The sequence below is a fragment of the Phocoena sinus genome, chromosome 9, assembly GCF_008692025.1.
Source record: "Phocoena sinus isolate mPhoSin1 chromosome 9, mPhoSin1.pri, whole genome shotgun sequence".
Classification (NCBI taxonomy): Eukaryota; Metazoa; Chordata; class Mammalia; order Artiodactyla; family Phocoenidae; genus Phocoena; species Phocoena sinus.
The window spans coordinates 6884338-6943978 of NC_045771.1; the positions used below are offsets into that span (position 1 = coordinate 6884338).

General features: G+C 48.8%; 2 protein-coding genes and 1 non-coding gene across 5 annotated transcripts; all 3 read right to left on the reverse strand.

Moving 5' to 3' along the window:
* Positions 1-8777: 8777 nt before the first annotated feature.
* On the reverse strand, positions 8778-8849 carry TRNAC-GCA. Its single transcript has one exon. It is a non-coding gene; the product is annotated as a tRNA-Cys (tRNA).
* Positions 8850-21969: 13120 nt separating this feature from the next.
* ZNF783 (zinc finger family member 783) lies at positions 21970-37164 on the reverse strand. The gene is made up of 7 exons (XM_032643275.1): positions 37042-37164; positions 33968-34369; positions 33763-33889; positions 33471-33599; positions 28069-28197; positions 26880-26990; positions 21970-25141 (listed from the first exon to the last, which is right to left on the reverse strand). Exons 1-7 carry the CDS (start codon positions 37063-37065, stop codon positions 24303-24305), a joined length of 1761 nt encoding a protein of 586 aa, XP_032499166.1. The 5' UTR covers positions 37066-37164; the 3' UTR covers positions 21970-24302.
* Positions 37165-40763: 3599 nt separating this feature from the next.
* Positions 40764-58921, reverse strand: ZNF212 (zinc finger protein 212). 3 transcript variants are annotated; one of them, XR_004351449.1, is made up of 6 exons: positions 58779-58921; positions 47317-47706; positions 47058-47184; positions 45742-45831; positions 41399-44937; positions 40764-41313 (listed from the first exon to the last, which is right to left on the reverse strand). XR_004351449.1 is itself a non-coding variant. In XM_032643276.1 (5 exons), exons 1-5 carry the CDS (start codon positions 58800-58802, stop codon positions 44069-44071), a joined length of 1500 nt encoding a protein of 499 aa, XP_032499167.1. In that variant the 5' UTR covers positions 58803-58921; the 3' UTR covers positions 40764-44068. The 3 variants fall into 3 exon arrangements, 1 of the variants encoding a protein (XP_032499167.1); XR_004351450.1 differs by lacking the exon at positions 45742-45831 and having other exon boundaries at positions 58779-58909; XM_032643276.1 differs by having other exon boundaries at positions 40764-44937.
* Positions 58922-59641: the final 720 nt, after the last annotated feature.

Genomic DNA, 59641 nt, shown 5'->3' on the forward strand with positions numbered 1-59641 from the left:
GTTTCTGGCCTCTTACAGCCCAGCTCCGGGAGCAGGCAGCCTGCCCCGCGACAGCCTGCTCTCACTACCATCACTCACTCACTCGCCCACCTCCAAACACCTACTGAACAGTTTCTATGTGCCAGACACATCCTTCCTTCTCCTTCCATTTTCTCTGGCTCCGCCTACCTCTGCCACCCCAGTTCCGTCTGCCCTGCAGTGGGCCATCATTGGCTTTCCCCACCTCACAGGACCGTGGTCCCCGCCCCCCCTCCTGCACTAAGGCGCTGGGGAGCAGAGAGGGCCCTGCACAGGGTGAGGAGCGGGGACGAGGGCCTGGCCAGGACACCACCCCGAGACACAGATGACCACCCCCCTCCCCTCCCCACGCCCTTCCTTCACTCAACCCCCTTCATCCACTCAACCTGCAAACATTGTGGAGAAATAAGTTGAACCAGCTCCGAATTTCATCTCAAGGAGAAAACTGATTTGGGGAGGGAGTGGAACACCATGATGACTTGCTTGTGAGCCCCGGGGAATGGAAGGCGGCGGGCGGCAAGCTCCATAGCCGTAGCCGAGGGTGAGCAGCCCTGCTTGGGCAGCGGGAAGGGCGAGGCAGGCAGGGAGGAGGCTGTCCTCTCACGAGAAAGGCTGGGCGCTGGTGTGGAACGGAGCCGGGGCGCCCCCTCCCGGCCTCTGAGGGAGAAGCTAAAGCAGGCTTCGACTCCCCCAGCAACCCTTCCTCACCCCACGGAAGCGGTCTCCAGCAACGTCTACGAGGCTCATGGGCTTTGGGAAGTAGCTATTTCGTCCAGAAATACTGAGGGGAGATCTAGTCCCCATGGGCTGGCTGGTGGCCAGTTTTCCTGGCACCTGAAGTGACCGCACACTTACTGTGCCCTCCTCTGCTCTCGAGGCCGCTGTGACCTGCCTCCCTTCATTGACCCAAGGGGGTGACATTTTCAGTTTCAGCTACAGCGGGGGAAGAGGGTGGCAACCAGCCCCCCAGCACAGCTGATGGAGGTGGAACTGGTCCCCGACCAGGTAGGTGTCCTGGGGCACAACACCTGCCTATATGGACCCTCTCCCTCACCAGGCGAGCCCAGGTCGGCCCAGCCTGGTGGGCACCTTCCCTGGCAGAGACCCGGCAGGATTTCACCGGCTGGCTCCTGCTTCATATAGGACCCCCGGCCCGCAGTCTCCACCCCCATGACACCGGCTGCCACTCCAGGACCCCCTGGGAAGAGGACTTGTTTGAGCAGCTGTGCTAGGAAACAGACCTGAGGGGCTGAAGTAGCCAAGGGCGTGCGCTCCGGGCTCGCAGGGACAGGCCCTTGGGCGGTGGGGCAGAAAGGAAGACCCCGAGAGAAGACACGCTGAGGACCGTCTGTGGGGGAGACCAACCCACGGAGACACTGGGGATGGGGAAGGCACAGCTCTTCCACGTTGTTTTAGTTAATTGTCGTTACCAAGAAAGAAGCCATAACTAAGCATAGTCAAATTTTTCAGTTACTCACGAAAGCAAGAAACTAGGGCTTTTCAGCCGGGTGAGGCGTGTTCTCGCAGAGCAGCGATCACAGGAACTACTCCAGTGGTGGGAGAGGTAGGAGAGAGGACCAGCCGGAGGCTCCTCTACCCATTCGTTGCACAAAATGCTCAAAGGATGCTGTCAGTGCTGCTTTATGTTGAGGAAAAACTGGCAATTTTTACATCGTCATACCATAAAACAGAAATATTTGGACTTTTATGGCTTCCCTGGTGGCACAGTGGTTGGGAGTCTGCCTGCCAATGCAGGGGACACGGGTTCGGGCCCCGGTCCGGGAAGATCCCACATGCCGCGGAGCAACTGGGCCCGTGTGCCACGTCTACTGAGCCTGCGCGTCTGGAGCCTGTGCTCCGCAACGAGAGAGGCCGCGACAGTGAGAGGCCCGCGCACCGCGATGAAGAGTGGCCCCCACTCACCACAACTAGAGAAAGCCCTCGCACAGAAACGAAGACCCAACGCTGCCAAAAATAAATAAATAAATAAAATTAAAACAAACAAAAGAAATAGTTTGACTTTTACACAGCAAATTTCATAAAATGTTTAATTGTTAGGTCATATTTTCAACAGTTAAAGAAAAGTGGTTTCTTTCTGAGATGAAGGGCTGGTGGTGTGGCTTTCAGTTAGGCAAGAATTTCTCAGATATGATGCCAAAAGCTCAACTGATAGATAGGATGTCATCAAAAGTAAGAACTTTCTCTCTTTGAAAGACACTGTTAAGAGAGTGAAAAGACAAGTCACGGTCTGGGAGAAAGTATTTGCAAAAGCCATAGCTGATACGGGACTTGCACCATAATATATAAAGAATGCTCACAGCTCAATCATAAGAATACAAACCACCCAGAAGATATATGATGGCAATAAGCACCTAAAAGTGCGCTCAGCATCATTAGTAATTGGACAAATGCACGTTAAAACCACAATGAGATCCTCCTATGTGTGTACTAGAATGCACATCAGAAAGACTGACCGTAACAAGTGCTGGTGAGGATGTGGGCAACTGGAATATTCATACACTGCCGTGCAAATGTAAAATGGTGCAGCCACCTCGGAAAACAGCTTGGCAGCTTCTTAAAACATGAAACACACTCTTAGTGTGTGATCCAGCTGTTCCACTCTTAAGCATTTAGTGAAGAGAAATGGAAGCATCTACCCACACAATTGTGCACGAATGTCACAGTACCATTTTTGTTAAAGCCCAGAGCTGAAACAACTCCAACGTTCAACACGCAAGGGAATAAACAAATTGTGGTGTACGCATAAAATGGAATACTTTCCGTCAGTAACAATGAATGAACTACCAATAAAATAAGCATAGACCTCAAATAATTATCTTGAGTGAAACAAGACCAGAAAAGAGAAAGAAAACACACACACACACACACACACACACACAGTACAGATGGTTCGATTCCGTTTATATGAAATTCTAGAAAATCTGAAAAAAAATCAGACGAATCTGTGGAAAGATCGGTGGTTGCCTGGGGTGTTGGCAATAGTCTAAGGAACTAGCATTTTACCTGGAGAGAAAAAGCTGAGGGGTGGGAAGTTCTGGGCTCCACTTTGGACACACAGGCCAGTTCATCTCTCTCCCACTGCCCGCCCCCCCCCTTCCCCTAAGCTCTGCGGCCTCCCACCCCCTTGCCTTCCATCAGCGGCCGCCAGCACCAGGTAGAGCATTTGCTTCCACACCTGGAAGGGGCGTTGGCTGCTCCTGGTCAACTCGTCTCATGAGGAAAACAAAAGAAAGCAGGAGGGATTCAGTCAAGGCCTTGGAGTCGTTGGCGGTCTGGGACGCACAGACCCTGGCTCTGGGCGTCCGGTGACTCACCCCTTCTCATCTCCCTGAGCCTCTCCGGGAGTCCGGCCCAGCTCCCCGAGGCCAGCTGAGCCGTGGACTTCAGCCTCCCTGTCTTCTGACTGCCGTCAAGCTATCTGCCGTCTGCACTACCCCCCACCCCCAGGACAGGGCCCCCACCCGCTCATCTCCTCCTGGCTGCCACGCTGTCTTCCAAGAACTTCTTTTCAAAAGTTCACACTTCTCACTGGCACGACACACTTCCTGGCCCCATTGCTGTTGCTGTGAGACCCCCAGAGGCTCCCTCGCCAGCCTGGCTGATGTGGCCTCTGCTCCCCCAGGCCTGAGCTGTGCTGGGTGACCTCTGAAGGCCCCACCTCACTACAGTCTCTACTCCTCCCTCCACCCCACCCCCCCACCCCCGCCCCCTGCCCCTCCCTCTGACCTTCTCTTTCCCACAGGTGCTCAGCTCTTCCTGGCTTCCTTTCAGATGCCAAGGTCGGCCACCCACCTCCACCCGCTGTGCAGTCGCTCTGATCACCTGCTGATCACGACAGTCACAGCCAGGACTCCTGCCTTCCCTCAACATTCCTGAATCTCCAAAATGGGTGCCCTGGGTGTAAAACAGAGCCCCCTCCTTACAGAGCCCAATACATCCCTGGCGGGACCTCAGCCCACAATTCATCAGGCTCCCTGCCTTCCTTCTAGGGGTGAGGCACCCCCAGGGCCAGTCACTGCTCTAGAACCAGAGACCTTGCCCTGCACTGAGGTCTGCACCCCCATGTCCAGATCTCATGGGGTGCCTTTGTCCTTGGGAAGCACCCCACAAGGACCTCGCCCGCCGGCCAACGCCTTTCACCAAACCTCCCTCTGCTGATCTTTGGTCGGGTCTCTGCCGTCCCAGCCCACTTCTATCATCCTGTTTGGGGAAGGGCACCCAGGCCAGTGGGGAGGAGGGTGGGAATGAAGCTGCTGTGAGTTCTGCTCTCTGGGGGACCTGAGTTATTTTGTGAAAACCAAATGGACTCCTAGCAAGCGGACAAAGTGAGTGTACTGTGATAGTAACAACAGTGCAGCAGCAGCAGCGCCTAGGGCCCTGGAGTCCGAGAGAACTGGGGTTGACTCCAGACGTGAGTTTCAATCGCGGTTTTACCACTTACTGGCAGTGGGATCACATTTAAGTCATTTAACCTCTTTGAGCTTCTATTTCCATATCTTGGAAGTGGGGAAAACAGTAGTACCTGTTCCTGTGGTTGTGTGGATATTAAATGAAATAGGTTACTTAGAAGTACCTGGAACAAAGTAAACATTCAATAAACATTCGCTCTCAGGACTATTAAAAAAATGTTACAAAATTAAAAAACAAACACAGCATCAATAGCACAGATTCTTTGACAAACTCCCTGTTCATCACAACGCTCCTTAAAATGTTAAAAATTGGAAACAACCTGAATATCCAAACTTAGGGGAACAGGGCGAGTCCAGGTGTGTCAAAGGGCAACAAAGCCCCTCTCTGCCTTCCTGGCCCACCTCCACGACCCTGGCCTGGCGGCACTGTTCTACACTCTACCCCCAGACTCGGCAAACCAGATGCTTCTGGACCGAAGCTACTGGTTGATTGAGCCGAGCTCACGTATCGCTGCATCTGTAGAGACCCCCGAGCCCACCGCCTCCTGCTCTGGTTCCCCTGGGGCCTCGTGCAAACCTTCGTCATCGCACACGTCTCTGTACTCCTGATGGCTGACTGCGTGCTGGGAAGTAAGACAGGGGCCAGGACAACTAGCATGTGGCATGGCAAACAACGTCAGCACAGTCGCACTTGGGCCTCAGCCTTGGAGGACTCGGTGATTCGCGCAGGAGCGGCCGAGAGCCCTGGAGCCGCACGTGCAGGATGCAGCCCAGCCTGCTGCATGCGATCTGCTCCTTGAGGTGACTGCCTGAGCTGGAGGTGGAGGACAGAGGCAGGTGGTAAAGTGCCCTGGGCATTTGCAGCTCTGCTCTAGGAAAGAAGGGATGTCCCGGGGATACCTGGGTGGGAAGGGGTGGGTGACAATGCAGTTTAACCAGGAGGCCCCTCGACGGCTGCTCGCCCTGCAGCCCGCCACGTTTGCCGTCAAGCTCCTCATGTCAAGTTCCTCTTTCAGTCTGCGTGAGGGGAAGCCATTGGAGCTTCGGAGCAGGAAAGGAACATGATCAGATCCACAGTTTTAGAATCTCACTCTGGCTGCTGCGGGGAGAACAGATTAGAGGGGAGAACAGTGCAGCCCAGGAGATCACATCGGAGATGGTTGGTGAATTGTGGAGCCGATGAGACATGGCCAGGAGCAAGAAGCGTTTTGAAGGTGGAGCAGATAGGAGTTACTGACAGGCTGGGTGTGAAACGTGAGGAGGAGAGGCAGGAGCCGCCCTCGGCTCTTGGCCTGAGCAGCTGGGCGGGCGGTGGCCCTTTGCTGTGCTGGAGGAGCATTAGGAAGGCGCAGATTTGGGTGAGGGGGGAAATCGGTAGTTCTGCGTGGGATACATTAAGATGGAGATTCCCATTAGGTATCTAAGGGGAGGTAGATATTCAAGTCTGGAGGGTAAGGGGTGGTCCAGGCTAGGGATGTGAGTCTGGCAGTCATGAGCATGTAACAGGAGTTTGAAGCCACAGGACTAAGCGTTAGACATGAGAGGCGAGGCCAGAACACCACCCTGGGTGCGCTAACATTCCGAGGCTGGGGGAAGAGGGGTACCAGACAAGAAGGCTGAGAAACAGCATCCCGCGGGGTAGGATGGAAGCAAGGTGCGATGTCTACAAAGCTTAGTCTTCACGAGTTTTGAGGAAGGAGTGGCCATCCTTGCAAAAGCGTGAGTGGCCAAGTACAGAGAGGGGAGAGAGTTGGCCTCTGGCATCAGCAAAATATTGACCAAATACAGGTCACTGATGGCCTTGAGCAAGGCTGTTTCTATGGACCAAGTAAAACAAAAGCTGGATCAGAGTGGGATGAAAGGAGGTGGAGTCAGTGGGTACAGACAACTCTTCTGAGTTGTCTTCGGGAAAACGGGAGTAGAGAAACCGGCCAGGAAGACTAGAGGGGTCATGGGATCAAGAGAGGCCTTTTAAAAGGGGAGTGATATTAAGGCATGTTGTGCGCCAATGACAATAATCCCATGGAGAGGAAGAAAACGTTGATGCAGGAGAGAGAAAACAGAACCGCAGTGGGGTCCTTGAGGAGGCAAGAAGCAAATATAATTCACAAGTGATAGACTGATCTTGATAGATGAGAACGAAAACATTTCTTCCTAACAGAGGGGAAGGCGGCTGATATGAATACACATGGAGACTGGTTGCTTGGAATTGGAAGAAAGGTGGAGATGGAGCTCATGTGATTGCATCCGTTTTCTGAATAGTTAAGATACTCAGCTACAATAGAGATGGGGAGGGAGGGTTGAGGATTTGAAAAGAGCATAGAGGGACTTCCCTGGTGGTCCAGTGGTTAGGACGCCACAGTTCCACTGCAGGGGGCATGGGTTCGATCCCTGGTGGGGGAACTAAGATCTCGCATACCATGTGGCGTGGCCAAAGAAAAAAAGTTTAAAAAAAGTTTTAAAAAAGAGCATAGGGCTTTCCTGGTGGCACAGTGGTTGGGAGTCTGCCTCCCAATGCAGGGGACAGGGGCTTGGGCCCTGGTCTGGGAAGATCCCACATGCCGCGGAGCAACTAGGCCCATGAGCCACAACTACTGAGCCTGCGCGTCTGGAGCCTGTGCTCTGCAACGAGAGGCCGTGACAGTGAGAGGCCCGCGCACCGCGATGAAGAGTGGCCCCCACTCGCCGCAACTAGAGAAAGCCCTCGCGCAGAAACGAAGACCCAACACAGCCAAAAATAAATAAATTAATTAAAAAAAAAAAGCATAGAAGAGGTGAAGTAGCCGTCTCAGAAAGTGAGACAGCAAAGGTATACAAGACTGCCCAGCTACGTTCAATGCTGACGTGAGATTCTGGTCACAGGTGAACTTCGTCAGCACAGTTGTATGATTTTCCCCAGCAGTGTTAGGCTGCTCAGATGTGGGCATGGAATAAGCGAATACCTGCACTGTGATTTTGCCAGGTGGGTACAATACAGCGAGAGAGGGCCAAACAGGTAAGAGATTTGCAAGAGAGTGGTTGATGCGCTGGGTCATGGAATCCAAGCTGTGTGGGCAGGAGGAGACAACACGAGGGGGAGGTGGGTGATGAAAAGCCAAACAGGAACAGGAAAGAGGACCTGACAAGGTCAGAAGATACAGGTAATGGTCAGATACTGTGCTTGAAATCAAGACCTCAAAGGTGGAAGCATCACTGATGATCACAGGATGTGCATCTCAAATGCCTACTTTCTATACTACAGCGCTGAGCTTAGGGCCACCTACCACCCACTGGTCTATGTGTCCCTTGAGAACAGGGATCCTGCCTCACTTTTCTTAATGATGCTCAGCCCTGAGCCTGAATCTAGTACATAGTAAGTGTTTAACAGATATTTGTTGAATGAAAGAAAGGGAAATAAATCCTATATGAACGGCTGTGCTAAGTGTCCCTACCTCCTCAAAGAGGGAAATGAGTTCCTCTGAGTTTAGGGCAGAACAAAGGACAGAACGCAGGCCAGGTGGCTGAACCACAAGTAAAAAATTCCAGGTAGCTCCTTACAAGTTAAATGTTCTTCTCCAAGCTTTTATTCCTTAGAGCCTAGTGCTGACACTAGGACTGTCTCCGTGTGCCCACACTCTCCCTGAGCTGCTTCAGTAAGGACTTCCTTCTCACATCTGCACCTGGGGAAGGTTGGGGCAGGGGGCTGTAGGGAGAAGAGACAGGATGTGTAAGGGCCTGTAGAGGTCAGACACACAGGAGGGGAGAGTGGGGGAGGAGCCCAGGGCTAGTTCATGCCTTCAACAGACATTTCCTGAGCCCCTACCATGTTCCCATCTGTGCCAGGTGCTGGGGACCCCTAGCTGATTAAGACCTCAATCTTGGGACTTCCCTGGCAATATATCTGCCAAAGGACAACGTGGTCATCGTCCTGGTTTCAGGCCGCCAGGGCTAGTCTCTGCACCCAAGGCCACGTGGCCTCTGTGGCTTGAGCTGCATGATTGTCTTGTAAATGCCCTTGAGCACAGCAAGAGGGAGGGAAGGAGAAGGCAGCGAGGGCTGAGGGTCTAGGAGAGGGAGCGATGCTCAGCCCAGCTCATCACGCCGTCAGGCAACAGTCTAGTGTCTCTCCTCCCTGTCTTGTCCTCCTCCAACCCAAAGAGTGCAGGGCCAGACAAGGTTTTGTTGTTTCAAGTTTCAATCTGATCACTGCCTCTAGCGATATCTGTTGAGTTTGTTTACCCAGCATCCATCTCTCCAGCTCTTTATTAATCCCCCATTTCTCACCTTTTCCCCCAAATACTCTCACCTGAGAGATGAGCTCTAAGGTTGGTCATGTGAGTGAAGAAAACAAGGGGGCACCCGGACTTGAACCAGGGACCTCTTGATCTGCAGTCAAATGCTCTACCCCTGAGCTATACCCCCAGTTACAACTGTCCTGCTAATATCATTTCATGTGCCGAATCACGTTGCGTTAACACTGACAGTCAGTGGCAGAGATTAAATTTCAACTGATAAAAAAAAATTTTAAGCAATTTAGATCAGAGAAGAAACTGACTTCCAGAAATCCAAAAGTTATCAGGACTCTCCCTTTTCTTTGCTTCCTTCTCAAATCAGCTTTAATCTCTCAAACCAATCTCTCCACGCAGCTGATACCCCACCTCCAGCACCTCTAGGCTCACATCTCCACACCGTGGTTGCCAGAGAGAAAAGGGCCTAACTCTGAAAAGTCCTAGAGAAGGCCTGGCCTGGCTGGGTTCTACTGCAACCAGGGGACAGGGTACTTAAGTGGTATAACCATTTCGGGAGTGATGTCACATAAGAATGTATCTACTCCCACTCAGAATACACGTCTATAGTACAGGGAGGGAGGGTAAGCCCCCAAAAGAAGTCAGGGGCAGCCAAGACATGGCCCCAGCGGGCCACCTCTGCAGCTCTGGGCCTCGCCGGTCGAGTCTACCATCTAAGCAGGAGAGCGACCTACTGCTCCTGCGGCCTGGAGTCCTCAGAGGCCCTCCACAGCCACAGATTCCTTGACGGTGTTCACTCGTTTATCCAACAAGTACTTCGTAGGTGGCTACTGTCTGCCTGACCCTAACAACTGCACAGTTCCCGGCCTCAGGAGCGGACAGCCTAGAGGAGCTGTCTGACACGGCAACAAGTGATACTAACATGGTGAGAACCGGACGCTATGGGAACACAGAGAGAGAGAGAGCATTCATTAGAAGCCTGACCAGAGGCGGGGGTCATGACATGCTCCCCATTTGAAATGGGTTGTGCACTCTGAGGGGCTTATTTAATAGACAGGGGAGGTAGGGAAGGAATTCTGGGTGAAAATGGCACTAAGGACTAAGGAATCAGGTGAAGCTCTTGACAAGGTTCAAGAACGGCTGGTGCACACGGCTGGTGTTGGGTGAGGTGGGAGGGGGTCCTGGAGAGGAGATGGCACAGTCTGTAGGCAGCAGGACCCCCACGGGAACTGATGAGCCACGTGGGCCCTGGGTGTAACTCCAGGGAGAGAGAAGGGATAGTCAGACCCACCAATGTGTTGAGGCTGGAGCACTGACGGCACGTCAAGAAGTTGGGGTTCAAGTCCTGATGCCGTCTCCATGTTCTGAATGTCCTCTCTTATTCACATCATAGCCCACTTGGCAGACAAGATCTTTGGCCTTTCTATGCCTCTGTTTCCTCATCTGTTAAGTGGGGATTATAAAAGGCCCTACAATTGTGCGGATTAAATGAGACCCTTTAGAGCAGGAGTCAGCAAACTATAGCCCACAGCCAGGGTACAGCCCCAGGAGCAAAGAACGGTTTTGATATTTTCAAATGGCTGGAGGGTGGAAATGGTACAGAGTAAATGCTTAATAAACATTAGCTGTTATTTCTAATAATAATAATATATTGTGACATGTGACAATTATAAGAAATGCAAATTTCAGAGTCCATCAAGTTTCATCAGAGCACAGCCACTCTCACCCATCTGCAGCTGCTTTCCTCTACTAGGGTAGAGCTGAGTGGTTGCAACAGGGACCAAATGCCCGTAAAACTAAAAATATGTACTCTCTGGCCCTTTTCAGAATAGAATGTGCTGACTCCTGACTTCGAGTCTTTATAGAGTTCTGCCAGATACATAACAAATACTTAATAAAAAGTAGGTATTGCCGGTATTATTATAGCCATGGGCAAACACCGTTCACTGGGGAGTCCGGAGTCTCTGATTCCCTCACTTTGGGGCATCAGCAGCTCCAGCTCCCTCCTCTTCCCAGGCCTACTTAGAGCTGACCAACTGCTCCTCGCTGGGGCGGCGTGAATGGCGCGCAGGAACAGGGTTGGGAACGCGTCCTCGAGGAGCACGCACTGATTACACTGGTGGCAGGTATCTGGCCGTGACTCTCGAAATGACGAAAGCACATAACTCTGACCCAGAAACGAGACTTCTAGAAACTTAAAGACATATGCACATATTTGTGGAATGATGTTTGTGCAAGGCTATTCCACTGCACCATTATTTGTAATTCCAAAACGCTGGAAACAACCCAATTGTCCCTCATCCGAGGACTGGTTAAATAAGTCATGGAACATCCTGGAGTCGAATACTAATAAACAGCCACAAAAATGGTGATGCTCTTCTCTTTATGCACTGATACGGAAAGATGGACAAAGAAGAAACAAAACAGCAAGCTGCAGAACAATGTATGTACGCACCATATAGCGCCACCGTCAGTGAGGAACAAAGGAGGGGAGAAAATATATTTGCTTCCATATGCATAAAAATTCTCTAGAAAGATATATGGCCAACATTAGATGCCTGCAGGGAGGGGAAGTGGGGGGGGGGGCAGAGGTTAGATGGAATATTCCTGCACACCCTTTCCTACTGTTTGAATGTTGAACCATGCAAATGCATTCTTTATTTCAGTATTTCATTACCCATCTAAAAAAGAAAGTGTAACAAGAACAGAAACACAATGTAGCCCAAGTGTCACCATTTCTGTGATGCTCTCCCTCACCTCCACCCCCTCCCACTGGGCATCTATCCTCCACATAATCATGTACATTTTTTCGTACAAAAAATAAAAGTTATTAAAACATTCACAATAAAGATACTAGGAGTGATACAGTTCCCAAATCCGGCTGTTTTGTGTAAATTATAATAAAATGCAAATAAAAAAGGATGCATACTTGCAATTTCTAGCACCTTAACTTTACAGACCACTGGCTCTAGCACTAGTGTGATAATTTGTTTATTTATAGGTATCCCCAGTAGACTGAGCTGCTTGAGAACAACCACTATGTTATATTTGCCTCTGAAGCCCCATCGTCGAACACAGTACCTGGTACATAACTCAGGTTGAGAGAATCTTTCTGTGCTGACAAACGCCAATCCTGACAGAGCGCCTTCTCCAGCTCAGCAGCAGGGGGAGGTGAGGCACCTCCGGCACCCGCAGCATATGCAGATCCTGGTGCCGCATCCATAGAGAGAGGAGGTCTGGGGGCCATGTCTGCAGCCTCAGCCTGCCAGCCTCAGCTCATTCCTCCAACCGCTAAACCGTCCACCCTCTGCACAGCCACCAGCAATTTACCAGCTGCCTTAGTCTGCTTGGGCTGCCATCACGAAGCACAACAGACTGGGGGCTTTAAACAACAGTAGTTGATTTTCACACAGTTCTGAAGGCTGCAAGTCCAAGATCTAGGTGTCAGCAGGGTTGGTTTCTTCTGAGACCCCTCTCCTCGGCTTACGGGTGACCACCTTCTCACTATGTCCGCACAGGTCGTTTCCTCTGCATGTGCCGCACTAGTGTCTCTTCCTCTTATAAGGACACCAGTCCTATTGGATCAGGACCCACCCTAATGGGCTCATTTAACCTAATCACCTCTTTAGAGGCTTTATCTCCAAACATGACTACATTCTGAGGTACTGGGGGTTGGGACTTGAACCTACGAATTTTGGTGGGGGACACAATTCAGCCCATAACATCTACAAAATTAATCTGGTCACATCATTGCCTTCCAAAAACGTCTCTTGATCGATAACTTTTTTTGTTGTTGTTGTTTTGTTTGTTAGCTTGTTATCTAGCGCTGACATTCTAAGACAGCAAGGCTGGTGGAATGGGTGACCTCACCAATTGGCGCCAATTTCTAAAACCCATCTTAAGAATAAGGAACAATTACTGCTCCTTTTCCCTGCCTGGGTTTGACACAGGGTAGGCACTTTTTTTTTTTTTTAACGTCTTTATTGGAGTATAATTGCTTTACAGTGGTGTGTTAGTTTCTGCTTTATATCAAAGTGAATCAGCTATACATATACATACATCCCCATATCTCCTCCCTCTTGCGTCTCCCTCCCACCCTCCCTACCCCACCCCTCTAGGTGGTCACAAAGCACCGAGCCAATCTCCCTGAAGCACACTTTTTGTTAAATGAATGAATGTAGGACATTCCAGACCACCAATATCTAATGGCCGCCCACATCTCGCAACACCATGCCAGATTTTGTCCCCAGGACTACAGGGTACAGCTCTTCTGTTTCTGTGGTGCACGCAGGCAACTTTGACACCATCATGCTCGGGGACAGCCAGCCTAGTCACTTGCTCCTGGATGCCACAGTCTCTTTAAAATTGGAGCATAGTTGATTTACAATGTTGTGTTAGTTTCAGGTGTACAGCAAAGTGATTCAGTTATACACACACAACGCACACACACACGCGCACACACACACACACACACACGTATATTCTTTTTCAGATTCTTTTCCGTTATAGGTTATTACATAATATTGAGTATAGTTCCCTGTGCTATACAGTAGATCCTTATTGGTTATCTATTTTATATATAGTAGTGTGTATATCCCAAACTCCTAATTTATCCCTCCCCACCCCTTCCCCACTTGGTAACCGTAAGTTTGTTTACTATGTCTGTGGGTCTATTTCTATTTTGTAAATAAGTTCATTTGCATCTTTTTAGATTCCATATGTAAGTGATATCATATGATATTTGTCTTTGTCTGGCTTACTTCACTTAGTATGATAATCTCTAGGTCCATCCATGTTGCTGCAAATGACATTATTTCATTCTTTTCTATGGCTAAGTAATATTCCATGGTGTGTGTATATAATATATACATGTATATATATGTGTGTGTGTGTGTGTGTGTGTGTGTGTGTACCATTCATCTGTCAATGGACATTTAGGCTGCTTCCATGTCTTGCCTATTGTAAATAGTGCTGCAATGAACACTGGGTGCATGTATCTTTTTGAATTAGAGTTTTCTCAGGATATATGCTCAGGAGTGGGATTGCAGGATCATATGGTAACTCTATTTTTAGTTTTTTAAGGAACCTCCATACCATTTTCTATAGTGGCTGCACCAATTTACATTCCCACCAGCAGTGTAGGAGGGCTCCTTTTTCTCCATTCCCTCTCCAGCATTTATTATTTGTAGACTTTTTGATGATGGCCATTCTGACCAGTGTGAGGTGACACCTCATTGTAGTTTTGATTTGCATTTCTCTAATAATTAGCAATGTTGAGCATCTTTTCATGTGCCAGTTGGCCATCGGTATGTCTTCTTTGGAGAAATGTCTATTTAGATCTTCTGCCTATTTTTTGATTGGGTTGTTTGTTTGTTTTTTGATATTGAGCTGTATGAGTTGTTTGTGTATTTTGGGAATTAATCCCTTGTTGGTTGCATCATTTGCAAATATTTTCCCCCATTCTGTAGGTTGTCTTTTTTGTTTTGTTTATGGTTTCCTTTGCTGTGAAAAAGCTTTTAAGTTTAATTAGGTTCCATTTATTCACTTTTGTTTTTATTTCCATTACTTCAGGAAACAGATCCAAAAAGATATTGCTGCGATTTATGTCAAGGAGTGTTCTATGTTTTCCTCTAGAAGTTTTATAGTATCCAGTCTTACATTTAGGTCTTTAATCCATTTTGAGTTTATTTTTGTATATGGTGTTAGAGAACGTCCTAATTTCATTCTTTTAGATATAGCTGTCGAGTTTTCCCAACACCACTTATTGAAGAGACTGTCTTTTCTCCATTGTATATTCTTGCATCCTTTGTCATAGATTAATTGACCATAGGTGCGTGGGTTTATTTCTGGGCTTTCTATCCTGTTCCATTGAGCTATATGTCTGTTTTTGTGCCAGTACCATACTGTTTTGATGACTGTTGCTTTGTAGTATAGTCTCAAGTGAGGGAGCCTGATTCCTCCAGCTCCATTTTTCTTTCTCAAGATTGCTTTGGCTATTCAGGTTCTTTTGTTTCCATAAATTTTAAAATATTTTGTTCTAGTTCTGTGAAAAATGCCATTGGCAATATGATAGGGATTGCACTGAATCTGTAGATTGCCTTGGGTAGTACAGTCATTTTAACAATATTGATTCTTCCAATCCAAGAACATGGTATATCTCTCCATCTGTTCGTGTCGTCTTCAAATTCTTTCACCACTGTCTTATAGTTTTCAGAATACAGATCTTTTACCTTCTTAGGTAGGTATATTCCTAGGTATTTTATTCTTTTCAACGCGATGGTAAATGGGATTGTTTCCTTAATTTCTCTTTCTGATCTTTCATTGTTAAGTATATAGAAATCATCAGATTTCTGTGTATTAATTTTGTATCCTGCAACTTTACTGAATTCATTGATGAGCTCTAGTAGTTTTCTGTTACTGGCTGCCACACTTAATCAGGGCTCTGGAAACCAAGTTCCTATCATGCAGCCGAGTCCAGGCTCTCAGAGTGCAGCTGATCAAAATGTGCCAAGGGGAAAAGGTCCCTAAGACATATTCCTAAGTGAAAACAGCAAGCTGCAGAATGATACACAGTATGGTATGCGTGGTTTTTAACCCCTTTTAAACCTTTTTCCGCACTACCTACACGTATGAAAATGCATAAGGAAGGAGGCTGAAAGGCTACACACCAGAATGACAATAGTGGAGACCCTGGGGAGAGGGCTGGGGATGGAGGGTGGCCAGCACAGAGAGCCCTTCAGCTTCATGTGCATACATTTTCTTGGTGAGAATGTATTCTTGTAAGAACACGTTTGCAGAGTCAAAAAGCAAACACTTCCAAAGGTTAGAGGCTGGTTAGTCTGTTCAGAGGGATCTCCAACCTTGGTCCTCCAATGTGGACCTGCCTCCGAATCCCCTGAGGAACATGTTGGAACTTCAACGCCCAGACCTCCTGATGGAGAACACAGGATACACCTGTCCTAGAATTCCAGTAAGAGAAGCCTGCCCCTGGAAACACAAGTAAATAAAGCAATCTGCACACACTCTGTCAGCCCGCAGGTTTGAGCCAGAGTGTGTGGAAACAGCTCCCAGGAGCAGGGCCTGTCCTGGGGGTTAGGCAGGAAGCACAGCTCTCTCCTAATGAATCTGGAAAAGCTTACAGAGAGGGTGGAATGCAAGGAAGTAACTTCTGAAACATCAGGAACCTCCCAGACCACAGGATGGTAGCCGAGTCCCCCGAAGACCTCATTCCTCTGCCTCTCAATGCTCACTCGAGCCCCACTCAAGAGCAAAGCCCCGCTCCATGGCAGAGCTGAGCCAGGGCTGGGGACTTCTGAACCCGGGGCCCCTCGACCAGGCCCTGCATGCTCTGCATCTCCCTAGGAGCTTGTGAACAGCCCAGTCCTGACACGTCTGCTGTAGGGGCCCAGCCCTGGTGGCTACAGGCTGACTGCGGGGCTGGCCCAGCTCACTCCCTGCCCCACAGAGGAGGAAGCAACTCCCAGGTTCCTGCAGTAACGGCATTCACAGAGACAGGTCAGAAACCACAAGAGCAACCCTGCCTGCCAGCCCCTCACTCGCTGCTTCTTTTGTCCTGCTGTCGTGCCCCGTCCCGGCGGGAGTCTGAAAATGCCACTTTTAGCACCAGTCTTACATGCCAGCCACTCAATACCCTGGTCAATACCTACCTTCTTCCCAGCTCTGAGCTCATGGTAACTTAATTTACCTACTCGAAGGACCTGCTTCAAAGGCAAGGCTTTCTTCCTAAATAAAATGTCAGAGTCTAGAAAGCAAGGAACAGGTGTCTTGGCATGATTCCTTATGTCCTGAGAGAACAGGGCTCCTGGGTTCCTGTCCCCTGCTTCAACCAGGGTAGTCCCACTTTGCCCTGCATTGTTTCTAGCTGTCATTTAAATAAAGGGTTCCTTGCCTTTAAAAAGCTTTGAAAACTGCATATCAGATCCAGTGCTATTATTTGAAAGATAAAGAAAACTGAGCTCCTATTTGGTTCATCATTCATTTAATAATCACTCATTATTTGTTATTTACACACGTGCCAGGCACTGTGTTAGGTGCTGGGGACATTCCAGAAAGACTCAGTGCCTTCCCACAAGGAGACCGAAGCCAAGGAGAAGACAGAAGGAAGAAGGAGCTGGAGTGCACAGTGAGGGGCACCTGAGAGCAGGTGCTGAGAGACGCGGGGGCAGATACTGGTCAGAGAAGGTCTCAGAAGGAGGCCACCTTCCCGCCCATGTCTGCCCTCAGGACTCTGCCTGCTCTACGACAACCTTCTCAGTCTCAGGACTGGGTGTCTGGTCTGCCCTCTGCCACTCCCCCAAGCTCCCAGGGCCATCTCAGGCCACAGTGATATGTGTGCAGCAAGTGGCACAGGCGCTCCCTGGGCACCAGAACACCTGGGCCTGCCCTAACCGTCAGCTGTGTGACATCGAGCAGCTCATCCCACTCTCCTCTCCCTCTGTTTCTCCAGAAACACGGACCCCTGACACCAGGCTGCCCTCAGCAGGCAAAGGTGGGAGGCCAGGCTCCGAGGGCCTCCCCTCCCACCTCTGCAGCTCAGGCTCGGTGGCGGCACAGTCTACGAGGGAGGAAAACGGGCCCGTGTGCCGTAAGCGAGGTGACGGGGCTCAGCTCTGCAAGCCTGGAAGGGAGACCGCGCCGCAGCCAGGGGTCTGGCGCAGGATCTGCCCCTCCTCCTGATGTGCGGGAGAAAAGTGCCGTGTCTCAGGCGGAGCACAAGTGCTCCCAGGCTCCCCGGCCGGCAGTGCAGGTGACCGCAGCTGGGAGGCACATCCCGCTGCCCTCACAAGGAGAGAAGTGGAATCCAAGAGAGACAGGAGGAGCCCGAAGTCACAGCCCAGCCACCTCATTCGACAGACGGGGAAACAGGTCCGGGAGGGGGAGTCAGGCATGCCTGGAAGTCAGCTCTTCGCTGGGTGCACCGTCCACTCTGCAGGCCTCCCGCCGTCCCCGCTTCCACATACTCCCCGCCTCCCGTGAGGCCACATCTTCCCTCTCCCCATAGCCTCACAGCATGCTGGACGCCCTTCCCGAAGAGGAACCTTGGCGGCCAGGTGAAGGCAAGTAAGTCATTTGTTCTGGGCCTCAGCCCCCTTAGGAGGGGAGAGTGGACACAAGCCAGCTGCTTACCTGCTCAAAGCAGTGGGAGAATCCGGGTGTGCAAGCTGGGACGGAATGGGGGCGGGGTAGCTTGGAAAACTTAGATCTAATTGTGTCTTTTTACACAAGAACGTATGCTCATGCACACCTATTCTTAATCCACAGCCTGAAGAACTTAATACTCCAGGACTGAACCTCCTCTTTTGGGCCTGGGGCCCACAAAGAATCCTTCATTCAGTAGTTGTTCTGGGGTACTCACAGTGTGCAGAGTACAGCTCGGTGAGCCCGAGGGCTGCAAATACAGATAACGAGAGGCCCTAGCTCGCCAGCAAGTGAGAAGATGCGTGTGTAAGAGCTGCCTCTGGTGCTACATGAAGGGCAGACAGTGCGGAGCAGAGGCCAGCTCATATTTGGCCTCCGTGAGACCTCGGGCAAGACAGCTAACCTCCCTGCATTTCATTTCATAAAAACTAAAAACGAGAATCAAGGATACCTTCTACCTGCCTGAAGACAGAGGGCCAGTCAAATTATCTCAAAGTGCTTCCAGCTCTCAGATCCTAGAGGCTCATTTGATTCAATAAAGGATTTTATTCCAAGGACTTCAGGCTTGGAAGTCGCCCGGGCTGGCCCCTTACCCGGGCTCACCTTCACGACGTGCTCGCAGAGCTCCTCTGCCTGTCTCCCAGGCTGCCCCACTCCGACTCTAAGAAGCACGTGGCCCCATCTTCTGCAGTCGCCCACACCTAGAAGTGCAGGTCACCTGCGCCAGCGTGAGTCACCGGCCATTTCAGAGAACAGCTAAAACCAGCTCCAGTCTCCTCTTTTCTCGCCCCAAACCACAAGGCACCACTGGCCAAACCACTGGGCAACCGCAAAAGCATCTCCATCATGTTTACTTCAGATAAAGGGCAGAGGCCAGTGGCTAAAAGGACTCAAGACCAGGGCTCCTAGGTTCTCATCCCCTCTCCTGAGTGCACACACACGTCCTGTGAGTTCCCCTACTTGAGTTCATGCTCAGAGGTCTTCCTGGAGTAGCAGGCACACCACTGCTGCACAGCCACACACTCCCCAACCAACTCCACGCCATCCGCCACAGCAGACATCTCTGCCGTGTCACACCTTCCTCCTGAGGTTTTTCAAGCCCTTTAAAGTCAACTGGTGACTAGCATTAAGCACCAAGAGGTCAGGCCTTGGCAGCCACCGGGCTTCCCTCCACTATGAGTCTGAGGACCCCACTGAATCCAAGCAGGCCCTCTCCACCCACACCCAATTCCTGTACCTTGCGGGGCTCCCCTTGCTGCCTGTTCCTCAGAGACCCTCCATGTTCTCCAGCCACCTCTGCAGCATCCCGAGCTCCTGCAGCAGGGTCCCAAATTGCCCTCCAGCGGACTCTTTATCTCCACAGCCATCTTCTCACAGTCGGCCAGCTTCTTCTCAGCTGTCTCTGTTCACCTCTCCAGGCTCTGAAGTCGGATGGGCCCGGCGTTCCACCTTCCCCACAGCCTGAATGGCAGCCAAGATGGCCAGAAGGGAAATCTCTGCAGACTGGATCTGGGCCTCTCGTTGGAGGTCAGTCCCCACGTGCCATGCCTGCAACTAGACACAGGGAGGTGCGTCAGCCACCAGGAAAGGGGCCCAGAGCCATTCCCAGCTACGGAAATGTCAGGATCCCCTGGAATAAGGGGGAACTTCTTCCAGGTGCTAGAAGGCCTCACTGGTCAGACCTCCAAACAGACCCCACCCGGCAGACTGTCAAAGACAGCAGACACTGACCCCATAGAGCTCCTGTGGGAAGAATCTTGAACCAAGACCCAGGGGTAATGGTAAATGGTATGGCAAAGCATTACCATCATAAATGGACAGTCAGTATAAGAAATTTGAATCCCAGCCCTACCACATAATAGTGGTATAAACTTAGTCAATTATTTAACCAACCACTTCACCCAAGAACACAGCCCAGCAGGAAAAAGGAAGTGAGTGAGATCCAGAAAATTTCTCAGGGGACCAATGTACAGACAGATTGCTATTTCAGTTCCTGGGTGTTCTAGAGCAAACCTACTGCCCGCATTCCTGGGCACAGAGGTGAGCGAGGCCCTGTTGTTCTGGCCTTGGTGATGTGATTTCTACGGCACTTCCACCCTGACATTTACTAGTACGTGACCTCCTAACCTGCCTGAGATATCAGGTCCCCGTGACCCAGGTGCCTTGTCAACCAGCTTCAGGGTTGTCTCCACACTAGGAGGCCAGGTCCTAGCTGCCAGGTGATGGAGCCAGAGAAAGTCAAAAGCCAGCATTTAAGAGAAGTCAGAAGAAAGAAATATTTCAAAGAATATCCTGCCACGGGAAGTGGAAAGTGTACCGTGTATTACTAGAAGTAATAAGAAATTCATGAATGCCTCAGTGGGGACAACTGACATTTAATGGAAACGTTCCTGGAAATGGAACTCTGCTAGAACTTGACTCAACACCTATCCTGCCATTTGAATCCTGTGCATTTTGCGAGACTGAAATGCACTGTAGGTACGGAAAAGCACTCAGGGAGCATTATATTGGCACGTATTATATCACTGAAACAAATATAAAGGCTGTGGACCAATGATCATAATGCCTATAAACCAAAGACTGTGATTAATCCAATTCTGTGCACCTGAGGTCCCCCCAACACCTTCTCCATAAAAGCACTCAGCCAAGTGTCCCACACGTGCTAGGGACTGGCCACCACACACTTGTCCCTTCCTTCCTTCACAGCATAACTGTTCCACCTCTGAGTCTGGTCTCTGACCGGCATAAAGTGTAGCCTAGAGGGGGCAGACCCCACTTCCACAGATTAGGGACAAAACAGCTTATCTCGCCATAGTGCCCTGTCACAAATCTGGCATCCAGAAATGTATCTAAAACCATCTCAAAGTTATGTCCACCAGGAGATGACTCCTCTGCCTTCAGAGACATAGAAAAATCTCATCTTGATAGCTCGTCACGCAGGCCAGGGATGGCCTCAAACTTGAGCCTGAGCCACTAACCAGAAGTCCTCTATGACGCAGACCCCCTCCTAGCAGCAGTAGGAGGGACACCCTGGGCAATTTCAGAAAAGAGTGAGCAGACACCCAAATACATCCTGATAGGAATCAGAGTTCACACCTAGAAGAGCTTTGGCAAGACTGCTGACGGGAGGAAGCCAAGGGCCTAGACTGGAGTGGAAATAAGGTCACCAGACAATAGCACTGATCTTAGCTTGGGAAAGGGATGAGAATGGGGTCACGGTCTCCCTGAGATGATTTTAGGGCATGGAGGCTGAAAGACAGGTCCAGGAGGGGGGCCCTGGAGTGTCTCTGGAGTGAGGATGGTCACAGCCCATCCGCCCCACACACCCACCCTGAGCCCCTGAGCCGGGTCACAGAAGGTCAGGGCTGGCGGAAACCTCGGAAACATTGTGGCAAAGTCTATAGGCGAGCAAACCGGGGCCAAGAAAGGAGAAGGGATTTTATCCTGAGACCTCAGACAGCTCCCCTCAGGTCCTTCGGCCTCAAGCGTCTTTTTCCTAGACCCTCTACCCAGGCTGAGCCTCCCCAATTCCAGGAGGGGCGGGGTGAGGGCAGGACATCCTCTGTGAGTGCCGCCCTCACCGGAGCCGGGCCGCCTCGGCCACGGCCCTGCACTGTCCGGCCGGGCGGGGGAGTCGCCGCCGCCGCTGCCGCCGCCGCCGCCGCCGCCGCCGCCGCCGGGCGGCCCACACAGGCCAGCGCCCGGCCTCTCTGCAAGCTCTCTCGTGTTCTCGCGGCCGTCGGGCCGGGCTGCTCCGGACGCGCGGGAAAGAAAGGATCCGGACGAGCAGCAGCGCTGCCCCGAGCTACGAGCTGGGCCCCACCCCGCCGCCCCGAGGCGGCTCCCCATTGGCCAGACCGGGAAGCTCCGCCCCCGCCCCTTGCGCGGGCGACCCCGGCAGCCCGGAGCCTGCCCCCCATTGGCCGGCCCGGAGGCCCCGCCCCCGCGGCGTGCGCCAAGGCTCTGTGGGCGCGGGGCAGGGGTGGGCGCCAGCTCCGTGGGAGAGCCCGGCGCGAGGGCCGCTCTCAAGCGTGAATGCGGACCCGAGCTCAGCCGAGCAGCCCACCCGCGTGGCGCGCGGGGACTTTCCGCACCGCCGCGGACTCCCAGAGAGCAGGAACCAGGTCACGTGCATGTACAGAGTCCAACATATTTATTGAGCACTGATGGGGCCAAGGTTTCACCACCGTCACAGTTCTTACGGGCCTTTTAACACCAGAACTCCAACTTTGCTTTACAAATGAGGACCCCGAGACCCAGAGCTGGGAGTGAGACTGGGGTCAGACCAGGCTCCAGCCTCCCAGGTCACGCAGCCTCCGCTGACTCATTTTAGTGTAAAGAATGTCCTTTGAACACCTATTGAGTGCCAGGCAAACTCACAGGGCCTAGCCGGGGGCCCGGCACACTGAATGCTTTGGAAGAAGAGGAGCACCACTGCACAGTGATTACTGCTTCTGTTAAGAGTTTGCGTGTTTACACAGGGCATTAAGCATTAGAAAAGCCTGGGAACTCTGAGCCCTGAGGCCTTCCAAGGAAACACCTGAGACTAGCTCTTGCAGCTGAGGGCTAAGCTCTCAGCAGCTTCACTAGCACCACATCCTGTCTGAGCACTTGCTGACAGCCCAGCCCTGACTGCGGGGCCCTGGCAAGAGCTGGGGGATACCAGAGCAGACAAACAGAATCTACGGCAGGGGAGGGGGGCACCTCTCCCAAGCCCAGAGGAGCTTTGCTGAGCAGTCACTGACATGTATACTCTTGCCCCAGAGATGACAGCAATGTTTCCATCTGCCCCCAACCCTGTTCAGGACTTTAGGAGAGGTATGAGGGTCAGAGGGGGGCAAGAGGAAGTGGCACAGCCAGGGACCCAGGCCTGAACACTGGACTCTTCACACAGTGCCAGATAAATAAGACAACAATCAGAAGAGCTGAGGACCCATCACTCCAGCTTCAAAATCACCAGACCAAGGGCTGGTTTATAGGGAGCACCCAAAGTGGTGTGATTTAAGAGGCACAAGAAGCTAGCTGCCATCAAGACTTCTCCATGAGGCCCAATGCTATAGCCCGAACCTCTACAGTTTGAACCTCATTGCTTTGGTAAGAATTTGTTCCACTGAGGTACAAAAGGCTCCAGGCGGATATAGGTCAAAGGGAAAGTCTTACCTCACTTTGCACCCGTGGGACCTTCCACTCACTCCAGAAAATAAAGGTCCTTCTTGAGTGATTCTGACTGGGAAGAGGGCTGGAGATCAACATGAAAGAGAAAGGGGGCCCTGAACTTGAAAGGAAGTTCGAAATCAGGCTTCCTATTTGTCCCGCTGCCTCTAAATCTATGACCCTGACAACTCTAAGGTGAGGTAGGATGCACTGGGGTCATTACCACCTTCGACAGACAAGTAACACGAGGATGGAGGTGGTTAAAAGATTCACCCAGATCTCCTGGCCTAACTCTGCCATGAGCCCCAAGTTCTAGAAGACAACCCCCTCCTTTAACGTGACACATCAGGCCTGGCAACCCCACAGTCCACGTGGGCTGACCAGCCTCCCTCAGACCAGGATCTTCCTCTCGGGAGGAACTTCCTGGGCCCGCTCTGCACCTGACCTCTCCCACCCCCCCAGGTGTCAGGTGGGGTCCAGTCCATGGAGCGTGCACACCCGTGAACACTGAGACCTTGGGGGAAATGTCATCCACTCCAGGCTGCAGTTCCCTGCCCTCAGCTGATTACCAAAGTCAATCATGGATGTGAACACCCACTGGGGAAAGGACCAGGAATGCTGGGAATCAGTCTAGGCCAAGGAACACACACCTGGGAAGACACCTGGTTTCCAGGGCAGCAGCCAAGGCACCCCCATCAACAGGCATTCCCAGGCTGGTATGGACAGTCCCGCTGCCATCCCCACACACAAGGAGGTGGCAGAATAATCCCTGCCCCTCAAGGAGTTCTTGGTCCCCTTTACAACCACACACAATACTTACAGAAGCACTTCGAAAATCTCCATAAAAAAAAGTTTCAAAATAACAGTAGAAAACTCAAATTTCCAGTGCCTATTCTTCAGGCTGTCTCTCCACTCTGCTGTTTCTCGTGTTGACAGAAGGCCAAGACCTCTGTGTATAAAATCAAACCGCAGGCTCTCCGTGTCTCGAACACCCCCTACTAGAAAGGCCATGGCCTCTGGTCCTGTTGCCTGTCCATGGTACCCGTCAAAGGCCCCCACCAAAGCTTGGCATCCCCTAAGCCCTAGTGGCCCCTGTGTAAGTCAGGAATGTAGAAAAGGCAGTAGAGTGACAAACTTAGGAAACGGAGGCATCTGGCACGCATACACTGTCATCAAAAAGGCCACTGCTTCCCATGAAAAAAGATCTCTCCAAAGCCATCGCAGAAGGAGGAACCAGCATCAGGCACAAGTGGAAGGGCTCCGCCGGTGTTGAGGTGGTCCTGGAGCAGGGGGTGCCCCGCAGGCTCCTGCCCGGTCAGCCCTCCTCGGAGGGGCTGGGCCGTGCCAGCGGCGGGCTGCCCAGGCGGGCGAGGGGAGCCGGAACGTGCGGGCCGCCCTGGCCGCGCGCGTGCGTCTGCATGTGGACCGCCAGGTGGTGGTTGCGGTTGAAGGCGCGGCCGCACTCGGGGCACGGGTAGGGCCGCTCGCCCGTGTGGATGCGCTGGTGCCGGAAGAGGTCCGAGGGCCGGCGGAAGGCCTTGCCGCAGTAGGGGCAGGCGGGCCAGCCCTGGCTGTCGCCGGTGTGCAGGCGCTGGTGGAGCAGCAGGCTCTTCCGCTGCTGGAAGAAGCGCAGGCACTCGCTGCAGTGGTACACCTTGGCGGCCGCCGGCCTCCGCCCCACGAAGCAGCGGCGGCCCTGGGGCCCCGCTGGGAGCCAGCGGATGACGGGGCCGGGCACCACCACCTCCCCCGGCTCCAGCGCGGGCTGGGCACGTCCCCCGGACCCGGAGGCCGAGCCGCCCCGGGCCTCCGCGCGCTGCTCCTCCTCCGCGTGGGTCCGTTGGTGAATGATCAGGTTGATCTTCAAGCGGAAGCTCTGTCCGCAGTCAGGGCAGGGGAAGGCCCGCTCTCGCCGGCGGGGGAGGACGCGAGGCGGCTCGCCCCCCTTCCCCGGTGCCCCCGGTGGCAGAGGGTCCCCTGCCCGCACCCTGGGCGCCGCCCCCGAGTGAAGCCGGCCAGAACCCCCGGTCCTGCTCCTGGGCGCTTTGGGGAGTCTACACTCTGGCTGGCTCGGGGATTCCCCCACGTAGAGCTGCGCAGGCATCATCTCGTCCTCAGATCGTGCTTCCGTCTTGATGACCACACCGCCACCACCTGGCAAATGGAGTCTGCGTTGATTTCAAGCGGACCACACCGCCGGCCCCCACCCCCCACCCGGGCCACAGACCCAGTCCTGGCCTCCGGGCGGCGTGCTCCAGCCACACCAGCCCCGCCCCCACCCCCCAGCCTTCCCCGGGCCCCTCCTCCTCCCAGCGCTCCCGGCCAGAGCAGGGAAACACTGCTGCAAACCCAGGAGCTGGGGTCAGGGGTCAGACCGGGGAAGCAGATGGGTGGGAAAATGAAAGGCAGACAAAGGGAGGCCTACGTCCTGTGCCCTGCGGCATGCTGAACATGCGGGACCCCCAAAGAGTTCTGACGACTTTAGTTCTGATCTGTGAATGAAGATGAGCCCTGCGGGCCACCACTGCCCCCAGACTAGGTAAGAGGCTTCGGGCCTGGAGGTGGTGGGTGACTTAGCCCCCCTCAGAGCTATGCAGCCAAGTAACAAATCCACACCGAGCGTCCACCACCTGCCCTGACAGAAAGCAGGCACGAGTCCTGGGCTTCCCGGCTGGGCCTCAGTGTGGGTCACACTTGACTCTGAGGTGGGACTCAGGCAGCGACAGGTGGTCTCAGCAGCAGCTCCAGGGGCCCCTGGCGCTGAGGAGGCCGGTCCTGGCCGCAGAGCCGTGCCTGGAACCCGGCATTCTCCCACCTCCTCCAGCTGCTGGCCACCTCTGCTTTCCTCTGGAGCCAGCCAACCATCCCCCAGGATCCGGCAGCCTCAGCTGCTAGACCGCACGGTCTGCTCAATGGTGACAGAGAACCCTGTCCGCTGCCTATTAGAATGAAAACGTACAGCCCTCAGCAGGCAACTTCCAAGACAAGAGTGATTTCTATTCTTGCTGAAGCCTGAGCTTAAACCGCAAGCCGGGAGGCCACTGAGGAAGAGAGCCCTTAACTGGTGAACCCCAGGGCAGCACCCGACAGCAAGACCTTGGGTTCTCTGCTCACCGCTCGCCCAGTCATCCTCACAGATTAACTCACGGCAGGACTTTATTTCCGTCAGAAATGACCCACTGTTTTTAATTTAGTCCTCCAGCTACAGAACCGTTAAGAGTCTAAGAATCATGTAAACTTTGAGTAAAACCTTGTTGCATTGAAGAGGCCCCCATGGTGGTCTTGGGCTTAGAAATTAGTGAGGGTCTCAGGCCCTCTTCTCTGTGAAGGCCAAGGCTCCCAGATCTCTTCATCTGCAGCCACACCACAACCCCAAGGCGGGCCCAGATCTCATGCTTGCCTCCCACCGAAGCAGGTACCAGGATGGAATGGGAGGACAGCTGGATCCCTTTCTATTGGGCCAAAATAGGCAATAATCGCTTTCTTTCTTCCTGCTTATCAGGAGGTAAGCCCGGTTTATAGAAAACACACAGACTCTAAGCAGGAAGAGCTAAATTTAAATCACAGGCCTCCAGACTCCAGCTGCAAGACGCGAGAGGCTGTGGGCTGGGCCACTTCACAGGGTGGCTGTGAGGAGGCCACACCTGGTGGCACACAGCTTGTTTTAAGCAGCACCTTTCCAGCCAGACCAGACCACGATGGGGGAGGAACAGGACCATAGGTGATCTGGGTCCCCAGAGCCCCAGGGAAGTAATACTTGGGGGGTGAGGGAGGGAGCCCTCAAGAGGAAACCCCTTACCAGGTCCATCATGCAACCCCTACCCACTCCCAAAGAGCCCCCGAGTTCCTCCGAGGCTCTGCTGTGGCCACGGGGCCTCTTCCCTTCACTCACCTGGCCCCATGCCGGGCAGGATGTCCCTGGGAGGGGAGGTGGGTGACTCCCCATCTGAAGATTCTTCCTCCCGTTTAACCGAGGACAAAACGCTAGTGCTGGCTAGTGATCCTGTGAGAGAGAGTCCCATGAGGGCCTTTCCCAACAGCAGGCTCCCACAGGGAGACCCAGCCATTCCCTAGCAGGTCCAGGACACGCTCAAGTGCCTGAGGCCCAGGAAGAGGGAGCACCGGGTTCCGTCCCAAGGGTGGCAGGTGCCCCACCCCACAGCCTCTGCTCAGAGGTGGGCGGAGACGGGGAAGACCACACCCCCAATTCCCATGCAGGTGGTGCTAACAACTGGCCCCTCTGCATCTGGGGGTCACCCTGATGGGCCTCAAAAGGACAGAGGGTTTGGGGAGGCCCCAGAGCACAGCACCGGGTTTGCAACAGAGCAAAAGGACAATGAGAAGGTCCCAGTCCTCTTACACACTGGCTGGGAAGGATGGACACAGGGAAGCGGGGATGGGGTGTCACCTCCAACTGCAGGGGCCCATATTCAGTGGGGAAGATGCACAGAAGTAACTGGATAGAAAGCAACCCAGAGACTGAACGGTCGGGCCGGCAGGAGGGGGACGCCAAGCCAGTACAGAGCAGTCTGGAGACAGAAAACAAGGCTCTGGGTTACCTGCCAAGTGCTATGCTAAATGCCCCCCGAATATACTCCATTTTTGTGACAGGATGGGCAAAAATTTCCTTTAAACGAAAGCAGAGAACACTGGAAGCGGTGACTGGAGCTTCACCGGTCTTCAGAAGAGGATACTCACTGAGGAGCACACATGCTGGCACTCTGCTAGGCATACGGCACGTACTGCCCCATTAACGGGATTGTCTTAAGAACCCTGAAGAGACCCAATGTCCCCCTCCTGTGCCCTTCCCCTCACTCCAGCCCGATCAGTGTACCTGGCCCCCAACATACCTAAGTAACCCATACCTTTGCTTAGACTGTTTCCTCCCACTGAAAATACCCTATGTTCCCAGCAAAATCTACCTCTAAGGCCCGTCTCAGGGGCCCCTTTTCCAGGAAACCTGTCCAGCCTTGCCCGGCCCGGCCCGGCCCCCAGCCACCTCTCCCCGCCTCGAGCTGCAGCACTTATGCTCAGTACCGCTTGTCTGGTCCTGTTCACACGGCTGCCCAGCGCTCACTCACCGGTGCTCGTTTCGGGTGGGGTTACTCTTGTTTCTGAGTCTTGCTGGTGCTTGGAGGCCTGACCTTCTTTTGGCTCCTTCTGGGCAGGGCTGACTGGGCTGGAGGTGTGCTCTGGGTATGGAGGAAGGCCTGGGGAATGCAAATCAGTGACACTACGGGCAACGCAGAGGTCTCCCAGGAGCCTCTGGGGAGTGGCTAAACGCAGTCACCTGGAGCATCAGGTCAAACACAGGGTATGATAATTAAGTGAACTTTACTGATCGTCTAGTAACTAGATTCTAGACTAAAACCTCCATATCTGAGAAAAGGAAATGGTATATATAGCATGTTAAGTTATCCGATAGTACCACACAGGTCATGACACAGCAGGACCAAAGGTCTGGCTTTTTAAGGACTCCTGGCTCAGAACAGTTCAACAGTAGTTCCCAATCCCAGGTCCTCCACCAGGCTGGTATATAAAGATCCCCTGGGGAGCACCCCCAAGATTCTTATCAGTTAGTTCTGGGTGCGCCTAGGAAGTATGCATTTTTAAAAAGCTTCCTAGGGGAGGGCGCTTGCCTGGTGGTGCAGTGGTTGAGAGTCCGCCTACCAATGCAGGGGACACGGATTCGAGGATTCGAGCCCTGGTCCGGGAGGATCCCACATGCCGCGGAGCAACTGGGCCTGTGAGCCACAACTACTGAACCTGCATTCCAGAGCCCACATGCCAACAGCCCGTGCTTGGCAACGAGAGAAGCCACTGCAGTGAGAGGCCCGCACACCACAACGAAGAGTAGCCCCACTCGCCACAACTGGAGAAGGCCCGCGTGCAGCAGAGAAGACCCAACGCAGCCAAAAATAAATAAATAAAATAAATTTATTTTTTAAAAAAAGCTTCCTACAGGAAAAGACATGAATATTTCACAGAATAAAAAATTAAAATGGCCATAAACAAACAAAGCTACACTGTTACCATGGCCAGACAGACACTACAAGAAAACTACAGACCAATATCCCAATATGAACAAAATGCTAGCAAACCGAATTCAGCAGCATATTAAAAGGATCAAATGTCATAACCAAGTGGAGTTTATTCCTGGAATGCAAGGATGGTTCTACATATGAAACTGGATCAATGGAATACACCACATTAAGAGAATGAAGGGGGGAAAAGCCCCACATGATCATCTCGGCTGATGCAGAAAAAACATTTGACAAAATTCAACACCCTTTTATAAAAAAACTACTCAAAAAACTAAGAATACAAGGAAACTACCTCAATATAATAAAAGCCTTAATAAAGGAAATTCTGACATGTGCTACAACACAGATGAACCTTGATGATACTGTGCTAAGTGAAATAAGCCAGCCACAAAAAAATAAAAAGAGTGTACGATTCCACTTATATGAACTACTTAGAGTACTCAAATTCAGGGAGACAGAAAGTAGAACTGTGGCTGCCAGGGACTGAGAAAGGGGGGGAGTGTTATTGTTTGATGGGTACAGAATTTCAGTAAAAGAATAAAAGAGATGAATGGTGGTGATGATGGCACAACATGGTAAATGTATTTAATATCACTGAACTGTATACTTAAAAACAGTTAATATGGTAAATTTTATGTTATATGTATTTGACTAAGATAAGAAAAAAAAATAAAGTGCTAATACACAGCTCAATATAGATGAACCTTGAATACATTATGCTAAGTGAAAGAAGACAGACACCAAAGACCCCATACTACGTGATTCCACTTACATGACATGTCGAGAATAGGCAAATCTACAGAGTCAGAAAGCAGATTTGTTGTTGCGTATGGCTGGGGGGCTGGGAAGGGGGTCAGGGTGATAGCTGAAAGACACAGAGCTTGTTTTTGAGGTGACAAAAATGTTATAAAATTGACTGTGGTGTTGGCTGCACTTATCTATGAGTATGATAGAAAGCACTGAATTGTATACTTTAAATGAGTGAATTATTTCTAATAAATCTATTTTTTTAAACTACACTGAAGTACTTACCTATTATGCAGACAAAAATCCGACAAGTCTGACCACATTCTCTAGTGGCAAGGCTGTGGGGAAAGAGGCCCTCTTTCACAATGCTGATGGGAATGTAAATGATACAACCCCTATGGAGGGGGATTTGGTGATAAATTCTTTAAAAATTGCATATTCATTTACCTTTGACCCAGCAGTCCAGCTTCTGGGATCCTATCCCAAAGATACACTGACAAAAATATGAACTGATTTATGCACAAGATATTCCCTACAGCATTATTTATATCAGCAATATACTGGCTATTCCCCAAATAATCCATCAGTGAAAACTGGTTAAATAAACTATGGTATATCACACCATGGAATATTCCATATTCACACAAAAAATTAGGAAGATCTCTACATACTGCTATGAGGTATTTCGAAGACAAATAGTATGGGGGAATACAAAGGTATCTATGTATTAGTGATATTTTCAAAAGGAAACACTGGAGTATAAACGAGAAGTTAATAAAAATGGTTATCTATAGGGAGAGGGAGGGGATAAGGGTGGAAATGAGACCTCCCTGAGTGTATCCTGTTAAATCATTTTGACTTTGCAACCATGTCTTACATGTTCAAAAAGTTAAATTAAATTAGAATTAAAAAGAGCCATCGCTAAAAACCTAAAATTAAGCAGGGGCTTCCCTGGTGGCACAGTGGTTACGAATCTGCCTGCAGGGGACACGGGTTCGAGCCCTGGTCCGGGAAGATCCCACATGCTGCGGAGCAACTAAACCCGTGTATCACAACTGCTGAAGCCCGCGTGCCTAGAGCCCGTGCTCCGCAACAAGAGAAGCTACTGTAATGAGAAACCCCCGCAATGAGAAGCCTGCGCACCGCGATGAAGAGTAGCCCCTGCTCGTTGCAACTAGAGAAAGCTCGCACGCAGCAACGAAGACCCAACGCAGCCAAAAATAAGTAAATTAAATAAATAAATAAAAATAAATAAGTAAAATTAAGCAGAAACAAAAAAAACTTAACTGTATTATCAAGTTGGTGGCATAACCACATAGAGAAAATAATTATTTCAAGCAACTTTAAAAGGCATTATTTTGTCTATTAAGTCCTGAATGAAATATGCATTCAGATGACAAAAAGAGCTGCAAAGAAATCTCAAATTTCAATTAGAAGTGTAATTGTTAGTAGTAATACAGACTCAATTATTTGAAATTATTTCCAAGTTATTATTATTCCAAATAAGATATTATAGGATAATGAAATATTAAGATTTGGATACAAAATAATGCAAATAAGTAATTATGCTAATATAGTGAGGAATTTAAGATGTCCATGTAAAAGTGACATACAAGTATAAAATCAAAGGACATTAAATTTGAGTTCTAAATATCATTACGAACTCATGATTTTTTTCTTCTCAAAAATATATATTTTCTGAGAAGGCCTAGAAGTAATGCCAAAAATTAGCAACTACTAGAACTCATACTGCAGTTTCTGAATACCATTCCTTATTGAAAGAAATAAAACTTCTTGGAGAAACTCTTATTCCAGGTCTGGGGAAGGAAATGTACAAGATGAAACTAGAACATCTTACGGTGTCTGAACTCCATCAAAGTTACATCAAAATGACCTATAGGTCAACTTGAAGGGGCTCCTAAGAGCTAAAAATGGGACAACTTAAGCATGAAAATAATGGCTGCAAAGGACTGCATGTATAAAATACTCAACAATCTATGAAGTCATAATAATAATAAAAAAAAAAAAGAAAGAAAAGCCCAAGTATTGGTCACCTTTGGAGGCGTCTAAGGAAGCAACTCTTCATTCTAAAAACTGATGAAGGGAAAGAATTAAGCACCTATCCTGCCTTTTCTGTACAGATGATATTTCAAGGTAACTAAAAGAGTTAGGGAAATTATTCTTTATAAAAGAATTTCAGGGGCTTCCCTGGTGGCGCAGTGGTTGAGAGTCCGCCTGCCGATGCAGGGCACGCGGGTTCGTGCCCCGGTCCGGGAAGATCCCACGTGCCGCGGAGCGGCTGGGCCCGTGAGCCATGGCCGCTGAGCCTGCGCGTCCGGAGCCTGTGGTCCGCAACGGGAGAGGCCACAACAGTGAGAGGCCCGCGTACCAAAAAAAAAAAAAAAAAAAAGAATTTCAGCTATTAGGTACAAAAGTAATGACCAAATTTCACCATTTTGCAACCCCTAATAAAATAATGAATCCAGGCAACGATCTTCAATGGCTAATAAAATCATTAGGTGAAAAGTTGACGGGGAACTTTATAACAGAAGGATAAGGCTCACCATCAGAAAAAGAAAGGCAACTGGGTAAGACCTGAAGCCATAGGCTCCTAGTAGAAAACACAGGCGGTAAGCTCTTTGACATCAGTCTTGGCAAGGACTTTTTGGATTTGACACCAAAAGCAAATATAAACAAGAGAGAATACATCAAACTAAAAAGCTTCTGCACAGCAAAGGAAACCATCAACAAAGTGAAAATGCAACCTACTGAATGCGAGAAAATATTTGCAAGTCATACATCTGATAAGGGGTTAACATCCAAAATATGTAAAGAACGCACACAACTCAACAGCAACAAAAATCCAATTACAAAACGGACAGAAGATCTGAATGGACATTCTTCCAAAGAAGACATACAGACGGGCAACCGGCACATGAAAAGATGCTCAACATCACTAACCATCAGGGAAATGCAAATCAAAACCACAATGAGATACCACCTCACATCTGTTAGAATGGCTATTATCAAAAAGACAAGAAATGACAAGGATGTGGAGAAAAGGGAACCCTTGTACCCTGTTGGTGGGAATGTAAATTGGTGCAGCCACTATGGAAAACAGTATAGGGGTTCCTCAAAAAACTAAAAATAGAACTACCATATGATCCAGCAACCCCACTTCTAGGTATTCTTTCAAAGAAAACAGAAACACTAACTCAAAAAGATATCTGCACCCTGATGCTCACGGCAGCACTATTTATATACAGTAGCCAAGATATGGAAACAACTGAAGTGTCCACTGATCAATGAATGCATAAAGAAAATGTCACATATACATACAATGGAATATTATTCAGCCACAAAAAAGAATGAAATCTTGTCACTGGCGACAACCCTGACGACATTATGCTACGTGAAATAAGTCAGAGAAAGACAAGCATTGTGTGATCTCACTCATATGTGGAATCTATTAAAAACAAAGACAGAAAAATGAGGTCATAGATACAGAGAACAGATTGGCGGTTGTCAGAGGTGAGGGGTGGAGGTAGGTGAAACGGGTGAAGGGGGCTAGGGCGCGGCCCACCCTGGGTTAAGGGCCTGCGCTCCGTCCTGGCCTCACAGCTCGGAAGCGCAGGAGGCTGGGGACATGAATGGTCTGTCCCCAGCCACGCCCCCATCTTGCCCCCACTCACCAGCGCCCAGCCTCCTTGGGCGTGCTTCCTCTCTGTCACTCCCCTCCTCCCGGCCCCTCGGGCCTTCAGGGCAAGGCTCCTCTCCCCTCTCCATCCGGGTGAGGATATCCGGTTTGGAGATGGCATAATCTGCACACAGAACAGAAGCAGCTGGGTCAGGACTGCACACCCACCATGCAGTTGCCCACAGAGATGCAGAGACCCCCAGAGGAACAGAAGCCAAAGCCAAGACCCAGACCGCAGGAGACCCATCTGTGCACCGAGGCCCAGAGCGCCGCCTACACAGCCTTACCCAGGGAGACCAGCGTCTCGTAGTTGCCCCGCATCACGTGCTTGTACAGCTCCTTCTGCCACTCATCCAGTTTGCCCCACTCTGGCTCAGAGAAATACACGGCCACATCATCAAAGGTCACGGGCACCTGGAACCACAGTGTCACGCACGCTCACCCGCACGCTGACGGGCACGGGCTGTCCCACCCCCGGCGCCCAGGGCTTACCTTGGGGGCCTCGCCCTTGCTGCCCGGGGGCAGCCGCAGGATCCAGAAGTTCCTGTTCCTCAGCAGGTTCTCCACGTTCTCCAGCCGCCTCTGCAGCAGCCCGTACTCCTGCAGCAGGGTCCCCAGCACTGCCCACTTGCCCTCCAGCTGGTTCCCCAACTCCACGGCCGTCTTCTCGCAGTCGGCCAGCTTCTTTTCGGCCTTCCCTGTCCGCCCCTCCAGAGTCAGCAGGCGGGCCAGGCAGGAATCCACTTTCTTCTCCAACGCCTGGATGGCGGCCACCACCGTCCACAGCGTGATCTCCGTGGAGTAGAGGTATGAGCTCTTCTCAGCAGCCAGCTGGGGTGATGGAGAAGGCGTCAAAGGCCTTTCATCCCCTGTTTGCTTGTCCCTCTCTGGAGCCTGTCCACAAGAGAAAAGAGAGATGTTATCAGAATTATCCAGTCAAAATGTCCATCTCTAAAAGAAACCTCAGAATGGCACCTGACCAGGTGAAGCCCCATCTGGGATCCTGAGGACCAGTCAGGCAGCCGGGGATGGGGAGGGGGGACATCCAGCCTCTAGGACAGGAAACACTGGCTGGACCAGGGTGTTAGCAAGTGGGAACAGGAGGAAAGGCATGGCCAAAGCGGGAAAGCATCTGTGGCCTCACACAGGTGACTTCCTTTCCGGGTCTCAGTCTCCTCCTCCGAAACTCAGAAGTTCTGCAGTCAAACAACCAGAGTGCAGCTGGCAGCTCCACTACTCGCGAGCTGGCTGCCTTTGGCAAGGTTTGTTAAGCATTTCAACTTCAATCCCACATCCATAAAATGGGAGTAGTAACAGTGCCTACATGATAGGATTGTGAGAATTGATGGTGCAATCTTTGTAAATAGCACTTAACAATGTCCAGCACATGGCAAATACTCAATAAATGTGAGCCCTGTGTTGTTGATCATGAGGGGGATGATGACGATGGTGGCTCTGGCTCAGGGATGCAGCAGTTCACATGGCCTTTGTCCTCCACCTCTTTCATTACAATGTCCTTCAGCATCTCGGAAAAGAGCTCCTGCAGTGCCTCAGCTTACCTTGGTGCCTGATGACAAGGTCTCAGTCCCAGTTCATCTCGCTGAAAGCTTTGTTGGAAAGGCGAATTGACACTTCATCCTTTCACTGCACTCATCCTCATGGTCAAATCACCATCAAGTCCTATCCGTGTAACTTCTGAAACTATCTCAAATCCATCCTCTTTTCTCCTTCTCTGCCATGACTAGTCAAAATCCCAATCATCTTTCCCCCAAACCACTGCAATCCTGCCCAGCTGGTTTCCCCAGTTCGCCCTTCTCCCCCCACAGTACACTTTCCACAGGGTGATCAGTAATCTTTTAAATACACAGACTAGATCATTTTAGTCCCCGATCAACAGCTTCCCGTGTACCCAGAATAAAACCTAAACTTCTTATCGTATCCCAGCCTACCTCCCTGACCTTATATCCTCCTGGGTATCAACTACACTCCAGCTACCCTGGTCTCCTTGGATTCCTGTGATGCACCCAGCTCTCTCCTCCACCTTTCTGTTAGCTCTTCCCACACCTCTCTGTACGCCTGGCTCCCTCGCGTATAAGGCTCCAGCTTAAACACTGCCTCAAAGAGACCTTCGCCGATGGACACATCGAACATAGGCCCCCTGCTAGTCCCTTCCTTCACAGCACTAATAATCTATGATCGTGTCATGTGTATGCCTGTGTTATGGTTTGCTTCCCCCATGAGAACATAAGCTCCATGATGACGTAAGCTTCTAAAAGACTGCCTCATTCATAGAAGACGCTCAATAAATGCCTACTGAATGAGCGACTGACTAAACAATTAAACAACACATTCATTCAATAACAATTACTGAACATCTGTCATAGTAAAGGAGCAATGGGGATGCAGAAAAAAAATATGTGGTTCTTCCTTCTCCTGGAGAAAAGTTTTGTACAAAAATAGTCATAATAAATTAAAGAACAGTGTGATACCATGGGCTATCGAAAGTTGAGGGCAAATCTGTCCTGTTTGAGGAGTTTCTTGGGATCTCAGGTGCTACAAGACAGCAGAGGAAAAGGGGCGGGTGGATAAGAATGGTCAGAAAGAGTACTGAGAAAGTGGCCCTGGGCTAAGTGGGAGCTGAAAAGGTCACTTGTCCCCCTACAGAAAGGCCTTCCTGGGGGCCATAATCCCCAAGAACTCCCATCCTCTTCTCCCTTGCACTCTGAGGACCCTTAAAAAAAGCACACACCAAACTCACTGGTTAAAGAGGAGAGAAAAGTTCCTCCTTAAAAATCATCCACAATAATCAGCATCCAGAAAGATCACGGCTTCAAACACTTTATTAAGATGTATTAATAATAGATACCGTTTATTAAGCTCTTTACAAATGTTTTTCGAGTATGTCAAAAAAGGACAGATTATTTTCTCCGAATTGGACACACTGCACATTATCAGCCAACATTGTAACATCTGCTAAACTAATCTTAAAAACAAACAAACAACAAAAGCACCACACCTACAATCCCGCCAGTAAACAGCACTCAACACCTCTTAGGTGTCAGAAGAACACTTGGGCACCTTAATGGGGGTGTAACTCCGGAGCCCCTGGTGGGCGTCAGGCTCTGGCCTCTACTAGGTGGGCGACTTCGGACCGCTCCCCGCCCCGAGCCCCAGACTTCGGTCGTCAGAACCGAATGGGGCCGGCGCCCCTGCCCCCCTGCCTGCCTCCGGGGCCGCCGGACCTCCAGTGAGACAATGGACGGGGCGGGGAAACAGCCATTCGGTTCAAAGACGAGGGCTTGTCATCTTAAGTGTAACTAGAAAGCCCGGCCTGTACCCCGACGTCGGGGCCGTCCGCCCGCCGCGCCCGGCCTCGCGTTTGGGCCGCCCGGCCGCTCGGACGAGGCGGACGAGGGCGGCCAGACGGCACGAGAGGGCCCGAAGCGCGGGCCTGGGCGGAGGCGGCGCGCGGGCCGCTCGGGCCGCCCGACCGAGACCCGCGCGGGACCACGCGGCGGTGGAGTCGGCGGCCTGGCCGGGCTGGGCGTCCGCGCGGGGGCGCTTACCGGGGCAGGCGCCTCTTCGGCCATGGCTACCCGCGTCCTTCTCCGGGCGGCTCTCCTCAGGCCCGGTTTGTCGGGCCCGGCGCGGCGCTGCGCGGCGGCGGAGGCGGAGCTGAGCCGCCCAACCTCGGAGCTACTGCCGGGCGGCCGCGGGCTGCGTCCGAGCCACGTGCCCCGCCGGCCCTTTAAACAAGAGCTGCGCTCGCGGCCCTGCCCGAGGGCGCGCACAGCGCCCCCTGCAGCTCGAAGGACCGCACGCCCGCGGCCCGCGGCCTTCTGCGCCCACCCGCCCCGGCGGCCGCGGGGGTCTCCCGGGGGGGAGCGGTGTGCCCGCCCCCTCCTGGGCCGCGGTAGTCGACGCTGGGCCTCACGCGCCGCGGGGCCCTCCAGACGGACTCCCGTCGGGCGGAGGCGACCCTCGGGCCTGGGCCGAGCACGGTGGGACCCTAACCCCTCTCCGGGGTGCTGGGGCAATCCAGTCAGGGAGCTAATAAAGGAAACGCGCAGGAAACTTCGAAGCTTTGGGGGAAGAAGGTCAGTCATTGCTGGGTAATCTCAAGTGTATGCACTTGATTTGCCGTTTGAACACCTCTAATGGACCCAAAGTGACTATACATTTTGCCCGGGAAAAGCCAGGGGGGGTGGGAGGGATCGATAAGGGTTTTTAAACTTTATTAGTTTTCCAGAACAAATAGAAAGACCTCGGGAAAATTTTATTTCCTTAAAAAAAAAAAGCCCCACCTCCCTCCCCAAACCTCCCTTTGGGGACCCTGGGTCTCCTCGTCCTTCCCTGGGGCCCACCTTCCCAGCATCCTCCATAGAGTGCTCTGAAGCCCTCTTTGCCACGCCCAGTCTTCACGTGCGCATCAGCCACCAGCTGGGGATCCTCTGCAGCAAGAGCAAATCCATCACTAATTCAGGCCCTGAGGCATCTTGAATAAACGACTCAATCTAGGACCTATTTTCCTCATCTGCAACCCACCGAGCCTTGCTCTGGAAAACCAGTTAATCACTGAATATTTAACTTTTATTTTCTATCTTTTCTGCATTTCCCAATCATCTCATTCTTTGTCCAGCAAGCCCGGAAATTCTTCCCACTAGAAATTACTCTGCAGTTTTGTTTCTTTGTGTGTATGCTTTGTTTTTGTTTCTTTTCTTAGTATTTTTCTCTTGGGAGGGAGGGAGAAAATGATTTGCCCATGTATTTGATCCAAGCAAAAGTGTGGTCAATCAATATAATAACATAAGTAAACTGATACCTTCTCCAAGTAAGGTGCACCCGTAGAATTTGGGGCAAGGTTAGGAAGTGTTACTTTAAGGTAACGAGAAGTCAAATCAATATATGGCATTGTTTATTGTGGAAATCCTTGTTGAAGTAACCTGACCTTAAGACAGTTTGCAAGCTTGTGCTGAAGACAGGAAGCGCATCCCTTGGGTCTCAGCAGGGGTAAGACCAGTATATTAAGGATTATAAATTTCTTATAAATTGATAAGTTGTGATCTCATAAAGTAAGAGTTAATGTCCAAGGCAAACAGAAAGAGTCTGGAAAATGGATTGGAGAGGAAGATGCTAGTATTAAGCTTTGTTCAGGGAAAAGTGCTCTAATTTTTGACAGCTGGTCCGAGTTTTTTAGAAGAGTTTCTGTAAGTCAGTATTCAAACTTCAGTGTGCATCATGCTCTCCTGGAGTGCTTGTTAAAATACGGACTGTTGGGCACCGGTCTCAGAGTTTCTAGGCCTGCGGCTGGAGTGGGTAGGAGTCCAGAATTTCATTTCTAACTAGTTGCCATGAAATGCTGATTCTACTGGTTGACCGATCACACTGCCCTGTGCATTAGCTCCCAGAGCTGCCTCTCATTCCCATGCTCTAACTTTATAAACATATTGAACAAAAAATACAGAAACCTGACACCATGATGTGGTTTCCACAGCAGACCAGCCTGCGTGTCAGGCCAGGTGTAGCTCTAATATAAATTAAAATTACTTGCATCCTTCGTTATTAATCTGTCTCCTGTGGATTTGCTCTTTTTTAGATCAGGCCTCCAGGGCCTGAACACCTCTGGGTGCGTTGACAACACTGGATTTCCAAAGTAGAGGCACAGACCCTGCAGGGACAGGGGTGACTCCACCCAGGTGCAGCCCACTCTGAGACAGTTGGCCATCGGCCTGTGCTGCAGAAGGTGGGCTGGTCAGGTGAGGGCCACTAAAACAACACCTTAGGGTCACGTAGGGTTGGGGGGTGGTCAAGATACTCAAGTGCTAGTGCCCTCAGCCAGGAGATGGGGCAGCTCAGAGAGAATTCCTGTGGCCCCCTCACCCTACCTTTAGATTAGAAAGTGGACCCACCCAGAATTGTAAAGCGGTAGGAGGGGAAGTATTAGCAGAGGGAGACCAGAAGTATAACCAAATCCCCCTTCCTCCACGAAGCCCTCCCTAGTTCAGACAGCACTGAGCTCCCTATCCTGTGAATTCCTGTTATACCTGTTCATTCAGTAAACGTGCGGTGACCATCTATGTGGGAAGCCCCCATGCTCAGAGCTGTGGAATCTGGATACAATTAAGACCTGGTCCCGGCCTTCAAAGAGCATCGCCTCCTGTTGACTCCACCTCGGTGATCTTGTCCATCACTCTTCACGCTGAAGCTGCACCCAGTCAGATCCTCACTGGCTCTTGCTGTTCTCACTCAAAAACCTTCTAACATATCCCCCACCCCGGCAACAACAAAAGCATGCTGTACCTCTTCTTAGGTTAATAGTCCCAAATCGCAGCTAGATTCAGGTCACCCTTTTGCTCAAAACTCTCAGCTCCCCATTACCAACTCAATACAATCCAAACTCCTTAGTCTGACCCCAACCTCTCTTTCCAACCACGTCCCCCTACTCCCCTCCTCCCACCCCACCCTCCAGCCAAGTCGAATGAATTGGTGTTTATTGGTACATGCCCCATAAGGTCTACTTTGGTCATGTCTCTCCTTTTTAGAATGTCCTTCATCTCATCCTTAAAGGTCCAGCTCAAATGTCATCTCTCATAAAGCCTTTCCCAATGTCCTGCAACTTGAATGTAATTGTTCTCTTACAGAATTTTAGCTTCATTTTCTATCTTCTATTAAAGTCCCTTGACAGCCTGTGAGCCCAAGAACAAAATCTTATTTAACCTTTTATCCCTCCCTCTGTAGACTCTGCACATGGAGGCTACTCAGATATTCACGAGTGAACAAAATCTAAGGCTATGCAAAGGTACAGTACAAGAAGGGAACAGATTTCCACCCCAGTGTTCACAGCAGTATTATTTACAATTGTCAAGATATGGAAGCAACCTAAGCGTCCATCAACAGATGAATGGATAAAGATGTGGTACATGTATACAATGGAATACTACTCGGTCATAAAAAAGAATGGAATCTTGTCATTTGCAACAACATGGATGGACGTGGAGAGTATTATGCAAGTGAAATAAGTCAGACAGAGAAAGACAAATACTGTATGATATCACTTATATGTGGAATCTAAAAATACAACAAACCAGTGAATATAACAAAAAAGAAACAGACTCACAGATATAGAGAACAAATTAGTGGTTACCAATGGGGACAGGGAAGGGGGCAGGGACAGCACAGGGGTAGGGGATTGAGAGGTACAAACTATTATGCATAAAATAAGCTACAAGGATATACTGTACAGCACAGGGAATATAGCCAGTACTTTATAACTATAAATGGAGTATAACCTTTAAAAACTGTGAATCACTATACTGTACACCTGTAACTTACATGTTGTACATCAACTATACTTCAATAAAAAGAAATTTTTTTTAAAGGAAATGTATTTTGATCGAATGTAAACTCAGCTAGGGCAAAGACTGTTTTTCTGTACACTGACATACCCCAAGTATTAAAAACAGTACCTAAATAACAGGTGCTCAACATATATTTGTTGAATAAAAGAAATGAACAAGGGAAGCTTTCACAAAAGGGGGCCTACGAACTGAGAAGTGAAAAATAAATAGTACTTGGTTCACAGAGAAGGGCATTCCCCGGAGAGGGAAAGCCTGAGCTGAATTCGGTCGTGGGAAAGCACGGCTTATTGACTAAGTGACGGGAATCCCACTGTGGCAGCAGCAGAGAGAATTTAGTGTGAAAAGCGAACAAACCCAGAGGAGGTTAGGTTGTCCAAGTCTTGAATCTACACTTAAAAGCTTGCTCTTCATCAGTGGCGTCAGTGCACTGCAAGGCTTTGAGGAAAGCCCATGTCCAATTTGTGTTCCGGGACAATAACCCTGGTAGCAAAAAAGACGTGATTAAGGGTAGGAGACCAGTTAGGTTACTGAGTGAAAACTAGGTGGGCGATGATTAGGCCCTTACCTGGTGGAACAGGAAGGAGAAGATTGGACAGATGAGTCTCTGATGTTTGGCGTTTCACTCTTCACTATATGCTGATTTAATCTAACGTGATCATCCCTGTCCTTCAGGCAGTTGCAGTCTGTTTCCTTCTCATCACCCAGCAGAGCAGACTTTCAATGAAGGACAGTTGAAGCAGGCCAAGATTTTTTTGTATCACTTCAAACAGTGTATTGTGTGTGCAGAGCATGACCTGGAGATGCTGTTAAAATGCAGATCCTGATTCAGTGAGTCTCAGAGCCTGCCCTTCTACCAAGCTCCCAGGGGGTGCCAATGCTTCTGGTGCAGAGACCACACTTTGGGTAACAGGGACTTAGAATCCAACCCAGACACAAGGTCCTTAATCGTGGTCAGCCAGAAGCAACAGAGCCTGTGGTGGAGTGTGTGAGCACTGAAGCAAGATGGCCTGGTTCACAGCCACCTCTGCTTCTGCATCACCTTTCAGGTCTCTTCCCGCCTCTCACGTGGGAAATGGGGTAATAATCGTACCCACCACATAGGGTCTTGTGAGGATTAGGTTCGCTTTTATGTGAAGAACTTAGAACAGTGACTAGCACATGAGTGCTCAGTAAACATTAGCCATTATCACACTAGTCTGACGGATTAAGACAATCATTTCCCTGCCTCAAGAACCACCTAACTTTGCTGGAGAAATAGGAGCCTATCTTGTACTTTTTCTCCCCATGATGCGAGGCAAAGGCTGGTCACATTAAAGCACTCACTGGGAGGTAAGAATAGTCAAGGATGGGATAGGGGGTATCTCTAATGCAAAAACCCGCCGGCAGGAGACTGGAGAAGGAATTTAGGAGAGATGCTCCAGACGTTTTCCTCCATACAACGAGGCTGAGCACCTCTCACGGCGCTGCCCTACGACAGCTTCCCTCCACATTCCGTTTCTACACCAAGATAATCCCTTACCTTACAGCGACCAAGCTCATTTTTATCTACTTATTTAGTTTCTTCTCAACCCCATACCCCACTCACTCCTCCCATGGGCAACCATAATGCCTGTATGTAACTTTTCGCTTCTATGTGTTCTTACAAAGTGATTTGTTTTGTGTACATGTTTTTAATTTACAGAAATGGTATTGTGTTATAGATCTCATTCGACTTCTTACATTCGCCACTCAGCACCATGTTTAAGATGGACCCACACGGCCACATGTGTAGCTAAGCCAATACCCCTAAGTGCTCCCCAGGACTGCTGCTGCACCCACCGTGTCTCACCTGCCCTCTCTACCTCCCAACGTTCAGATGCTCAGACTGCCTGCAGCCCTCGACCACCACAGGTGTTGGTGAGTATTCCCATACACGCCTCTTCTTATCTCCCTAGGTTTAAGGAAGGATGCAGGTCAGGCTATGCCATCAGGCCTCTGGCACTGCTCCAGGTCAGGCACCGCCTCCATCTTGGCCCCGGGAGGGTATTCTTGACAAATGGAGAAAAACATCAAACAGGAGTTTTGTGGGTTTTTTTTTTTTTTTTTTTTGCTAGTAGTTAAGTTTTATTCTAGGCAACTGCAAACATCAAACGGGACATTCACATAGGACCCAGGAGCCCACTCTCATCTCCCCAAACAACAGTGGGGCAGGCATTCAACACTCCTGAGAGATGGGCATCTGTGTGCTTTTTTTCCACCATTTCAGGAATAGTCAATCCCAGAGCTACTGTGGAAAGTGTGTGATCTGAACAACCTCAAGCAACAACTGGTATAAAAACCAACTCAAGTAACCGCTGGCATAAGCTGAACGACCTTAAGTAAAAAGTAGTCTTCTGTGCGGGGAGGCTGCAGAACCACAGCAAGGATGGGAGGGAAGAGCAGAGAGAAACCCAAACTCAGAGAAGCAGGACCGTATCACAGCTCCTTTACAGGACCCTTCATTCCCAGCAGGGGTTCTGGGGTCTAACCCTACTACTCTCCTCCTCTCGGTCAGGTAGCCCTATTCCGGAGTGCCAAGCACCCGCACAAGAGGGAGCCCAGCACTACGGCCCTGACTAAATGCGGGCGGGCTAAAAGAGCCCCAGAAGTGATCCCCTCCCAGAGGGCAGGCCCAGTCCCCATGTTAGGAACAACTTCTACAACTCTGGAAATTTAAAAATTGTCAGACTTTTTTTTTAACCAACTAAAATCTAACTCCAAAAAAAAAGGGTCTTCAGAGCACGGTAAGCAGTTCATTTAAATTATTTCTTCTACTTGTTATTAACAAGGAGATGACAAAAGAAGAGCAGCTAGAGGGCTATGCTTCCACGTCTGCTCGCTCCTTTGGCCCGACTGAACCCTCGGGAAGACCTGAATGCCGGGACGGGCCCTGGAACAGGCCACCAGCCCTGTGGGCTCAGAGAGCCAACCCCAGCCCACGACTATCAACTCGGATGGGAAAAGCAGAGACTTGACGGTGCCACAGAGATGGCAAACTCGGCAGCAGGGTGAAGACAGCGGGAGAGGCCTGGCCCCGACTCCTCCTCTTCCGTGGTTTTCAGGGCAGCCTTTGGGCTCGGCCTGGCGCCTGGTCAACGGAAAGCAAATCAAAGTGACTCCCCTCAGAAAGAAGTCAGTCCCTGACGCTCCACTGTCTCTTCGGGGGGACAGTGCCAGCCCCCTCCGCCTCCCCGAGTCGGGCGAGGGGCCGGCACCCCTAAAGCAGGCCGTTGGGCCTTCCGGGCTCCAGGGCTGGCCCGCCCCGCTCCCGCTGGTGGATCTTCTGGTGCTGCAGGAGGTGCTGCTTCTGGACAAAGCTCTTCTCACACTCAGGGCAGCTGTAGGGCCGCTCGCCCGTGTGGATGCGCTGGTGCCGCACCAGGTCGGACGGGTGGCTGAAGCTCTTGCCGCAGTAACCACAGATGAGGGCGCTCCGGCTTTTCCTCCAAGGGATGTGGCCGGGCAGGGCGACCAGGCTGTTGGGTGAGAACCGCTCCTGGACCCGGCGGCCGGCACCGGGCCCCTCCTGCAGGTGGCAGCGCTGGTGGGTCAGCAGGCTCACCCTGCAGCTGAAGCTCCTTGTGCACACATCACACTGGTGCAGCTTCGCCTTCCGGGGCTGGGGCTTAAGCTGGGGCCGGGGCCGGGGCCGAAGGCTCTCCTCTGGCTCCGAGGCCGTGTAAGGCTCCCATCCTGAGTGGGTCCGCAGATGTGCGGCCAGCTGCTGCTTACAGCGGAAGATGGCCTCGCACTCGGAACATTCGTAGGGGCCAGCAGTGTCCCTTTTCAGCTTCAGGCCCTGCCCACGCTGCTGACCCAGCTTCAGCTGCCTGTTAGACTTCTGCTTCGGGGGGCAGCCCAGAGTTCTGCCACTGCTAGGGTCTCTACTGCCCTCAACGGGCTCCTCTGGATTAGTGTCCCCGGGACCTGATTCCAAGAGGACAGAACGTCCCTGACCATCCCAGAGCTCAGGCTGCTCCGGGCTCAGGAAAGCGTGCTCTTCGGCAATGCCCGAGAACTCTCCAGGAAGATCCGCGGAGCCGTCCTGCGTGTACTGTATCTCCTGCTTGATCATAACCCCTTCCACTGCCAAGACAAAGAAGAGCCACAAAAAAGATCACATTCTAGCACCTTTGGTTTTTTCAGAGCTGAACAAACATCTGTGAATTTCAGAAGGGCTCAAATCAAAGTACCCCAGGATCAAGGGAATCAGGATGATTTGGAAGAGGATGAGACAGACTGGGCTGCAAGACCTGAAAAAGTAACCTATACTCAGGTAGAGACATACTGATCAGAAATCCGAATATGTTATTCTTACAGAACAGTGTTATAAATTCTCCAAGCTTGTCCACAAATTTGTATTCAACTCTGTGGAAAATGGTAAAGTATACATAGGTAACACCTAAGCTAATTTAAGTGTTACAGAGTGTTAAAATAATACATGTGAATAGTTAAAAAAAAAACCAAACAACTGAACCTATAGCTTAAAAATGCACGTATCCAGCTCTGTTCTTCCTGCATATTCTCCCCAAATTACCTGGTTTACAACGGTTTCTCCTGCCCCTTACCCAGTTAGCTTCACTCCTGAAGATCTGACCAACCCTATTCTCAATCTCCAGTGGGTTTTGACTGAGGCCTGTTAGACACTCTGCACTGTCTGCAGGGCATACAGAAGTATGGCACGGCCGTGAACCTTAGGGACTCCACACAGCAGTTAAGGAGGTAAGATACACATATCATAGGTGAGCTGATGATAATCATAAAGGACTTCAGAACAACTGAATGCCAGGTGAGGTTACTAACAATCAGCGTTTGGCAGTGTAGCAGTGGGGCAGCTCACTATGGGCTGCAGGGAGCGGGCATGGGGTGGAGTACTCTGGAGCCGCTCACCTGGGTGGACACCACGAGAGTCTTCCTCCTCCAGGTCGCCCAGCATCTCTGTACCCAACTCCGCTTCTCCTTCTGGCCGGCCAAGCACCTCTGGGTTGGAAACGGCACAGTGTGAGCCCAGGAGACGGCACTGGTCATTTGCCGATGAACAAGGTGACCAATGTCAAGGAGCTGACGTTAAAACTTCAAAAGATTCAAAGTCACTTTCCCTTAGCAGTTTGGGACAATTAGAAAATTACGGCCAATTCGAGTGATCCGTTCAGCTAACTGCTGCCTTCAATGCCCCTTCTCAGCCGTCTGAGGCGCAGGTGGCCAGGCTTCAGAGCCCGCTGCTTTCCTTCCAACACCACCACTGCCACCCACAGACACGGGCTCCTCTCCGGGGATCTAACTTCATCTGGGCTACAGCACTGCAAGGTAAGGTCAGCACTGCTATCCCCCACTATGACAGACAAGGAAACAGCCACTAGCAGAACATGTGAGCCAGTCGAGGTCACACAGTCCCATCTCTGACCTATTTGCTACTTCCCTCCCCCTCCACTTCGCTCCAGGCACGCTGGCCTTCTTGACAAGCCTCCACGGACCTAGGTTCTAAAAGATTTTGTCAACCAAACAAAATGCATTTATTATGTAATAGCCTATATTTTACACATAAAGATGTACATCTATCAATCGGCACTTCTCATCAACACAAAATGAACACTGGGACCACAAGGACCATCTGTAATTCCAGGTAAACGCCAAGAAACAGTGTTTGGTGAGCCCATGCTGTCTGCCCATCCCAGGCAACAAAGGATTTCTCGTCAAGCAGTCCTAAGTATTAAATGCCGCATGAGGGACCCTAGCCATGTTAAACTCTAAGGCACATGATGACATCTTATCTATTAGTAAATATTATCAAGAACTGACTGGGGGCTTCCCTGGTGGCGCAGTGGTTGAGAGTCCGCCTGCCGATGCAGGGGACACGGGTTCGTGCCCCGGTCCGGGAAGATCCCACATGCCGCGGAGCAGCTGGGCCCGTGAGCCATGGCCGCTGAGCCTGCGCGTCCGGAGCCTGTGCTCCGCAACGGGAGAGGCCACAGCGGTGAACCGACTACATAAGCACAGGGAAGAAATACAAAATGCAAAACACCAAGACCTTTCCGAAAGTCTTCATAAATTGAGGGCCTGGAGACTCCCATTTCTCAACCTGGCTGAGGCAAAGAGAGGATCCACAGCCCACTGGAATCACAGATGCAGCCTGGGTCACAAGCTACTTGGCCAAGAATTGTAGGATGCCTGAGAGCAAATTCTAGGGAGAAAACTCTGCTACTTACTTAGAGAGACCAGGGTCTCATAGCTGCTTTTCATCGCATTTGTGTACAGTTCCTTCTGCCAGCCCTCCAGGTTCTCCCACTCCTGCTCTGAAAAACAGACTCCATCATTTTCAAGTGACCTGGACACCTGAAATCACAAATGTCACACAGTGAGTGTCTCCTACCAAAGCCACAAAGGAAAAGCCAGCCACTGAGAATCTTCACTAACAGAGGGCTGGGCCTACCCCCTCTGGTCTGACTCTCAACCCTCAAGGCTTACCTTGGGGGCCTCGCCCTTGCTGCCCGGGGGCAGCCGCAGGACCCAGAAGTTCCTGTTCCTCAGCAGGTTCTCCACGTTCTCCAGCCGCCTCTGCAGCAGCCCGTACTCCTGCAGCAGGGTCCCCAGCACCGCCCACTTGCCCTCCAGCTGGTTCCCCAACTCCACGGCCGTCTTCTCGCAGTCGGCCAGCTTCTTCTCAGCCGTCCCCGTCCGGCCCTCCAGGCTCTGCAGCCGGGCGGCCTGGGACTCCATCTTCTTCTCCACAGCTTGAATAGCGGCCACCACTGTCCAGAGTGAGATATCTGTGGTCTGCAAATAGGAGCTTTCCTCTGGTGCTTGTGGGGGCAGCGTGGAGGAAGTCAAAGGGATGGAGCGGCGCTTCCTCCTGTGCTGAAGAACCAGATACGGCGTCAGGCAGTCAGTGTCACTTCCAAACAACAGGTGAAAAAACACAATGGGTCCAGTGGGTCCAGGAGCACTTACAGCACCTAGTTTCTACTTCTTTTCTTTCTTTTCAATTTAAAAAGCATGTGCGGGGCTTCCCTGGTGGTGCAGTGGTTAAGAATCCGCCTGCCAATGCAGGGGACACAGGTTCGAGCCCTGGCCTGGGAAGATCCCACATGCCACGGAGCAACTAAGCCCATGTGCCACAACTACTGAGCCTGCGCTCTAGAGCCCGCAAGCTACAACTACTGAGCCCGTGTGCCACAGCTACTTAAGCCTGCGTGCCTAGAGCCCGTGCTCCACAACAAGAGAAGCCACGACGATAAGAAGCCCACGCACCGCAACAAAGAGTAGCCCCGATCACTGCAACTAGAGAAAGGCCGCGCACAGCAACAAAGACCCAACGCAGCCAAAAATAATAAATAAATAAATAAATTTATTTTTTAAAAAAGATTAAGAGGCATATACCACATAGTAAACTAATAAAAGCATGAAAAACATAAAAAAATAAAAAGCAGGTGCTTTTACATTCTGATACTGCAAACTATACATCTATACTGTAACAAGAAAAAACTGAAAAGAAGAAAGAAAGAAAAATGTATGTAAAATACCACCATCCAGAAATAAGCTTGGAATTTTGGTGTATTTCCTGTAAGTTTTTTTCATCTTTTAACTTATTTCTTTTTCAACAAAACTGCAATCATATTGTACATGTTTTGTTACCTGTGTTTCACTGTCAGCATATTCCGTAAGATTTTCCTGCATCAGTATTCATTTTTTAAGCCCATTTCTTTCTACTTGATATTTTGGACTATTTCTAACACTTTGCTATGATAAATGATGTAACTTACATCCACACTCAACTTCACATTCCTGCTTGACTTGTAGTTGATCGTGTCAGCCCTGCTAAAAACCTTTCAGTGGCTCCCCACAATCAAGACAAAATTCCTTAGCAGGACCTACAAGACTCACCCCATTCATCTTTGCACCCTAGCCACTAGTATAGTGAAAACACCTACTAAATCCTTCATAAACATTTACTTAAATGACTTGACTAAGTCCTCAGACATGGTCCTTAGACTTCACATTTTTATGGTCTGTCCCAGACAGTAGAAAAATCACTGTGGCTGAACCTCAAAATTACTAAAACCAACACTTGGGAAGTCTTCCTGAACTGCCTCTTGCCCTCACTGTCTCACTGCATGTTCATTTCAGTCCTAAACCCCTGAAACTTCATATTCTCAAGTGTAACAGCATACACTCGATTCAAGGCTGCTTCTCTAACCATAATGAGGACACTGAGAACAAGGCACTGAAAGGAAATATCTTTGAAAGAACTGCTAGGGCCAGAGCTTATGGTCTGGAGAAAGAAGGGACAAGATGAATCCAACCAGCACAGAACTGAACACTTAAGTTTGGCCATGACCTACTCCAGTTAACCAACTCAGTTCATTATTGAGCAAACGAGTCAAAAGCTTAAATATCCCCCTTAAAAAAGATTTAAAGAAAAGTTTAATGTAAAAGAAAAATACAAATGAAACAAAAAAATTAGATTACTGGGTAAATTCATTTCATCACATGTTCTGCTTTTAACTTTAAGTCTCTAAGTCTCTAGTTTTTTGGAATCTCCTCTTTCCTTTCTGTGGCCAGCACTGTGTTGCTTTCTAGCACTTTTTCCAAACAGGAAGGTGGGTTGGGATCTGAGCAGAGAAATAACATCTCTCCTCTTCCACATAGTCAAAGGCTAAAAAGAGCAGGCAAGCCAAGGTTCCTCTTTTTTTTTTGTTTTAAATTATCTATCATGACAGAAACAATTTGAATGTCCATCAACTGGTGAATGGATAAACAAACAAACTGTGTCCATTCGTATGTTATGGGTTGAATTGTGTCTCCCCAAAAAGGTATGTGGACGTCCTAACCCCTAGTACCTCACAATGTGATTTTACTTGGAGATAATCTTTACCGAGTAATCAAGTTAAAATGAGGTCATGACAGTGGGCTCTAATCCAATGTGACTGGTGTCCATAAAGAAGGAGGAATACGGACAGAGACAAACACACAGAGAGAGAAGAGACAATGTGAAGGCACATACAAGGAGAAGACAACCACGTGAAAGTGGAGGCAGAGGTTGGAGTTATGCGGCAACAAGCCAAGGAAACACCTGGCACCACCAGAAGCTGGGGGAGAGGCATGGAACAGATTCTCCCTCACAGTCCTCATAAGGAACCAACCCAGTGGACACCCTAACTGCAGACTTCTAGCCTCCGGAACTGTGAGACAATATATTTTTTGGTTAAGCCATCTAGTTGGTGGGATTTTTTTTACAGCAGCCCTAGGAAAGACATATCATATATCAGAATACTCCTCAGCAATGAAAAGGAACAAATTATTGAGACTTGTAACAACATGGGTAAATACCAAAATCACTAGGCTACGTGAAAGAAGCCAGACACAAAATGCTACATACTGTATTCCATTTACGTGACATTGAGGAAAAGGCAAAACTATACACACAAAACAGAGATCAGTGGTTGCCAGAGGCTGGGACTGGAGGAAGTTAATTACTTAGCGGTAATTTCTGGGATGATGACAATATTCTATAACTTGGTAATATGACGGCTACACATTTTTCAAAACTCACTTAACTACAGTTATGCCGGAGTAAATTTTACTGTATGTAAACTATATCTCAGTAAGCAACACTCAGAGTGTTAAGGAGAAAATATTAGCTATTATAAAAGATACCATAAGCAAAGTCTAAAAACAAACTGGGAGAGAATATCTGTAAACAGGATATGAAGTGCAAAGAAAAGATAAACAACCCAAAGATCAAACTGCAACTATAAATAATTTGCAGAAGTGGAAATGCAGGTGGTCAATAAGCCAATGAAAAGACAGCCACATTAGCAGTCAGGAATGCACATACAACCAAGGGAAACCACTTTTCACCCACGAGGTTGAGAAATATGAAAGAAAGGGACAGGAACAACATTCAGAGCTGACTATGACGTGGTAAAACTGGCACTTTCATAACACTCCTGGAAGGAATGAAAAATACTACAAACTTTGAGGAAAGAAAATATCCAGAAAGTCATTAAAAACCCTTTCACCTAGTAATACCACTATGGGAATCTTCAAAAATAAATGGCATTACTGTTTAGTGACATACATACAAAGATGATTACTGGCAACATTCTCTGGAATAGCCAAAACTTGGAAATAATCTAGATGTCTAATATTTTTTTTGGCCATGTGGCTTGCAGTATCTTAGTTCCCCAACCAGGGATTAAACTCGGGCCATGGCAGTGAAAGCACCAAGTCCTAACCACTGGACCACGAGGGAACTCCCTCTAGATGTCTATTAATAAGAGGATGGTTAAATAAATTATGGCACGACCAAAGATGATGTTATACAACTGTTAAAAAGAATGAGTTAGATCTATATGTATGGTTTGGAAGACTGTTCATCATACATTGATAGGCTGTCAACTTTTAGGGAAACATATTTATTCTGACTTCATTTTCCTAAAGAAGAGAAAAGATATATGTTTCCACACACAGAAAGGTTTGGGAAGGTATTCACCAAACTATACTAACATGAGTCAGCCTCAAGATATGAGAGAGAGGAATTTTAATCTTTGATTATAAACTATTGCTTGTTTGACTTTTTTCAATAAACACGTATTCCTCCATAATTTTTTCTCAAGTTCCATATATAAGAATATTCCTGAAGGTAGTGAGAAATTTTTTAAAAGTATACTTACACTAACTGTATTTCTAGATTTTCTGGGACAGTCCTGCTTGCATATTATATCATAGTGTCAGATGATGTATGATACATTGAGCCTGCAGCCATGGTCTGAAACCCATTAAGTACAAGACACAGCCCGTTGTTAAGACACCTACAATCTGCTTGAGTAAAACACTAAACAATTAAATAACGCTCTAAAGTGATACTTGCTTAAGCTGGACTAGATGATATTTAAGGTCACTTCTAACTCTGAGATACCATGACTTATTGAATAGTTTAAAAAAGAATATTTACATAATACATAAAATATATAAAGTAGTGACAACAAATCTCCATGTAACCACCACTCAGTTTAAAAAATTAATTAATTAAAATTAAATATATATGTATATACACACACATATACACATGCACACAGCATACCTCAATCGAGAATACTGTGGGTTCTTAAAGCAAGTATCACAATAAAGCAAGTCACGTGAATTTTTTGGTTTTCTAGTACATAGAAAAAGTTATGTTTACACTATTCTGTAGTCTAATGCAATGGCATTACATCTAACAAAAGTATATACCTTAATTAAAAAATTAAATTTTTTCAGCTAAATAATGCTGACCATCATCTGAGCCTTCTTTCTGTAATATTAACATCAAAGTTCACAGATCACCATAAGAAATATAAAAACAATGAAAAAGTTCAAAATATTTTGAGAACTACCAAAATGTGACACAGAGACACAAAGTGAGCAAATACGTTGGAAAAATGGTCGATGACAGACTTGCTCAACACAGAGTTGCCACAAACCTTCAGTTTGTAAGAAACACAGTATCTACCAAGTGCAATAAAGCAAAGCACAATACAATGAGGTATGCGTGTGTGTGTGTGTGTGTGTGTTTTATATATATATATCACCTTTACAGTCCTTTGTGCAACTCTCTGAAGTAACTACTATCCCAAATTTGGTTTTTACTATTAACTGCCCTTTTTCATGTTTGTTTTTTTTTACGTTTGTTTCCAAAAAATATATATTCTTTAAATTTTGCATGTTTTAGGATTTTATATGAACAAGTCACTCTTCTACAACTCCTGGGAATAGCTTGTTGTTGCAGGTGGCTTTAATTAATTCATTTTCATTGCTGTATAATATTCCATCGTGTGACTATACCACAGTTTATTTTTCTATTCCACTATTGATGTTTCCCCATCTCTGTCATTACAAGCAGTGCTATGATAAATAGAATTGTGTCTGGCTTCTAGTGGACATGGGCAAGTTTCCCAAGGGTATAGTCCTAGGAGGGGAATTGTTGGCTCATAGGGTATATACACATCCTGAACTTAAGCAGATAATGTCAAATGTTTTCCAAAGCAGTCATACCAATTTCATTCTTGTCAGAAGTCTGTAAGTATTCTGGCTGTTCCACAGCTTCATCAACATTTGTTACTGTCAAACTAAAAGTTGCATCCCTCTAGTAGATCTGAAATGATACCTCATCATGGTTTTAACCTGCATTTTCCTTGATTTTTAACAAGGGATAAGCATCTTTTTTATGTTTATTGGCCATTCAAACTTCCTCTGACTGAAATCTTTAATCCATTTATCTTTTGGGTTATCTGACTTCTCATAGGATCTATGAGGTTGTCTCATACAATTCCTCTGTAAATTCTGTATACTAATCTTTATCAGTCATATGTGTTACAAATAACTTCCCTTATTTGTGCCTCATTTTAAAATTCTCTTTATTATCATTTGATTAAAAGTCCTTAGTTTTAATGTAGTTGAGTTTTATCAGTATTAATTCTTTTGTGGTTTGAACTTTTGTGTCAGGTGTAAAAAAAATCTATATCCCACAATACTGTCTTCTAAACACTTGATAGTTTTGACTTTCACATTTAAGCATTTATCTCAACTAGAACTGAGACAGTATTTGTGTACAGTGCAAGCTTTGATTTTCATATGGAAAGCCAATAAATAGATCTAATACTATATAATGAAAAAGCCATCATTTACCCACTAATTTTTTTTTTTTTTTTTTTTGCGGTACGCGGGCCTCTCACTGTTGTGGCCTCTCCCACTGCGGAGCACAGGTTCAGGACGCACAGGCTCAGCGGCCATGGCTCACGGGCCCAGCTGCTCCGCGGCATGTGGGATCTTCCCGGACCGGGGCACGAACCTGTGTCCCCTACATTGGCAGGCGGACTCTCAACCACTGCGCCACCAGGGAAGCCCTACCCACTAATTTTTAATGCTATCTCTGTCATAAATCAAGTTTTCATACATACAGTCAGTCTGTTTCTGGCATCTCTGTTCTGTTCTATGGGTCAATTTTTCTACTGCTTTACCAAAATTACCATCTTAATGACCACAGCTTTTTGATAATTATCGATACAAGTCCCACCTCCTTATTTTACAGGAGTATCTTGACTAATTTTGGCCTGTTGATAGTTTACAAGCTCGAAAGGTTTCATAAAAATATCTTTAGAGATTTTGTTTGGCACTGCATCAAATCCATAGATAAATTTGGGAAGTGACATCTTTAGGATAAAATGTTTCAATTCACACACACAGTATATACTCCTTTTGTAAGGTATTTTTTAATACCTTTTGGTATTTAAGTATATTCCATAGGTATCTGTTCCAATCATCAATTGCTATATCATAAATAATTCCAAATTTTGTGGCTTAAGACAACAACATCTATTTTGTTCACAAATCTGCAATTAAAGGAGGGTTTGTCAGGGACAGTTTGTGTCTGCTCCACTCCATGTCAAGCAGAGCAAATCATAGGCATGTAGGTGCTGGAATCACCTGAAGAATCCCAAGCCACATGGAGAGGGATGTTGGTGGTGGTGATGGTGATGTTCTGTTCAACAACCCTACCTAAGGTCCCCGTCTACAGTCAGCATCAGCCACCAGAACACACTTTCATTTCTAATGGGGTATTTTTGCCTTCTCTCTTTTTTCACTGATCTCTCTGAACATTGAAATTATATATTGATATGTGGATAAAAAAATTAGTATTATCCTCTATATCTGTGCTGTCCAATATAACAGCCACTAGAAACATGTGGATGCTTAAATTTAAATTAATTAAAATTAAATTAAAAATTCAGTTCCTCAGCTATTGAGCCACATTGCAAGTGCTCAAATAGCCACATGTACTTTGTAGCTACTACACTGAACAGGACAGAGAGAATATTTCCATCATCTCAGAAAGTTCTATTGAATGCACTATACCCTTACTAGTTTTTCTCTGCTTGATAAAATACTAAGGTTGTGTTAAAATTTCTACTATGATAATGGATTTTCCTTGTAGTTCTATCAATTTTTGTTTTATATATTTTGAGACAGTATAATTAGGTGCACATAAGATTAGAAATGTCCTATCAGCCTGGTAAATTGAGTCTTTTACTATTATAAAAGTAGTAGTAGCTGTCTATCTCTAGCAATATCAATACAGTTAAGCCATTTTTCTTTTGATTAGTATTAGCCTGGTACATGTTTTCATATCTTGTTATATTCAACCATTTCTATAGCTTTATCTTTCAGTTGTATCTCTTATAAGCCATTTGCTGAACTTTAACCAATCCTATCAATCTTTGCCTTTTAACTAGAACATTTAGTCCATTTACATTTACTGTAATTGTTGACCTATTTTTATTTATTTTTACCTTTTTTGTGCTATTTATCCCATCTTCTTTCTTGCCTTCTTTTAGATAATTTTTTCTTATTCTATTATCTCCCCTTTTAAATTGTAAGTTATACAGCCAATTTCTAGTCTTTTAGCAACCATCCTAAAAATTACTTACAAAAACCTTTAAATATCTGAATTCTGATCATCTCTTCCTAACGTTTACATCAATGCTGCCATGTATTTTAATTCTGCCTTTGGTTTTAACCCACAAGAGATTATTACTGTTTTATTCAGTCAATAGTTGTTTAGATTTACCCATTTTAATGGATCATCATACTTTCTTACACTTTCACTTTCCACTTAAGATCATTTTCCTTGTACCTGAAATATATCCTTTAGAACTTCCTTTAATAAGAGTATATTGGTAACAAATTGTCAGTTTTAATTTGTCTGAAAATATTTTACCTTTTTTTTTTTGAAAGGTACTTTTGCACAGTTTTAAAATATGGGATTACATAGTTATTTTCTTTTAGCCCTTTGATGAAACCATTCTACTGTTGGCTGGCTTCCACTGTTGCTGAGAAGCTGAACCTCATCAGCCTTACAATGGTTCATTTGAAGTTAATCTTTTTTGTTTGGCTGCTTTTAAGAATTCTCTCTGCCTTGTATTCTGTACTTTCACTATTACGTGTCTAGGTAGAGATTTCTTTATGTTTATCCTGATTGGGATCTACGGGACTTCTAAGTATTAGTATTTGCATCAGTCCTACAATATCCTCAGCCACTAGATATTCATCAAATATGTCCTCCAGTGCAGATTGTGTGTGTGCGTGTATGTGTGTGTGTGTGTGTGTTTCCTACTGGAATTCCAATATGTTTTTCTTCTGGAATTGCAATATCTGAAGTCTCTGAAGGTCTAATTTTGTTGCCCATTAATTTTACTGGCTTTTTCTCATAGTTTTTCATCACTTTTTGGATAACTTTTTATTGTGAATTCATTTTTCTTGGAATTTTATCTGAGAATTATCTGAAGTCTGAGTTAAGTGTAGACTCCTCTGGAGAAGATCTGTGTTTATTTCTTATAGACAGCTGGAGGCTCTACTTTAAATTAAATTCTTGGCTTAAGGTTTCCCAGACACCAAGGTCATGTGAATTCAGGCAATAAACCCACTTGAGAGTCAACGTGAATTTTCAAGGGGCACCTTGCACCCATCTCCCAGCACCAAGGTTTGACACGATTTTCTTTGCAATCACTCCTTGGGGGTAAGAGCTTACTTCCAGTTCACACTGAACGTTGCCCTTTGAAGTCTCAGTTTTATGAGACTGGAGTAGGAGGCGTCTTAGACTCCCCACCGTAGGCTCTGAGTTTTGTCTTCTATTTTCCAGGTCCCTTGAGATCATAAACACTACAGATGAATGTTCAGCAAATGCCCTCAAAGTTGGCTTCAGAACTCTGCTTACCTCTTAAGCACTCCATTTTCCACTTAGTCTTTGGGCTTCACTTATTCTTTTTTTTTTTTAATTTATTTTATTTATTTATTTTTGGCTGTGTTGGGTCTTCGTTGCTGCGTGTAGGCTTTCTCTGGGTCTTCGTTGCTGCGTGTAGGCTTTCTCTAGTCGTGGCGAGTGGGGGCTACTCTGCATTGCGGTGCACGGGCTTCTCATTGCAGTGGCTTCTCCTGTTGCAGAGCACAGGCTCCAGGCACATGGGCCTCAGTAGTTGCGTCACTTGGGCTCAGTAGCTGTGGCATGCAGGCTCTAGAACGCAGGCTCAGTAGTTGTGGTGCATGGGCTTAGTTGCTCCTTGGCATGTGGGATCTTCCCAGACCAGGTATTGAACCCCGGGTCCCCCGCATTGGCAGGCGGATTCTTAACCACTGCGCCACCAGGGAAGCCCCTCCACGTATTCTTTACTAGCTACATTTCAAATATATTTGTTTTTCCCCCTCAGCATTTTTAGTTGTTTTCATCAGGGCACCCACTTGGCCATACTGTCAAATAAGAGGTACAGAATCTTCATCTGAAGATGAGAAAAGAAATATGCTCAAGGACAATTTAAATACGTTCTGCAATGACAGATCCATAAATTACTTAAAGGATAGTTGGGGATTTTGGAGGATCTTTAAGACGTCTTCTTTTTTTTTTTTTTGCGGTACGCAAGTTTCTCACTGTTGTGGCCACTCCCGTTGCGGAGCACAGGCTCCGGACGTGCAGGCTCAGCAGCCATGGCTCACTGGCCCAGCCGCTCTGCGGCATATGGGATCTTCCTGGACCGGGGCACAAACCCACGTCTGCTGCACTGGCAGGCGAACCCTCAACCACTGCGGCACCTGGGAAGCCCAAGACTTCTTTTTAACAAAGTCTGTTGTAGACATGTAGGTAACGGCGCTGACCAGTCAAGAAGTACTCTGGAAATTAGTAACTTGTCCTCCTGCCCGACTTTAGTACTACAATTTGATCTTGGGGAAAAGGCAAGTCTTTGACTGGATCACCTTAACTTAAAGGAATCAAAACGAGGTAAATACTGTGATATCATGAACATCTGTGTCTTGTTTCCATAATTTGTTGAAAGCAAACACTGTGTTCTTTAAGTCTTCCAATCCTTCCCCTCTTAGTTCTTACCCACTTCATACAAGAACCAAATACAATGCACCCAGCTCATGGTCAAGTTTTCACTACAGGATCTCCTTAGCCCTCTATCCTCACAAAGGTCTAACACGATTTTGAAAGTGTTTCTAGATGGAGAAATGCTGCACTAAAAACCAATTAAACTCCATCTACCCTTCCTATAACAAATCATCTTGTATCATTAAAATAACCACCACTCTGTAATAATATGAGAGTGTCAGAGCTGCCAGAAACCTTAGAGATCGTCTAGCAACTAGTTCAACACTCTCAACTTACAGCTAAGGAAAAGGAGGCTTCAAGTGAACAAAGTTGCCTAAAATCACTAAAGTGGATAGCTGAGAGCTGAGTTACGGCTGACACCTAGTTTCCCGACACCGTGCCCAAGCTCCACGTCTTGCCATTCCCTGAATGGGGACATCTGGGGAAGGGGGAGAGGGAAAGGAGATCGACAGCTTCACAGACAAAAGCCAACAACTACACAGTGAGATAACACCTGTCCCAAGGAGAGGAAGCCCAGCCTGACTTCAACCTGCGGCTGCAACCCAGGGCAGAGTCTGTAGCAGGAGAGCACGGCAGAAGAAACGAGGGAAACCCATCAGCCCGAGAACGAGCTCGTCGCAGAGAGGCAGAGTCCTGGGGTCCCCGAAGCACCGGGCAAGTTCACTGGCAGTGACGGGAACCCAGAGTTTCCAATCCGCGCCCCCTCGCCAGCCTGGAAACGGGCTCTCTTAGGGCGGGACGAAAACGTGTAGGGACGGTAGCAAATCCAAGAACATGAAACAAACCTCCGAGAAGTTTCTCGGCGAAGGCGCGTGGCACTGGGGCTGTGGCCCGACGCGGAGGAAACCGATAGGGGGAGGGCAGAACTCTGAGGTTGCGCGGGGAGGTCGGCGTTAACCCACGCCAGCTGCGGACCACGGCCGCCCAGCCCCGCACCTCGAAGCCCCGCCCCGGCCGGGGCTCCGCCGTCCCGAACGCGCCCTCGGGTCCGCGCCAGGAGGACTCTTACCCGAGCAGGCGCCGACTCCGCCATGGCTGCCAGTCGCCCCCCAACACCCGGGCCCCGCCTGATACGCCTCGGGGTGCGTGCGGGTCCGCAGGGCGCCCCCGGCACCTCCTCGAAGCTGCCCCCAGCGCCGTGTTGATACAAGGTGCATTATGGGAGTTCGGCCCTCCCGGGCCAATACCGGCGCCAGCCGCTCCTCCTCACCGCGCGGCATTCCCTTTGCGCCCCCATGCGGCAGGAGGGTGAACAGCACCTCGGCACTCCGAGCCCGAGAGGGACAAAAGGACTCGGTGCTTCCCAGTCAAGTGCATGTTCGGAATTTAAGGCAAACCCATGGACCTTTTTGTGTCTTCTACGTACCCAGCCCTCTGGTAGGTGCTCTGAGGGATTCAAAAAAGTATAAAAATCATACTTTGCTCTGAGGGAAGAACGTGTAATCTGGTTGGGGAAAAGAGATATGGTCCCAAATGGCAAGCAGTTTTATTCCAAAAGTACACCTGTTATTTCACTTTTTAGAAACTAGAAATGCACTTCTCATATCAGCAGTGGGTTAGGTGCCCAGGCCAACCCCCTGAAGCTTATCAATGATAGTAATCATGCCTTGGAAAATCCAAGATAGTCCCGATTTCATACCCAGCCCACACGCTACACGTTAAACCATGCATTCTGCGTTTTGGATTGAAAAGCATGGTTATCTTACCATTTGAGTACGCAACACACAACACTAATGCAACGTAATTATGTAATTTGTGCCACATTTTCTCTATAGAGACAGGCGATGAATTTCCACTTCGAATCATAGGCATGAAGCAATTCCCTTGAGAGCTAAACTCTTAAGATCAACAGGAAAGTATGTTCACGTGACT

What these genes read in the sequence shown, in the direction of transcription:
- ZNF783 (XM_032643275.1), bottom strand. Translation starts at nt 37,065, where the DNA reads ATGGCCGAAGAGGCGCCTGCCCCG. An exon ending in CCCAAGGAGGCTGGGCGCTG is followed by an intron (nt 28,198 to 33,470) that starts GTGAGTGGGGGC and finishes TGCATTCCCCAG; the next exon opens with GCCTTCCTCCATACCCAGAG. An exon ending in CCCACCCGAAACGAGCACCG is followed by an intron (nt 26,991 to 28,068) that starts GTGAGTGAGCGC and finishes TCTCTCTCACAG; the next exon opens with GATCACTAGCCAGCACTAGC.
- ZNF212 (XM_032643276.1), bottom strand. Translation starts at nt 58,802, where the DNA reads ATGGCGGAGTCGGCGCCTGCTCGG. An exon ending in CGGAGTCGGCGCCTGCTCGG is followed by an intron (nt 47,707 to 58,778) that starts GTAAGAGTCCTC and finishes CTGGTTCTTCAG; the next exon opens with CACAGGAGGAAGCGCCGCTC. An exon ending in CTCTCGTGGTGTCCACCCAG is followed by an intron (nt 44,938 to 45,741) that starts GTGAGCGGCTCC and finishes TTGTCTTGGCAG; the next exon opens with TGGAAGGGGTTATGATCAAG.